This window comes from Leucopleurus acutus, assembly GCF_964270905.1.
Source record: "Leucopleurus acutus genome assembly, chromosome: 9".
Classification (NCBI taxonomy): domain Eukaryota; kingdom Metazoa; phylum Chordata; class Mammalia; order Artiodactyla; family Delphinidae; genus Leucopleurus; species Leucopleurus acutus.
In genome coordinates, this window is record NC_139144.1 from 91,596,299 (window position 1) to 91,667,253 (window position 70,955).

At 47.6% G+C, this 70,955-nt stretch overlaps 2 protein-coding genes across 3 annotated transcripts; both read right to left on the minus strand.

Moving 5' to 3' along the window:
• Window positions 1-592: 592 nt before the first annotated feature.
• Window positions 593-39,726, minus strand: SLC13A4 (solute carrier family 13 member 4; the record flags this gene model as incomplete). Of its 2 annotated transcripts, none has more annotated exons than XM_082846805.1 (16): window positions 593-898; window positions 4,383-4,520; window positions 5,778-5,939; window positions 9,158-9,282; window positions 9,490-9,587; window positions 10,304-10,405; window positions 10,747-10,848; window positions 12,132-12,251; window positions 14,064-14,248; window positions 16,035-16,112; window positions 16,891-16,930; window positions 19,559-19,613; window positions 20,059-20,231; window positions 22,120-22,256; window positions 34,508-34,636; window positions 39,628-39,726. In XM_082846805.1, the coding sequence occupies 16 exons, from the start codon at window positions 39,724-39,726 to the stop codon at window positions 761-763; spliced, it is 1,881 nt and encodes a 626-aa protein (XP_082702931.1). In that variant the 3' UTR covers window positions 593-760. The 2 variants fall into 2 exon arrangements, with proteins under 2 accessions (XP_082702931.1, XP_082702930.1); XM_082846804.1 differs by having other exon boundaries at window positions 16,891-17,044.
• A 5,765-nt stretch (window positions 39,727-45,491) lies between these two features.
• FAM180A (family with sequence similarity 180 member A) lies at window positions 45,492-58,253 on the minus strand. Its single transcript, XM_082846186.1, has 3 exons — window positions 58,123-58,253; window positions 47,631-47,731; window positions 45,492-46,099 (listed from the first exon to the last, which is right to left on the minus strand). The coding sequence occupies exons 1-3, from the start codon at window positions 58,196-58,198 to the stop codon at window positions 45,755-45,757; spliced, it is 522 nt and encodes a 173-aa protein (XP_082702312.1). The 5' UTR covers window positions 58,199-58,253; the 3' UTR covers window positions 45,492-45,754.
• Between the last annotated feature and the right edge of the window lie 12,702 nt (window positions 58,254-70,955).

A 70,955-nucleotide genomic window follows, 5' to 3' on the forward strand; every position in this document is an offset into this window, starting at 1 on the left:
TAGTGATGAGTGAAGAGAGAGACACGAATCTCAATGTGTCTTCTTTCTCTACTTCCTTTTCCTTTGACAGAGAGAACAGCACCAGCCTCTTCCTGAAGGGGACTATTTCTTTACAGGAATTTGGTGCCAAGGTATAGAGAAGCCATTGAAGAGAGACACTTAAAAAGGAATCAGAGTAGTGATAAAAGAGTACTGATTGCCACAAAGAGGACTTACTAAGAACTGCCTTTTTGTGGAGAGAACTTACGATAGAAACACTTGAGAGAAATGAGGCAACATTAGGTCTCAAGTTCTAGGTGAGATTTTCCCCCAAAGAGAAGTCACTGGTGTCACTCTCTGTGCATAGGTAGGATGATTTGGATTTCTCCTTCTACTCCTAAAAGGGATCGAGAAATTAAGAATAACATCAAACCCAGTGAGACTAGTCAGTTTGTGAGGATTAGCCTCTGAGGGGCAACAAAGACAGGCTTTTGTTTCTTCCTGTCTTCAGAAAGAGCTGATTGGAGAGACTAGATACAAGGAAGTGAGAACGGTTTTAGGTTTCCTTGAGCTGTGGTGCTAAGGAAGGAGGGCAGAGCAGAAGACACTAACATCCGAGCCTGTGCATTTGGTTGTTGAAGGCTCCCTGCAATTCACTCGAGGTGGTAGCTGGCGGAATCTTCTGCTGGGGGTTTTGCACTCCTGGTGGTTTGCTTGGCCTGTTGGTCAGATTCTGCCGGGTGCTGGCAGCTCCTTTGGTTGGGCCATTTGCCCACTTCTGTTAGGCCTGATCAGTGATGTTACTGACCTTAGCCCAGGCGGGAAAAGTGTCCAGGTGGAAGAGGCTAATTCCCCATGTATTGATGGCCACCATCACTATCACCAGGCCAATGACATTGACCCCCAGACCAGCCTTCACCTGCAGGAGACAAAGCAGCAGGACACACAGACTAGTCACCGTGAGCAGGCAGCAGCACAGATCCCCAGATGCTCCCCACCTGTGTCCCCTGCCTGAGCCTCAGCCCCGATGTGATCACAGCCCACCTGCTTGGCCCCGATTTGTTCCAGTCACTGCCTGGGGTGCCCTAGTGGTGCCTTGTAGGGGGCACAGGACTGTTGAGGACAGGAGAGCAGGGAGGACTTGGGGCTGGGAGACGGCCGTTAGAACCTTCTCTGTGTTTGTAGCACTCTCGCTATTACATGGAGGCCTAGAAGCCATGTACTTGGAACACCAGATCTTGGGATGTTAAGTTATGCTAAAAAAAGGGTTCTGTAGCTACATAATAGGGAATGTGTTCCTCAAGATTAAACAGAGCTTGTAAAGCAGGAACCTCTCAGAGCCTTTAATGTGCTGACACATACGACTCACAGGAGAGCCTGTATTCTATGAATGTTACCTTTTTCCCCCAAGGAACGGCTCATGGAAGTAGTGTACCTTAGGTTCACCTGGGGCAACAGGTCAGCTGCCTTCCACCAGCCCTTCCACAGGAAGGGGACACAGGCACCCTGGCTGGCATGGGGCCTTTGCTGCTTTCTCCTGAGGGAATGTCACCTCCACAGCTCTGACCCCTTCCATTTCTGTCATGGCATTGACACTGCCAGGTGGAAGGGGGACGTGAGGGATGGCAGAGCCAGGGCCATTTGGAAAAGTGTACAGTAAGGATGGCTGGCATCCTACCAGGTGATGACCAAGTACACAGCGTGTCACCACAGTCCACTAGCTGGGACTGAGTTGGGAAAGTTGCAAGGGAAAAATGAATGCCAGGAAATTGTTCTAAGCCAATGACTAGATGTGCCTTTCTGCCTTCTGGCTCAAGGCCTGGACTTAATCACCCTGGCCTCCTGGGCCTTTTGGCCTGGAGAACTAACCATGTTTTCCTAGCAGATGAGAGGAGGCAGGTTCTAAAGGAGCTAAATTAAGGCCGTTTTAGAGCTGAAAGGGACCACATAGAGCATCTAGTTTGGACCTCCTCACTTAGCAGGTGAGGAAACTGAAGTCTTGAGTCGGTACCCAGGCTGGGAATAGAACCCAGGACCGGCTCACTGCTCATCATCCAGTGCCTTTAAAAATGACTCTTTCTTCTTAGAGGAAAACATAGGCAGAACACTCTATGACATAAATTACAGCAAGATCCTTTTTGACCCACCTCCTAGAGAAATGGAAATAAAAACAAACATAAACAGATGGGACCTACTGAAACTTAAAAGCTTTTGCAGAGCAAAGGAAACCATAAACAAGACCAAAAGACAACCCTCAGAATGGGAGAAAATATTTGCAAACGAAGCAACTGACAAAGGATTAATCTCCAAAATATACAAGCAGCTCATGCAGCTCAATATCAAAAAAACAAACAACCCAATCCAAAAATGGGCAGAAGACCTAAATAGACATTTCTCCAAAGAAGATATACAGATTGCCAACAAACACATGAAAGGATGCTCAACATCACTAATCGTTAGAGAAATGCAAATCAAAACTACAATGAGGTAACACCTCACACCAGTCAGAATGGCCATCATCAAAAAGTCTACAAACCATAGATGCTGGAGAGGGTGTGGAGAAAAGGGAACCCTCTTGCACTGTTAGTGGGAAGGTAAATTGATACAGCCACTATGGGGAACAGTATGGAGGTTCCTTAAAAAACTAAAAATAGAACTATATGACCCAGCAATCCCACTACTGGGCATATACCCTGAGAAAACCGTAATTCAAAAAGAGACATGTACCACAATGTTCACTGAAGCTCTATTTACAATAGCCAGGACATGGAAGCAACCTAAGTGTCCATCAACAGATGAATGGATAAAGAAGATGTGGCACATATATACAATGGAATATTACTCAGCCATAAAAAGAAACGAAATTGAGTTATTTGTAGTGAGGTGGATGGACCTAGAGTCTGTCATACAGAGTGAAGTAAGTCAGAAAGAGAAAAACAAATACTGTATGCTAACGCATATATATGGAATCTAAAAAAAAAAATGGTTCTGAAGAACCTAGGTGCAGGACAGGAATAAAGATGCAGACAGTAGAGAATGGGCTTGAGGACATGGGGAGGGGAAAGGGTAAGCTGGGACGAAGTAAGAGAGAGGCATGGACATATATACACTACCAAACGTAAGGTAGATAGCTAGTGGGAAGCAGCTGCATAGCACAGGGAGATCAGCTGGGTGCTCTGTGACCACCTAGAGGGGTGGGATAGGGAGGGTGGGAGGGAGGGAGACGCAAGAGGGAAGAGATATGGGAACATATGTATATATATAACTGATTCACTTTGTTATAAAGCAGAAACTAACACACCATTGTAAAGCAGTTATACTCCAATAAAGATGTTAAAAAAAACAAAAGACTGTCTCTGATCGCTTGATTCCAGGGTAGAAGGCAGGGGTGATCAGGGGAAGCACATGGCAGAGGGAGCGGGCCGGGGAGAAGCGGCGGGGGTGGTCTTCGTGGGGACAGGGGAGTTGGGGCAGAGCTCAGTAGGGGCAGACAGGGTTGTGTAGTAAGATCTGAGGGGGACAGAGGGGTGGCTGTGACCTCTCTTCCCTGAAGTAATACAGATGACTCAGCTGAGCAGTTTGAAAGTAGAAAGGATCTGAATATCTGCTCCCAGCCTGAAGCTCTTCCTTTTCTCCATTTGATATTTACAGGGCTGCTGAGATCAAGTTTGGATTTGAGTGAAAAGTAAATAGGCCCTCAGCAAGGGTGAAGCGGCCGGGTTTCAGTCAGCCTGGCCCAGTCATCTGTATTAGTTTTTTCCTCCTTTCCCAGCCCCGTCAGCCCTGGGTATTAAAAAGCATAGCAGTGAGCATAGGTTGAGGGGTGGAGAGTGGATGTGCTGCACACTAAAATCAGCGGCAAAATGTACCCTCAGAGCTGTCTTTTGTGAGCCTCGCTGAAAACTAAGAAATGAGCTGTGAATGCTTCATTTTGTAGTTGCTGCTTCGGGGGTTCCTTGCTTGGGGGAGAGAGTTGAATAGAAGGATCCTGTTCTTATCACCCTAGGTTCATGCAATGTCTCAGACTTAACCTTCTGTGAATAAACCAGCAACTCTGAGTGAATATCCCCACAGTCCAACGAAGAAACTGAGGCAAAGACTAGAACAAGCTCTTACCTTCTAGAACTGGGTCACATCCCGTGTCTGTCCCAGCTTTTTCTGTCCACATTCCCACTTTCTCCCAGATTAGGATTTTGGGAAGAGCACATTTTTGCTATTCTTGGTGCGCATGGACCATACAGAAACCTTTTACCAGGACCATTCTTTCTGCCACAGCAGACTGAGCTATGACAGGTCAAGGGCACCGCTTACAAAATAATAAACTTGAGGAGAAGGCCGTGCGGCCAGTCAGCCCTGTCCTCATGGCAGGTGGGCCTGGCAGGGAGAGGACACCCATGACTCACCATATCTTTAATCTGGCAGTGCCCATAGCTGAAGACGATGGCGTTAGGGGGGTTTCCCACTGGCAGCATCACTGCAAAGGAGATGCACATGGTGACTGGGATCAGGGTGTAGAGTGGATTTATGTGCAGCGTTTCGGACTAGGAGAAGAGAGAATTCACAGAAGCATTAGCCTTGAGATTAGACTTGCATTTCCTGTGCTTACTCTCATGAATGTGCTTTAAATGATGGCTCGGTGTTGGCTAACCTTGGCTGGACACCATGTGCTGGGGGCAGTTAAATCACACCCTCAAAAGCATGTAGTGCTGGGCTGCTTGGATGGGTTCCCGCTGCTCACTCACTTCCCATGGAAACATGGGCTCCAAGTGACTTCCCAGAAGGGATGTTTCATTTCTTGGTGCTGGTCTAAGGAAGTGGTTTTAAAATTTGATTCTTTAGCTGAGAAATTCTTCAAACACAAATCTCATGAATAAGCTGCTTTGATTGGAGTAGGCATCTCTCTCTCTCTTGGGGTGCAGAATTAAGGTTTTTTTCCTAGGTAAGATAATTGCCTTACATGGGACGTGAGCCCGTGGTCTTACCCTCAATGTTGCCAAGTTTTAACTAAGTGCATTCCCATGCTCGCACAGGCAGGGTGATGGAAGGGAGAAGTTGGAGGGAGTCATCTGAGCAATGAGCAGAGAGTGGCTGGGAGGAGTTTGGGATTAGAAAGAGCAGGAAGATATTATTTTGTTGGCAATGAGAAGGAGCCTTCATTTTACAGGTTCCACCTCACAGAATGGGACAGAGGCAGCATTTTGTTTGGTGCATTACCTTTGGGGCTGCTTAGCCAGGCTGAGATCTGGCAGTTGCTCCCTCCCCTATTCCATTAATAACAAATTGTTCTGAGACCGTGGAATGAGGCTGGCATTGCTCATAATTCTCAGAATCTCCTGGACAGAGAAGCTGGGTGGAGGCGCTGATGACAGAGCTGTGGTTTTGGTCTCTGCAGCCGAGAGTGCTTCTGGGAGCATTTTGCCTCCATTTTCTGTAGCTATTTCTCCCGCCCTCTCATCTTAGGAGAGAAAGGTTGATGATGATTGTGGGGAATTAGAATCCTAGGGTTTTAAGGTTATCTTGTCCACTCTTGTTTCCATTCAGGGCTGCCCCTAAACTAAGCCTAGTCCTTTGGAAAAGGGTTTCTAGAACTCTTGCTGTTATTAATTATCTATTTACTTATCAGTTACTATTTGAAATAGACTTCATTTATCAAACTATGGCTTGAACACCAGTCAGTGAAGGCTGTGGCAATGACCAGAAGAGAGAGTCCAGCCGTGGAACTGCCCCTGGGCCCGGGCCTGCCCCTGTCTGTTCCTGTGGTAGCCGGTCTGGATATCTGGGAACCCTGCTCTACTCACCAGGCTGCACAGGATGGGCAGGAAGATGGTGATGGTGGCCGGATTGCTCACAAACTCTGTGACAATGGACACCAGGATGCACGCCAGCAGGGTGACGGCCCACGGTGGGAGGCTACTCAGAGACAACATCTGGTGCCCAATCCACGTGGAAAGGCCAGAGCTCTGCAGGAGACAAGGTGATGCAGTGAGAAGAAAGCGGGAAAGGCCACTCCCAGTGGAATTCTTAGCCTCCAGAAGGTCAGGGATGGTGAGGGGCTGAAAGGGACCACCAGGAGCCATCTAATTTGCTTCCCTGTTTTCAGGCAGACTGGACCCACAGGCATTCCTGATTTTTTATGGTTAGATCACTATGTAGCCCAGCAAATGCTTTTTTTTTTTAATGATTGTACACCATTCAGTCTAATTAGGGCCTCCTGGTCAGTCATTGTCACAGGGCACGGAGAGCCTCTACTTGCTGAGATCCTCCTTAGCCCTGATATAACTTGGCAGGGATTGGAGATCTTTGGGGTGATGAGCCCCTCAACTTCAAACTTGTTACTCTTTCTCCAGCCTCTGACAGTCTCATGCTGTGCATTCAATCAACAATGCCCTTTACACAGATTGCCAAGTGTAATCCTTAATCCTGCTTTTGAAATCTATTTCTCTTATTTTATCACCCGTGAAATGGGAAAAATTATCAACATGTTTGGATAGTAACCTTTTCTCTGGTTTTGGGGGCCTTGAATGGGCAAGACTGAACATTAGAAGTTTTACATGAGTAATGAAGGAGAGAGGGATTACAGGTCTATCTCCACGTAGTGGGGAAGGTGCCACGTCACTGGCCTAGAAACAGTCATTCAGTCTCAACCTGTGTTAGGTTCAAATCTCATCGTGGCTGACATCAGGATCTACCATCTGCCCATGCTTTTTGGCAACACGATATAAAGGCATATTGCCACGCTTGAACATTTTCCATTAGCAACACCTGTACACATCTACTCAAATCAATGAATATTCCCATTTGGAATAATTCATTAGGTTGGAAGATGTTCATCTGCCAATGATGAGGGCTCTCCCCCTCCCTTAAAAATGAAGGGCACAAATGAGTTTATGTTCTTAAAAAACCCCAGGTTGCCATACGCATTCACCAGCTCTCCCCACCCTCCCTCCTCTCCCTTCTATGGTTGACAAGCTCCGACTTTTGCTATTTACCCTCTAGATTGCAAATGCAATAAAGAAATGGGCAGTAGGGCAGAAAGCAAGGTGAGACATTTTATGATTCCTCAAGCTGTAAGCCCTACTCATGTTCTACTGTTAAAGACTGCCTTACTACACTGTCAGCAGGCCACCCTTTCTCCTCTTTTCCAAGTTCATCAAAACCTCCTTTGATCTCCACAGCACCCTGGCCACTTCATGACATGCTCATAGACGACTGATGACCAAAGGGCTTCAGAATTCTCTCATGTAGCCATTTTTACCTTGGACCACTTCCCTTTCTTTTTTCTCAACTGACCGAGAGCTATAAATCCAGTGTGTGGGGACTACCTCAATTAATGGTGGGTGCAGAGTCTCGAGGCCTACAGGAACTCTGTAATCGTTATCTCTTGTGACACATTAAATTTTGCTCTCTGGACAAAGAGAGGGGAGGGAGAGCAGTTAGCTGAGTGGAAACAGTATGTTTTATAAAGAAATGGATTTTTATTTATCATGTTTTCCACATAGTACCTGTAAGTAAAGTGAAATAACTTAGTGGCAATTTTCTTTTTCAGAACAACTAGTTGATACTATAATGAAATAAACTGGTAAATTAGACTGCAAAGTTAGGAAAAAAACCACAACAAAGGAAACCTTAATTTTTTAAACCCTTGGTATGAAAACATTTTTTATTGGATTTTCCTCACTAATGTTAAGACTGAAATTATTTGAAATTCAGTAGGAATCACACATATTGTACCTGAATTATATTATTAAAGTAGTAGTCAGTAGGTTCTACAGTTATACCAACTATACATGCACAATTTTGGTTAAAAAAGAAAAAAAAAAGATCTTGCCAGGCTAGGCTCAGAGGCCAAAACTAACCACTGAAATTCAACAAAGATAAATATGATACTGTGAACTTGGAATCAAAAATATTGACAGCATATATACAGGATTGGTTGAAGGACTTGAAGCTTAATAGTGGCTAACAATGAAAAGAATGAAGCGTTTTAGTTGACTGCAGTGTCAATATAAATATTGACATGAATGACAATGAAGCCTTATAAAAGCTTCCATAGAAATACAGGATGGGGCTTGGGTAATTAACTATTCTACTCTGCACTAGACCGACCACCCCTGGACTGTGTTTGAGCAAAGGCAAAGTGGTCCTAAGGAGAAAGACCAGCATGGTAAGGGGTCACTACTATGAGGAATGGTTAAAGGAACTAGGGAGTTTTAGTCGGAAGAAAAAAATGATCTCAAGGGACCTGATTGTCTTTGTTGTTTTAATAATTATTACAGGAGAGGAGAGGGTTCCTGAGAAGAAAGCCAGAACAAAGAGTGGAAGACATCCAGAAGACCTGAACTGAAAGTAAAGAACAATATTCTTCGTTGGCTGTGCAGGGCTTGCCCTGTCACTGGAGGCGTCCTGGAGGGAAATCTCTATTTGGGTGGGAAGATGGGACTCAGTGTCGCTCCATGGCTCCTTCCAAGTGGAGGATTCTGTGACTTTGTTACTGATGCAGAAAGCATTTAGGCCCACAATGAATGGGCAGTGAAAAGTGAGCCAAGTTTAGAATGGGTGAATGTAGATAGACGAGGTAGAGGAAGAAAACAGGGAGACCCCTAACCTGCTTGATTCTTAGGGCTGTTTATTTCAGGAAGGGCTAACAATCTAGGAAAATCAACTCTTTCCCACCAGCCCCCTTTAAAAGATCTCATCCCGAATCCTCCCAGTCAGGAATTGGGGGTATTTACATCTGCCTTAGCATACATTCTCCACAGGGTCTCAGTATATGCATATGGAGTCCATATGCATACGGACTCACAAGTTGCTGTGAGTCATTCTGGAGCATCTCTGGGCCCTTACACCTTACACCTATCACCACTGTCAAAACTCCAGAAGGACATGCCTACAAAGTCCAGTACATCTTTTGCTTGTAGCAGCGTGGGCCCATAAGTGAGGTGTGAATGCCTGTGTGCCGTGACTGTGGCACAGCTATCTGTAACTCTGTTCCCAGTAGTGCCAGCTTAGAAGGTGGGACAGGATGTCCATTCCTGGCTGAACTGCTTCCCTTCCCAGTGACTTGGGTGAACATTCACCTCTCAGCGCCTTTGAATCTTCCTTCCCGGCACCATAATGACTCATTCGGTCAAGCTGCTGGAAAAACATTGGACCCAATGAGAACAGATTCAAGGGTTACCTTGCTGCCAGAAGCCAGAGCATAGCCTCCTCCCACCAGAATGACAATCTCCCAGGGCATGGTCTTCTGGAAGTCCTTCCACGTGATCATGGGCTCCGTCCCCGGTGAGGGCTCCTGGTCTTCCCCTGGATCACAGGTAGACAGCGAGGCAGAGCCAGATGAACCCTAATGGGTGTGATTTGTGGAGACAGGGGCCTAATTGATGAACCAGAGGATACTCTGCTATTCTGGGAGGAGTTGGAAGGGCTTTGGTAAGGCTCCTCCCAAAATTCTGACTTCGACCATTATTTGACTAGAGCCAGCCCCAACTTCTTCTCTTGAACTCCTCTCACCATCGTTCTTTTTCCCGAAGCAAGGCTTCTTCGCTGGAATCAGGAAGAGGAGGAAGCCAAGGAAGACAGAGACTGTGGCGTCAGTGCGGTAGCCCTTCCTGGCGAAGAGACAAGAAGAGCTGGGGAGAGGGTCAGGAAGCCCAGGGGTAACGCAGTGTCTCAGGACAGCCTCTCTGAACACAGTGCCTCTCTTGACCTAGTCTAGAGGGGACGTCAACCTGCCTTCTTGCCAGTTGCTGCCATGCTGTCCGGTGGTGGATTTAATGGGCAATAGTTAATGTCTGGAGGCAGGGCCTGGTTAGGGTAGATGTCTTAGTGTGAATTTATGGACCTATTAAAAGGAGTGGTCAGGAGTTATTTAGATAAAGGAGACTAGAAAAGGATGAGTTCTCTTTCCTGGGAGGGTCACAAGCTGGCACTGAGAGCTTGTGGCCTGTGGCCCTGGCCCTCGGGAATATGCAGGGGTGGGACAGGCCTCGGCCACAAGGGCCATGGTCTTTACAGGTGGTGTTTTACTCTGCAGACATATTCCCCTTTAACTCTCATAACAATTGAGGTTCCAAGAGCTTAAGTAACAAGACCAAGGTCATGTGGATGGTAAGTGGCAGCTCTTGACCCCAAGCCTGGACTCAGACGCCAAAGACTATTTTCTTCCTGACTCCACACTGCAGCTGCCCTAAAAAGGGGGGACTTTCAAGGGAACAAAGTGCTTCCTGGGTTCACGACTATCCCGAAGAATCTGGGAGGGGACACCGGCGGGTACTGCCTGAAGGGTTTGGGTTAGCGGGTGGTTCTCAGAGACAATATCCTTTACTTTTCAAAGAAGGAATCCCAACCAGGAACAAAGCCAGGCTCCCGGGTAAACCACAGCACCGTCATCAGGATGAAGAAAAATCCAGTCACCATTTCCGGGTAGCTATAAAAGAAAACAGACCCACTCCAGGAACTGGGAAGTTTCTGTTAGCTTTCAGACTTTGCTTTGGGATGCTCCTGTATGCAGAGCTCCAATAGTGGAGACCTAAAACGCAGCTACTGCTTAACCACTTGGACTTGGAATACAGCAGAGGGGAAGGGTGGCCCTTAGAGTCTGGGCCAGCTTGACTTTGGCATTAAGTAGCACCTCTAAATACCTAGATTCGTAGTTGATGAAAATTCCCCCAGCTCAAGGGACCGCTGAGAACAAGGCTGCTTCTGCGCACACTTTACCTGCCACATTTTCTCCTGGGGAAGGAGAGAGGGTGAAGGGCTGATTCTTACGTAATGGCTCCCAGCTTTTCATATTCCTCTTGGATCCTCTTCTCTGATAACTCTTCCCTTTTGGTCTTCTTCTTCTTACTCAGAGAGCAGGTCTCTTTAAAACTGAGATGGGAGAATGAGCAAAAGAATAAAGGAAGCACACTTCTGAGGCCCAGAGGACAACAGGTCTTAAGCAAATACTAAACTACTGGCTGGCTGGCTGTGATGGTGCTTCTCTCCACTCGCTCCACCTATCACGCGACTCTTGATCTGCCAAGTTACACAGCCTCTCATCAGCCTTCTCCCCAGCCTTTCGGGTATATCTCTGGTATATAAATGTAAAGTCATGTCTCATGGACTTGTGCAAGTGTACTTATGTGAGGTTGTTTCTACACACTTGTATTTTTAATTTTTTTTGCCCAGTTGGGTTTTTTAATTAATCAATTAATTAATTAAATTTGGCCGCTCCATGCAGCATGTGGGATCCTAGTTCCCCAACCAGGGGTGGAACCCACACCTCTTGCATTGGAAGTGCAGAGTCATAACCACTGGACCACCGGGGAAGTCTCTACACACTCGTCCTTTACATAAGTGAGAATCAATGTGATGCAGCATATGTGTATAGATGCTTATATATTTGTGTGTTGCACACACACATAGGTGTGTGTATGTGTATCTGTCTAGAGACAAGGCTTGTCTGGGGTGAAAGTGGGTGTTACTTTTCAATTAGCAGCACTGGAGGCACAGAAGTATACAGTTATCTTTGATTTGACAATTGTCTCTGAGTTATTAAAATAAAAGTCAACTCAGAGAACATTCCCTGAGCAATGGGAATGTTGGGTCCCCGGACTAATAGCAAAACATCATATACATCTTCCCTTTATGTGTTCGGAGCTGATCAAGTTTGGAGTCAGCATCCGTAATGAGTAAAAGGCTGGCTAAGCAAATTAATATTAGAAATAATATTGCACGAGGGATGTCTAATATTATTGTGAGGGATATGAGCATATTTCATACAGCTACTAAGTATAAATCAGTCATGTCTATAAAATTAAGCCTAAGGGAACTTCTACTTGGCATCATTTCTTTAGAAATTAGTTCAAATTACTCTGTATGGAACTACATTAAACACTCTCCGATTCAGACTCTTTATGAATCCAGCACTTCCCCTGACCAGTTGGTTGAAATTAAGAACATTTCATTGCAGAGCTCATAGTGAAGTGCAGAGTCCATGTATGTTCAGAGTGTCTAGAAGATGTGATGCCCGACTCCTCATCTAGTCCACTGCATCCTCCGGGCACCCTCTGTGGTTACTTGGCAGCTCCCCGTTGGATGGCACCCTCCAGGGCTTGCACCATGGCCCTGGATGGACAGGAGAGCCTTGCTGGCAGGGCCCTGGGACTCACTTGCAGCCCAGGAACAGCCAGTGCATCCAGAACCAGCTGACCACCAGCATGATGAGGGAGATGGGGAAGCTGAAGAGGAACCAGGTGCCGAAGTTGACCACTTCTGCTGCTGGATACTGGCTGGAGGGGAAAGAACCAGGTCAGTGATTAGAAAAGGGTGGATTTCCATTTGGTATTTTGGGGTAATAAGCTAAATTGTCCTTAAGAAGACAGAGCAGAGCTCATGGTAGAGATAATGATAAAAATATGGTAAAACGTTATCTAGAACTCACTTGGCAGCTGCAGCTGCACTGAGCCCTGCCCAGAATTATGAAATAAGCTAAAAAAGCATCCAAGCAACCAAAATCGATACCACTGCCGTGTATATACTTTGCCCTCAGGAGAATCACTCTGGATCTGTTTGCTCTTAATTTATGTAAAGATTCTGATCTGGATTTCAAGACAACAGAATAGAGGAGGCAATCTGATGTACTTTCTTTGTAAAGTCACTGAAGGAATGTTTTTTTTTTAAATTTATTTATTTCATTTATTTTTGGCTGCGTTGGGTCTTCGTTGCTGCGCACAGGCTTTCTCTAGTTGCGGCGCGCGGGGGCTATACTTCGTTGCGGTGTGTGGGCTTCTCATTACGGTGGCTTCTCTTGTTGTGGAGCACGGGCTCTAGGCGTATGGGCTTCAGTAGTTGTAGCACATGGGCTCAGTCGTTGTGGCTCAGGGGCTCTAGAGCGCAGGCTCAGTAGTTTTGGAGTACGGGCTTAGTTGCTCTGTGGCATGTGGGATCTTCCCGGTCCAGGGCTCAAACCCGTGTCCCCTGCATCAGCAGGCAGATTCTTCACCACTGCACCACCAGGGAAGCCCCCAAGGAATGTGTTTTGACTGGGGGACACAAGGCATCAATTCTGGAGAACTTCGGTCTCTAGAGCCTCATGAAGGTTCTAGATGTGAACTTTGCCCACAGGAGAACCATGGCATGGAATCTGCAAATCTGTTATCAACATCCACTGCTTAGGGGGCCTCCTTGGTCTTAGGGGGCCAAGGAGGTTATCTGGTGGACTCCTTGTTCATCACTGGGCAGAGCTGTGGCCCCAGCCCAGGTGACCACCTGGTCATCTCAACCTCTGTATCAACATTTCCTCATCTTTGCCCTCATTTACGTCAAGGGCAACTCTGTTTCCCCAGCTGCTGAAGCCCCAAGCCTGACAATGAGACTTGGGCTTTCCCTCTCTCAGGCTCTTCCTACCCCTACCCAGGCCGGTCGAGTCTCCCTCTGAATGTTGCTCAGATCTGGCCATTTCTCCTCCCACTGCTGCCCAGGCCACCATCAGCTCTCTCCTGGGCATCTGTAGCCAGGTCCTGGTTTATCTTCCTGCTGCCTGCCTTTTCTGTTCCAAACCATTGTCCATTTTCAAAATCCAGAATGAGTTTTCAAAACTGTAAGTATGATAACCTCACTCCCTGCCTAAAATTCTTCAAAGGCTTCTCACGGCCTTTCGGACGAAGTCCAAGTTCCTTAGTGGGCCCCGCGAGGCCCTCTGTGATCTGCGCATCCACCTCCCTGGCCTCCTTTTGCCCTCTGTCATTTTCTTTTATGTGCTCTGCTCTCTTGCCTCTGAGCCTACTACACTGTTTTCTTTGTCTGGAAGATCTCCCTTCATCTAGTTAACTCCAGCTTGGCCTGCACGTCTCCACTTTCATCGTCGCCTCTTTGGGAAGTAATTTCCTCCCTCTAGACTGGGTGGGGTCCCTCAGCAGGGCTCCCCCAGCAGAATCCCACCCTTCTTGTCACATTTAACTGTAATGACTTGATCATCGTTTTTCCCTCTTAGTACAGAAACTGCTCTGGTTCGATTTTCTGTGGTATACTCAGCGCCTGGTTCTGTCCCTGACACACAGTGGGTGGTTAGTAAATATTTGTTGACGGAGTGAATTACTTACTTATTGAAGTGTTCCAAGAAAATGAGGCTGGTGGAGGTGCCAATGATGGTGGTCAGGCCCCCAATGGTGGCGGCATAAGAGATGCTCAGAGAGAGGCACTTGCAGATCATTTGGTCATGCTGGGACTTGTACTTTCTTTTGAGTTCCTGGTTCCTGGGGCTGGGGGTCAGGACTGGTGGCTTTTCCTACCAAAGGAAAATCAGTGAATTTCTCCAACCCAGCTTGGGCTGTCTGGCACACAAAGCATGAAAAACAGGGGCACCATTGTGCAGTGGAAAGCTTGGGTGTCAGAAAAACAAATCCCAGTCCCAGTTCTACCTTTTACCAACTTGGGCAGCCCCATCTCAGCTGCAGTTTCTGTAAAATGGGGAAAATCCTATTTTCTCTGCCAGATTGTTTTGAAAAGTACATGGAAAGCACTTGGAACACTTCCTGGCATCTAACAAATGATAAGCTATTATTATTTTTGTTATGGGTATTAACAGCACATTCTGTTTTTCACTTGAATTCCAGTAAAACTGGCTGCTCTCCACTTTGTGTCTAAATACCAAATAGAAGGTGGTTATTCTACGTGGAATTAAAATACAGTCCTGGTTGGGAGATGACTGAAAAATAAGCTTTGCATTATAGAAAGAGTCCAGCTTTCACTGGGCGGAGAGTCAAAGTGTGTGATTCTCTCCTTCCTTCTTTCTCACTTTTTCCCTTCTTGCCTATTGGCTTTTCCTTCCCACTTTCCCCTCCCCCTTGCATATAAACCTCAGCCTGGCCATGGTCCTTTCAGGCCCTGCGTGGTCCATGTGACGGCCTTTCAGGGTCAGCATATAAACCTCAGCTTGGCCACGGTCCTCTCAGGCCCTGTGTGGTCCATGTGACGGCCTTTCAGGGTCAGCAGTTGTTGACCTCTGGTCTCAACTGTGGACTAAAGAAGCAAGTGCCCCTCTGTCCTGCCAGGCCTGGCCCCAAATTGTGAAACTAGGAGTAGCCTGGTACAAATGTCAGCAGGCCAGGTCATAGGAAAACCAAGGAGAAGAGGCCACCCTGCCACATTTCTCAAAGCCCGTAACCACTGCCCCATCTGCCTAGGAGGGCCCGGAAAAGGCTGGATCCCGCCACATTTTCCTGAAAGATTCATTGATTATAAGAGCTGGGGGAGACCTCAGAGATTCTCTGGTCCAGTGGTTTTCCACAGTCCTTTCTCCTAATGAAAATTTACGTGGACCTCCAATAGAGAAAACAAATGTAGCATTTAATGGGCAAACATCTATTTTTTAACTGAAAGTATACACATAGGGTCAGGGAGACTTGGATTTGAATCGAGGTTCTCCTCTCACTCGCTCTGAGGCCTTGGGTACATGATTTCATCTCTCTGCGTCTCTGTCAAAATGGAGTTCAAAGTTGCTACCTCTCTGAGCCAAGACTAGAGAGCAAACGCTCAGCCCAGTGCTTGGTATTTCATAAACAATGGCATTTATTTATGATGATACGATGCTACATAATTGAGATGATTTTGATGCACACAAAAATTTGAAATCAAGGGCTATAAGTGATGGTTGCAATTTTACACCACCTTCGACGTCCATTGTACTTCTGCATTTTGTTTCAGTGATAAAGTACCAGGAAAATCAGGGAACAGAAAAGCAGTTGCCTTAAAATCTCAGGATACTCGAATAAAATATGTGCAGTGCCCCTGAAGCACCTTTGAGGAGTAGTTTGAACACCTCTGATCTAGACCAAGTTTCAGTTTTTATAGCTGAAGAAACTGGGGCTCAGACAGTGGAATGACTTGCCAAAGTCAACAGCGAGTGGGATGTCTTATCTCCGTGGCACACGCAGGCCAGACACACAGATGGATGAAGTGTGCCTGGCGACAGCCCGCTAGCCTGACACCCTCACAGCTTCACGAGCAGGGCCCCTTGGGAAGCTCAAGGCACTTCATGTAGGAAACAGGATGAGGAGGTGCAATTCCATTACCTGAGACGCGCGCTGCTGCTTGTCCTGGTGGTTTGCTGCTCTGGCGGAGCTGGTGATGGCGGGCACGCCATTCAGGTTCTGTCGGGACACAGACCGTCACACTACCACGAGGAGACTGTGGGGCCTGGAGAAGCCACCTGATCACCCTGGGGGCACCCACGCCTCCTCCCTGTGGGACTCGGAGACCAGAAGCAGGGCGAGCAGGTGGTAGAGAGCCACCCCTACTGTGCCTGCCTCCTTCTCGCAGGTTCCCCATTTGAAGAGGCTTTTGAAACTTGGAAAAACATGGCTCCGTCCTTATGGGAGAGCTTGGCTTTCTAGAACTTCAATAGCTAACGAAGAACCCTTCATTTTTCTTTAACACAAAGAACATGAAAAAAAAATCGCACACAACCAAGTCCACAGTTTGGACGGATCAAGGCCCATCCATTGGGACTGAGGTAAGAAGAGATGTAAAACCAGCCCTGGGCAAGGGGGTGAGGCCACGTAGAGTGTGCAGGCAAACCTGGCTTTCCCCTATAAACGTGTCCCCTTTTTATAATAAGATTTTTGTAAACGAATCCCTCCTGAAAGGGATCCTGAGGCTGAATACGTGGCTCTTGAATATCTGGATGGCTGACTATTGGGTTTACGCGAGGAAAGGTTAACCTGTCCTTTGTGACGCTAAGCCCAGGACTCAGGGCTGGGGCTCAGAACTGCCCAGAGCCTCACGCATCCAGGCTCAGGGGAGCACCTCTGTGCCCTCACATCAGAGAAGGCCGCTGGGCCCTCGACAAGCTGCCAGGCTTCTCTGGCCCTGAGTTATCTTGAGGGTCTTTCAGGTATCTCCAAGCACAGAAGAAACCCAGGGCCATACCTTGTTCTGCATCAGAGAACTGAAGTCTGCATTCGACGTGCTGGAAGAAAGCAAAGGAAGTGGGAAAAACAACAGTGGCCCAGACTTGATGAGATGGGAATTCTCCCCCATGGTGTTTGGTATTAGTGACCCTTCTAGACTCAGGTGTTCTAGGCTACACCTAGAAGAAGACGAATCTCACCTTTCAGAGATGTGGTAAGGATTTGTGGGAACAGGGGCAGGGCGTTTCCTTTGGAGGGAAACCGAGACTCCTAATACTAGCTAACATGGAGTGCTTGTTAGGTGCTGATCACTCAAATATGGACTTTAATCCTCACGACAGATCTAAGGGGCGGGTATCACCACCTGCATTTACAGAGTAGGAAACTGGGCAGAGAGAGGTTACTAACTTCCCGAGAGCACTGGGTGCTAAGTGGTGGTGCCAGAGAGGAGCCTGTCTCTGTCTCTGCCTGGAGAGACTGGGCCCCTGACCGTGTTCTCACTGGCTCACTTTCTAGAAGGAGAAACATGAAATGCTTATCTAAGGCGACAGGAGCAGGGAGGGCCAGGGCCACACATGGTAAAAAGCATGTGAGAGCAAGAAGATGGGGGTGAATTTCTCATCAGCAGCTGCACCTCAGAGGGTGGCAGGCAACGCGTGTGCTGAGTCCCTCCCACTCTTACTGGTCCCCAGTCTTTGCCTTGAGGAGAGAGGAAGGTGGGGATTTAACTACCAGCATTACGGACTTACACTGAGCACTAAATGCATGTTTCTGGTCTGTCCTAGTTCTGAGGACAGTGGGTGCTATGAGCTCAGCCACGGGGAAGGCCAGTGAGAGGGGCTGGACACACGTGCAGGAAGTGGGGTCCTGGGGTCGTCACCCACCTCCAGGCTCTATCAGGGAAGGATAAGGCGTTGACGGGGCTCAGGAAGCATTCACCGGAGAGAGTCGTTAGGCTGGGAGGAGTATTGTGATGTTTCCCCGCCTTCCTTCCCAAATCGGGTGAGGAGGCTGGCATGGAACCCCTCAGACAGCATGGGAGGTGCTGGCGTGAAAGAAGACCACCATCCTCACACTGTGGCAGCCCTGGATCCCCCCTGCATGCTGCTGAGGAAGTCCGGGACAACTTGAGCATTGGCTTTGGAGTTTGGGGACATGTATTTTCATCCAGAAAAGAACAAAGGCAAGAGGCCAGTGTGTGCTGCCCAAGAGGCCAGAGCGAGGAGAAAAGGCCCACTGCACTGGGAGCAGGCTGTGCTCTCAGTGACCAGTGGTCTTCATTGGGGGCGGCACAGGGAAGGTGGCTGGGCTACTGCCACCTTGAAAAGGCCCTGCCCGAGAGGCCAGAGGCGTCCCCAGAATAAAGAGGCTGGGGAGCAAGCCACCAGAGCACAGAACTGAGGGAGCCCAAGCGGTCACCCAAGAGCACCTCGTGCCATGAGGCCCAGGCTCTGCAGAGGTGGCCTCAAGGGGACACTCCGAAGACCCTGAAGGTAAGTGCCCGACGTGTAAAAGAGTCGGGGCCTGAATCTCAGGGCACTGACCGCACTCTGGAATACCTCCAGCCAAGACCCTCTTTGCCCCTTTATCTTTCCTGCTCACTACAGCCTCTGCCCTGACCCTGGAGAATTCAGACGCAGAGAGTTGGTGAGGGGAGAGGAAGGAGTGTGGGGGAAGAGTAAGAGAAAAGTCAGTTGGTCTCACCTGCTCACTTCTACCTCTTATCCTGCAGGCCTGGGCTGAAGGGGGGTTGGGTGAGAGCGTGAGAGGAGGCGGGGAGAAGCTTCCGATGAGGGATTGAAATTTTGCTATGAGTCTGGACTAGACTGCCGAGTATCTAAAAACGAGATCATTCTAATATCTGAAAGGAACCAGAAGAGCTATAGGATTTGCCTGAGATACGGTCGGGGCTGGGGAGGAAAGTCCAGTATATTATGATTGGAGCCAGTGACGGGAGGAAGATAAGCTGGTGGCACCCTTCTGCCTCTGTCCCTTCACATCGTGCTGGTCTCACTCAGTGTGAGTTCTCCATTTTTCAATGAAAAGAGCAAATCGCAAAACTGAGCTCTAGTACAAATCCAACTTTCCAAATGTCCTATTCATCCCAGTATTCCTTGAAGACCACATTTTGATATTAGATCTCCAAAAGAAATCAGCTGTTAATGGATCTACCCCACAAGGGTGTTTGAGGCGATATTTCTCCTTTTCTAAAAGCTGCTTTTTTCATCAGCACATGGCTGTCTCACCAACTGTCCTCGAATCCCCTACCTGCCACCTAGTTTTTCTTTGCCATATCTAATAAGACCGAATCTAGTAAGACTACATCTAATATCTAAACAATACTTTGTGATTCTCTAAGAATCTCCAGTGACATCTAAACTGTGAGCCTTTTTTCATTAATAGATTAAATATATTATTCTCCCAAGAGGGACATCAATTTAGCTGAAATGTACTTGGTAGATGTACAGATAGTCCACATACTCCCTCAGATTCAGTGTAGTCTTTTCCGCTCTTCCCTCAGCCCTGCGATACCCGGTGGTTAAGGGAGGTGCCCTCAGGATCTTGGCAAGTGGCTCCCTGGTATGGAGAGGAGAGCGGGATGGGGGGAGGTGGTGGTGTGGCAAGATGTGAGCTTGGCCCATGCAGCTGAAAGAGGCCCTGTCTGGGAGGAGGGAGGTCATACTCACTCTTCATTGACAAAGATGAGTTCCAGGGAAGGTTGGCTGTTGGTTACATCGACATCTACGGTAGCAAAGGAAAGCAGGAAGTGAGATGTGGAGTCTGGACCTGACCCTGAAGGGCAGGGGCTCTGGGCTGGGGCTGGATAAGGAAACAAAGGCATCAGGGCTCCTGCTGGGCCTGGTGCCTGACGACTCCCCTTCCCTCCGCTCGGAAGGCATAGTGGGACTCAGCGACACAGACAGGCCTGGGGTCTTGTCGTAATCCTTGAGCATTTGGGGGAAAGGAGCAGCGGTGGCTGCTTTAAGTAGGGCAGGAAGGAAGAGCTGGGAATGGGGGACACAGGGAAGCTTCAGGTTACAGGGCTGGTACGGGGTAAGGGGCCAGGAAGGGGAAGAGGCGAGACGAGAGGCGGGATGCAGGTGAGGGTCAGTGGGGGCAGGCGCAGAGCTGGGCAGTGTCACTCGGGCGGAGGAGCAAAGGGGAGATGAACTCTAGCAAACTGTACTGATGGGCTCGGCCTCTTCGGCACTGGAGCTGCCGGCCGCGAGCTGCTCCTCCTCGGCCCTGACCAGCTCCTGCAGCACGGCCTCCACGATGGGCATGACCATGGCGGTGGTGGACGTGTTGGAGAGCCACATGGACAGCAGCGTGGTGCAGCACATGAAGCAGAGCAGCAGCCTGGAAGGCAGGGAGGCGCAGGGGGAGCATCACAGCATGCCCACCTTCCCGGGTGCAACTTGCGACCTCGCAGGGCTCCCTCGGGGCCTCCTACAAGCCTGCTGGTGCTGGCATTTATCCAGAAAATGGGGGTTTTATGTCATCCATTCAGCTTTGTACTCCCAGGGCTTGGTACAGAGTAAACATTAAATAAAGATGTGTTGAATGAATGCATCACACTTTGTGGGCTAGTGGCCTTAGCCAAAAAAAAAAAAAAAGAAAAAGAAAAAGAAAAGCCCTTGCTTAAGCAGAGAATAGCTTTGGTGGTAGGGTCACAGGGCATGGACTTCCTGATTGCTCTCGTCCGTGGACATTAGCTTGGTGATGATGTGTGTTTTTTGTGTATAAAGGAATTCTTTTCTTGGCCCTTGCAGCCAGCAGTCCTACGAGTACCATCCCATTCCTTGCTTTGCAGCCAAGTCACTGCAGTTATTAGCGACCATATAGAGACTAATGGACGGAGCTTACGGTTCCGCCCACTACTTGTCCCACTACTGACCGTTGAAAGCACAGCCCCCAACGGCTCAGCAGTGTCCCATTGCACTGTGTGCACTTTTTCAAGGCTGTGTCTATGAGTTGACACTTGGAGGAAAACACAAAGATAACTCTCAAGTTCTCCTTGACTTTGAAAACATGCACTGTGTGTTTGTACAGATATAGTTCTTATTTCCATAAGAGAAGCCAGCATAAAGACTACCCGTGTTGATCACCTTAGGTGGGATCATTGACTTTTCACAGTTTGGGGCCAGCACAGCTGTCCTGTGGATCATGACCGGGTAGGTGCCAGAGCCCTGATGGTGTCTCTGTTTAGGCTGATGGAGACATGAGTTTGTCTGCCCTGGACATGCACCGGCAAACAGAGGGCCCCGTGGTGGGTGGAAACTTGCTGGAGGGTGCGGTAAATAGAGACAAGTAGAAACGCAATGGGATAAAAATTCTTGACGATAGTACCCAGGGGCTTTAAAGAGCCGCAGAGCCTCGACATGATGTGGGGAAATGCCGTTGTGTGTCTAGGAGGCCTGAGTGTGGAGTACAACACCTCAGGTTATTACTGAGTGATTATGCCCTGAGTTAGGCTGTGGTTAAGTGGGAGACAGGAACATCTTTTTAAGTATAACATGTCTTCATCTAATGACTAGGGATGAAAACTAACACCATATTATTTATTTATGCTCTGTTGGACTCCCAGGAGAGTCAGGGCAGCTTACATAAAAAGTGTTGCAAGAAAGTTGTAAACTAGGAGGTGAGGATGATATTCCAAAGGGAAGATAAGGGCAGGGTTATCCAACGGAGCGGGAATGAGTTCACGCAAAACCGTCAATCCTGACCTTCCTACACATTCCTGAGCGGCCTTCTTGACAGCAGAGAGAAAAGAGGAAGCAGCTGAGGGCCTGAGTGCCCTGCAGATGCCGGGTCAGATGCCACATTTGACAGGCCTCTGGTCTAAACCAATGGCGACAAGAACTCAGGGTGGATGGGAGGAAACCTCCATGCCTCCTTAAATGACAGAGGAGAAGACACCACTTCCTCATCCAGCCTATTCCCTGATACAAGGGAAAAAGGTTGGGAAACAATTTATGTTGGTCCCTCTTGTTTTACCAGATGAGCCCCTTAGATCTTGTAACCTGCTGCCCCAGCAGTCTAGGTTACTCAGGTTATTAGAGGACACTAAAGTCACCCACTCAAGTCTCCATTCCATGGTCACAGGCCCTCTCACTGGAGGGGGAGATGGGAGCCTTGAGGCCCTGGTGTCCTCCCACCCCCACTGGTAGAAAGCCTCAAGTGGACGTCCCTCTGACCATCCAGGGGGCCCACTGGGAGCTGAGGGGATGCGCTAAGTGTGACTTACATGCCCGGCTTGGCTCCGGCCATCAGGACCATGCGCAGAGCGATGCGCTTGTGCAGGTTCCACTTCTCCACAGCCGCCGCCACGCAGATGACACCCACCAGCAGCAGCGTGGTGTTCTTGAAGTACTCGGCCGCCACCTGCAGAGGCCAGCTCGGGTCACCCCTACCCGACCCGGGGCCTGGCCCCCGCCCGACTAAACTCAAGCTCAACCAGAGGCTAGCAAGCAAAAAGCAGGGAGATGAGAGTTATTAAAATAGCCAGTTGTTGTATATTACATATATATATAATTTTAAATTTAAAAAATTTTATGTACACGTACATCCATACATACTACCTTGGGCAGGCACTGCGCTAAGCACTTTACAAAGATTTCATTTACTCCTGCCAGCAACTCTGTAGGGTAGATATTCTCCATTCTAATTGTGATATGAATACGATTTCAAAGAATAAACAGATTTACAATTTTACCTTAATTCTTAAAAATTATGAAAATAACCCTGGGTTTGTCAACTAATCTCATTTTCTTTAGCTTTTTAGAAAATTATGTTCATTTTTTTATTGGAAAGTTAATACATGTTCATTATGGAAAACTTTAAAATATAGAAAAATTAAAGATAAAATTACCCTTAATCCTACTACTGTTAGCACTGTGGTATATTTTCTTCAATTTTTTAATGTCTATATAGATACATAATTGGATTTATACAGTATGTACTGGTTTATATCCTGCTTCTTTTTTTCATTTGACATTGTACCCTGATCATTTTCTTATGAGACTTAAATTTATTGAAAAAACTCATGCTAATGATAGCATGAAGTACCATAGAATTTACTTAGCCGTTTTCCTTTTGTTGAATATTTAAGTTGATTTCTTTTTTTCTTTCTTTGCTGCAAATGGAGCAAAGAATAATTTTCAGCTTAAATCGTTAACCTTATATAAATGTGATTATTTCCTTAGGACAGAGTTCTTGAAGGTGTCTTTATAACCTGCCTTAAACCTTTAAAAAAAACTTTATATTTGAATAACTCTTTAACTCCAGATAATTCCAGAGTTCCAAAGGGTTCCAAAATGATAATAGTGCAAGAAATAGCCATCCACTGTGTGTATGGGTTTTTGTTTTTTTTTTTCCTGAACCGCTTGAGGGTAAGTCATATACATTTTGGTCCTTTATCCCTAAATACTTCAGTGTTTATTTCCTAAGATTAGGCGTTTTCTCTCACACAACCATAGCATCAGTTACCAGCTGCTTCTTCTTGCTTTTTAATGACGAGGTAATTGAGACCTAGTCCTGCTCAAACATGTTTCCTATGTTTGGGCTCCAGGACCAACTCTTCGTTGATTCCCTCTCTTGGAACATTCTCTCCTTATCTCCACTTTGATGAGACTTCAAAGCCCAGTCCAGGCCTGGTGGCGTCCAGAAAACCTTCCTTGTGACTCTAACCTCTGACTCCAGAACATTCCTTGTGGGTACTATTAACTCTACACATCACAGAGCACATAGGGCAGTGCTAGAACTGTTGCTTCATGCCTGTACTGTTTATTTTTTTATGTGTATCTCTCTTGTTTCTGTATCTCTTAGCACCTAATAGGATAATACGGAAAAGTCGATGCTCAATAAATACTTGTCACATACAAGAGTGTTGTTCCCAACAATGCAACCATGATATAAATTGGGAGGAAAAGATATAGAAAAGTTTAACTCCTAACTTAGAAATCCTCTTAAAGTGAGAAAACAAGAACATTTTTAACTGCAAGAAAAATAAAAACTGAACAGGGAAGGAAATACAAATATAGTAAAATCTGCAGTGTTGGAAGTAGACAGAATTTATATAATCATACTGTTAAACTTTGATTATTGAATTATATGCCTGTACTGGGAAGGTAGAGGGAGGAGAATTGGGTGATGTAAGAGTACAAAATCCTCACCTGCTATAATCAGAAGTCAACTGGTAATGTCTAAAAGTGATAACTCAAGAATTAATATAAGAATATCATATAGGACCGTGGAGCTTAATACCAGAAGAAGCAGTTAACAAAATTAAGTTATTGACTCTGGGTCAGGGGAGGTGGGATTTGGTGGAGGGAGGGGTGGGGAAGGAGTCTGCTGTTTTTTTCATTGTGACCTTTTCAGTATTATTTGAGTTTTAAACTCTGCATGGAACACTTTGGTAAGAGAAGGCCCCCAAAAAGGTAACCTGCTCCATTTCTCCCTTCTCACTTTTTCCCCACAGAGATTTCCTTGTGTCTGGTTGATGAGTTCTGTGCAACAGAAGGATCATCTCTCCTCTCTGAGACCGTTTCCTGGGGTAAGAGGCCTCTGCTTCTGGTTAATCTAGTCTAGTCCTCGACCCCAGTCCTCATGGACACTGTCACTAATGCTCCCGGAGGGCAGAGAAGCTGTGCTGGGCTTGTGACTCTGGGGCAGAGTCCGCACTGGGAGGGACAGGAAGGCCTCGGGCCCTGACGGTGGGTGGAGGTGCTGCCCCCTAGTGGGAGGTGGAAGCACTGCTGGGATGGGAGGGCTGGCTGAACTGGGGGCCTAGGACCTTCCTCACTGCCCACTCATGTTCCTAGGCAGCTGAGAGGCAGCTTTGTGGTGGAATTGGTGTTTTAATTCCATCTGTCTACCAAGGAGAGGAACCCACAGAAGACCTGAGACACCACTGTCCTCCTGGGTGATGGTTCCCCACTGGCCCCATGACTCATGGCTCTCTGTGAAGCTTTTAAAGACTCCGTGTTACCAGGGTTACTTTCCCAGGGGACTGACTGACAACATTCTAGTTTTCTGCCTCTTTGGCACATACCCTAATAGACCCCAGTTGGTGATGGCCTTTTAGGGGGATCAGAGCCTGCACAAGAGGTGGGGCTACTGTCTCAGGGTTCCTCTCAAGGGCAAGGAGAAAGGAACCAACATGTGGTAGAGTGCCTTTTACATGCCAGAAATGTATTTCGCATTCACTTTCTCACTTAAGGTGAGGAAACAGACTCAGAGACGTTAAGGAACTTTTCCAGGGTCACAGTGTGAGGTGTGGAGTTGGGATATCAATCCAGGTCCATCTGAATCTAAAGCTACTATTCGACATGCCACTCAGGGTGGCCAAGTAGAAACCACTCATCTAATTCAACTCCAGGGGAAATTCTGGGTACCCCAGACAGCACGGGCCAGCCCACATTCCTCATCTTTATTCATAATCACAGTCCTGACACTGGCCCCAAATACCTGGGCCCGGTCCAGTGAAAGCCCCAGGCCCAGGTTTAGTAGGATATTGGCCCTGTGATGTTTTCTTATTTGGTGTTTGGTGTGCTCAGGTCTGTTCATGTGTCCTTCCTGCCCCCTTGTAAGCAATGCCAAGTGTTTGGTGATGTAGCCTGGGTGTAGTTTGTGACTCGGCTGTATGCTGGGCAAGTTATTCAACCTCTCTGGGCTTCATTTCTCTCATCTAAAAAAATATATGAGGATTATACGAGTCCCAATCTTCTGTAAAGCTGTTGTGAAGATTAAATGACACATGCAAACCTGCTAGCATGGCCCGCCACGTTGACAGCCAGGGTTCCTGGTGGCTGTCCTGTTACAATGTGGTCCACACAGAGGTTGACCTAGTCTGAGGCCGTTAGCATACAGAGAGGGCCAGGCACAATCAATAAAATCTTGTCCAATGGTGTTGGTTAGTTTTCTAGCCCACTGATTTTTTTTTTCTTTACAATAAAACCTTGGTTATTTACAACCCCTCTGGGAGTTCCAGGATTCTTGAGGATTATTTTAATCGTTTTCTAAAATGTGTTGCGTCCTCACACTTGCCGTGAGCATTCCTTTCCCCACTATCTAATTTCCAAGACTAATATTCTGTGAGTTGGGAAACTAGATAATGAAAATTGTTAGAACTATTTGCAAAGAGAAATTATATTCTAAAACAAGTGCTCCTCCCATGGCTAGACTGCATGGATTTTGTGACATTTGTGTTGGCAGTGTTATCGCCTTTACTACTTTTCTGCTCTGTGGTTTTTCTTGGTGTGCCCAAACCCCAAGTTTGGAGAGCAGAGATGTTTCTGGACTGTGTTTAAGAAGAGATGGGCTCAAGGAGGCCGCTCTGAAAAGGTGGAGCAGAGGATAGCAAGTAAGAACTCAACCTGGGTTCAAATGCTTGCTCCCCACAGATGAGTTGTATGTTCTTGGACCAAATACTGAACCCCTGTTCCCCCATCATTTCAACCTTTTAAGTAGTAATACACAACACATTGAATCCGTATGGGCCTTAAGTAAGATGATGCAAGACAGGCCTGGCACGTAGGAAGTGCTCAGTAATGGTCCATTATTATTGTTAAAGAAGTGAAAAGATGAAATGCTTCAAGATGAGATTGAGGGTTAGGAATCAGGTATGCAAGCATGACCACGTGGGGGAATAAGAGAAAGAAATGAAGTAAGAAGGAGCAAGGTGGACCTAAAAGACAAAGATTCCCCCAAACTTTCTTAAGTGAAGGGTGAATACATCTCAAGAGTTTTCTAACCCAGCCTGGATTGAGAGGCACAAGGACAGAAGTGTTGACCAATGTAATCTTTTAACGAACTAGTTCATTGTTAGTAAATTGCAGGTGACATCTGTTAGTGATGAGCTTTTAAAAACATCACTCTCTTTGGTCACGGAATTATTTGTTGCTCTCTGGATATGTCAGGTTTTAATTTTTTTACAAAGTTTTTTTTTTTTTTTTAAATGGGAAGGTGAGGGGAGTTGTGGCTTTAATCCTAGAAGTTTGAGGAGAATGGAAATCTGGATGCTGATCTCAGTTCAGTGCTTTTCTCACTAAGAACAGGGCCATCGTCAGGGAGGAAGACAGATGGACCAATGAATCATTTGTGCAGATAAGCTGGGTGCCGTGATGGGCACTCTGTCATTCAGGTAGGTCTAACATCCTCACAACTCCCCACGAGGTGGGTATGCCTATTATTCTCATTTTCCAGATGAGTAAAATGGAAGTTTAGAGAGGTTACACATGTAAAGAAAAGAATGTTGCCCGCCATTCCAGTTCTATAAGGATCAAGCCATTAGCCACTGCAGTCGTGCACCCTGAGGGGAATTCAGGATGGAGAAAACCAGGAAGCATTCTGTACTTTGGGTACTGGCCCTAAATAGTTAAGATGCATATCTAAGGGATCATTTCAATGACCCCAGATTCTTACTTCTTCCCATAGATAGAAAAGCACTAAAATCATTAACTTGAGATGTCTGTTGTGATTAGCAGTAGTCTCTTGATGTCTGACTACATGTTTTTCCAGAAAAAAAAAATGTATATATTTCCTGGCTCCTACCTTACCTCTTAGGAGCAGTACCTCAGTTACCTAAGAGGGTGTCTCCCAGGCCATAGTCCTCAGTAAGTTCCCCCAATAAAACTCAACTTGCAACTTTTATTTCAGTCAACGCACAACTTGCTCAAGACTGATCAGTGAGAAAACTGGATTCAAACTCAGTTCGACCCTACTCCCAGCTTGGATCCTGACCCTCTCCACATGGGCAGTGTCCTTGCGTATAGTGGTGGCAGCCAGAGACTGGCAGAACGCGTGGATCTGAACGTGTCCTGACGTAGGCACTGGTGGCGCTGTACGGGCCCCGTCAGTAATGCAGCCAGTCAGCACGCTGCTGCTGGCTGGACACACCTAGGCTCTCCTTGCAAGTTGCTGTGGCCGTGCCTCTTCACGCGGCAGGAATGTGGCATTCTGTCAGGAGACCAGTGGTGGTCTCTGGAAACGGACCTATTTTGAGGCTCTTTTGGTCCATCTGAACAATTTTGCTGCGACCCCAGGATGGGATGCCTGGAATGGCCCCCCTCCGGGCTGAGCTAAACCCCCAGCAGAGCTGAAGCCCCTCACTACACCATTCCAACCACCACCCTGGCGGCTTGGCTGCCTCTCCGCCCTTCCCTGGGGGCAGGAATGCTGTTTCTGCTGGTAAGTCTCTGGGGGCTCAGACACCCTCCTAACCACCTGTCTGTATTCCCTGAGGACAGAGGTTTTCAAACCACTCACTGCCTCTGCAACTTCAGCGGCAGCTGTGGGAACAGGGTGGCCGTGAAGCATTGGGAGGGAAGGGCCCGGGCAGCCAGGGCTCTGGGCCCCCATGCCTAATCAGAGGAGGACTTCCCCTTCCATCTGCTTCATGTATTGATTTTCCTAAGATTTAGTTTAAAGGAAAGGTTTTGTTGCTTAAAAAACATTCTTTGTAAACCCTACCCTAGAGATGTCTAAAGCAGAGAGACCCAGATGGGTGCTGACCTGACCCGAAGTCAGCCCAGCTCCTGCAGAGCTTGGAAATGCTGACTCATAAGGTGTCCCCAGTTTCTTCAAGACTGAATGATCTGCCCCTGTAGCTCTTCCTATGGAAACATCAGCTTGGCCTCAAAAGCCTGCAAGATCTGTGGGTTCCTGGTATCGGACCCACGTATGGCCTGGGTGTGCGCTCAGCTCTGGGCTGTGTCTGGATGGCTGTAGGTGAGGGTGGGTAGCTGGGCACAGATGCTCAGCCTGTATCCTCACAGGCCTGTATGTGTGGCTGGGGGCGTGGAGGTAGGGGTGTCAGCCTCCATAGTGAGTAGAGGCCAGAAAGGCAGAGTGGAAGGTGATATACGAAATGCCCCCAGGTTTACACACAGCAAGTCAGGGTCTAGGCACTGGTCAGGAATCCAGTGGGTCAGAAAGATCAAGAGCAAACAGGGAAGCAGATTTCATGACATCAGAGTCAAGTATCACTTGGCTGTAGAGGCTGTTTTGTTTCTCCAGCTGGAGCTGCCTTGCTGCCTCTCTTGCCTTGGCAGGAGCTAGGATCTGAATTAGACTTGCTAGAAGCCTGCAGTGCAGGGCCACTGAGAGAGCAGAAGGAGCGTGTCTGTATGCGCGTGCGCGTGTGGGTGCACGTGTTGGGGGGTAGATAGAGAGCAGGTGTAATCTCTACCGGAAGTAGTTCCTGACCCTGGGCATCTCTGAGGCTCCTTACAAATTCCAGTGTTCAAACCATGCTCTTTAGTTCCCCAGAGAGCCGCTTGGTCCCCACATCTATGCCATTCTCCTATAAACAGTGAATCTCAGCTCACTTGATTGACACAGGTACTGTCCCCAGCTACGGCAACACAGCAGAAAGGCTTAGAGGACTTTCAAGGCCTCTATGATGACAGTAACGAGAGTCTCAATGGAGGCAAAACAAAAAAACAGACCTAAAAACAAATCGGAAATACAGGACTGGGCTCTGTACACCCGCAGAGGGGAGCAGAAGCTGGATGCTTACAAGCTGACAGATTCCTAAAGTCAAGGGGCCCTTAGAGCCCAGCCCCTCTCCCGAGGCACAGAGTCTACCTCTAGTATCCTTACGTGGTCATCTGGCTTGTGCTTCTGGGGACAGGAACACCAGGACCACGTGTGGCCCCCATTTCAGGGTCTTCCCTCCCAGAGAGGGGATCTACCTTATGGTGCTTTGACTCTGGTTCTGGTTTGACCCTTTGAGCCTGGTATGTTGAGCTGTACAAGCCAGAAATCATGCCCCTCTTGAGGCTTTTCTTCATTCCTCATGTGACTTAGCTTCTAGATTTCAGACATCTTGGCTACCTACCTCTGAATGAGCTCCTTATCCAAAATTTGCTGCTCTGAACACATACGTGTATTAATTGAGCAAATTTCAGTACATACTGGCTAGCAGTTAAGGGTGAAAGTTCTGGGGTCAGGCAATTCGGGCTTCAAGTCCTGGCTCTACTACTTACGAGCTGTATCACCTTGAGTAAGTTACTTAACCTCTCTGAACTTCAGTTTCCTCCTCTGTAAAACAAAGATAAAAATAATAGCCACTTCACAGAGGATTAAAAGATACAGTGCATGTAAAGGACCTCCCACTGCGCCTGACACGTGGTAAAGGCTTGGCATTTTGGCAGCCACCCTGGACAGAGAGCTGACTCCCACTGCGTCTATACTCAGCTGAAAGCCAAAGATCTTTTTCACACACACTGCTAACATTTATCCTTATTAAGCTTCATTTTGCCTAGACTTCCCTTCCAGTCCACTGTCTCTTCCTGGCAGCATTGATTCTGTCACTGTACATTAGCTAGTCCATCTAGCTTTGAGTCATCTGCAATCCGATGACATGCCTTTCTTATTTCCATTTGTGCTCTCTCTCCAGCACAATGCCAACATGTTCCTCAGATTCTTTCGGTTCAGCTATTCAGCCAGCACTCAAGTTACTCAGCTGTGCTGTCATCCAGACCACATTTCTCTGACTGAGAAATTGTTATCCCTGGAAATATCGAAGGCTCCAAAGAAAAAGTTAATTTATGTTCAGCAACATTTGTTTAAAAGACCAGGGAAATTATAAAGCTTTGTGGAAAGACCTCAGTCAAAAAGTGGTCAATATAAAGTTTGGGCACTCGACAGGGTAAATTTCATTTATATAGAACATTCCCTCATGTGAAATTGTGTAAATTGGGGTCTGCAAGGCCAGAGAAAGAGGCATTACTGCATAGGGTCTTCTGTGTTATTCCATGTGGTTTATACTTTCTCTCTGCTAGAGTAGAAACTTCTCAAGGTCAGGAGCCATTTTGACCATTTTCTGTCTCTTTTCAGCATCTGAGTTCAGCTGATAGAAGACAGTCTCAGCTGTGCACACAGTGAACTCTTAATACCTGCAGACTGACAGTTCATCACTGTAAAATTTAACCATTTACATGCATACATCCAGCCCTTGGGGGAACCCAGAGCATTAGCTGTGAGATTCAAGAGCGCAGAAATGATATATTTAAAAAAATTCTTTTTTTGGCTGCACCACACAGCATGTGGGATCTTAGTTCCCAGACCAGGAATTGAACCCGTGCCCCCTGCATTCGGAGCAGAGTCTTAACCACTGGACCACCAGGGAAGTCCCAGAAATTATATATTTTTTTCATTTTTGTCACCTGCAAGGTATCTGTAACATCCCATCTTGTATTGCACATGGTAGGTACAGCACTCAAAATATTTTTCTGAATGTTGACTGAATAACCTGAGGGACAAAAGCCACAGATCCAGGGTCCCACTGATCCTATTCGCATGCCTTCCTTCATATGGAGAGTACACTACTGACACACTATCAAGAAACATTGCAATCAAGAAACGTGAACTAAGGGCTAGTGCAAGGATGGCCCGTATGCATAAGACATCGTAAACCCTAGAGGGCGTGAAATCTGGATGGAGAGAGGACGTGTCCACAGCAAGTTTATATCTGATGTATCTCATGTACCGTTTAAAGGACAAAGGTATCGGGGGCTCCAAGGGAAGTGAACAACTCTTTTAGCTGAGGTTTTTGGAAAGGCTTCAACCAACAGGGTAATTGGGTAGGATCTTAAAAGCTGAAGGAATTGGAGGGAACTTTCCAAAGTGGAAGAGTGGCCTGAGTCCCGGCAAGGGGCTGGGCAAGCACAAGGTGGGTTTGGGGAGTGACGAGTGGATGATTTGTCTGCAGTAGGGGCGCCTGCAGACCCCCGGCCTAGCTTTTCCCGGGGAGCCACAGCACATGCTGGTGTAGGGGAGAAGTCGGTGGCTGTGGAATAGGTATTTTCTCTGTCTGCAAAGTCAGCTGGCTCACAAAGGGCTATAACCCATGTCCTCTACCTGATCGGCATGTCCTTTAATCTGAGTTTAAAAGGCTACAGCTAAACAGATTATATTTGGCCTGAACTGCTCTCCGGGGCTCGGCTGTTAAATATCACCAGCCAAAGCCACTTTATCAGACGGATGGGGTAGGGTTTTTCACCTCAAATGATAAAATTGGCCCCTGGCTTCTCCAGTGTTTTCCACCTCCAGCCCCAGCAATAGCAACACCCAATCTCTCCCTGCAAAGTCTTCTTTTTCTCCTTACAAAGTCCTGTTGCCTTTGAAAACAACTGCCTCCCTAGACTCCTTATAGGTTGAGCCTTCCTGGCTGTGCAGATGGGCAGGCCCTAGGATGAACTGTTGCCTAGCAACATCCCTAGTGTGTGGAGGGGCTGATTGGCCCACCTGTCTATAAGATTCCGCTGCAGGAGGCCCTTGAGGAAATAGAGACATCATCTACTTTAAGACTAAGGCATACTGTTGGCTTTTGGGCTGCCTGTAGTGAAATACAAAGATATTAGTCTTTTAATGAATAGTTAGCTCACTTTAAAAATGTTACTTAAGTGTCAATTCTTTCTATAACTTCACTTCTTCCTCTGCTCTCTACTTTCACCTCCCGACTCATTGGCTTTCGCTTTCACAATTTTAAAGAGAAATCTGCAAGACAAGTTCATTTATGTTTCTCTTAAGAAAAGTAATATTACACTACCAAACGTAAAATAGCTAGCTAGTGGGAAGCAGCCGCACAGCACAGGGCGATCAGCTCGGTGCTTTGTGACCACCTAGAGGGGTGGGATAAGGAGGGTGGGAGGGAGGGAGACGCAAGAAGGGAAGAGATATGGGAACATATGTATAACTGATTCACTTTGTTATAAAGCAGAAACTAACACACTATTGTAAAGCAATTATACTCCAATAAAGATGTTAAAAAAAAAAAGAGGGCTTCCCTGGTGGCGCAGTGGTTGAGAGTCCGCCTGCCGATGCAGGGGACAAGGGTTTGTGCCCCGGTCCGGGAAGATCCCACATGCCGCGGAGCGGCTGGGCCCGTGAGCCATGGCCGCTGAGCCTGCGCGTCTGGAGCCTGTGCTCCGCAACAGGAAAGGCCACAACAGTGAGAGGCCCGCATATCACAAAAAAAAAAAAAAAAAGAAAAGTAATATTGGTGCTTGTTCTTTTAGGCATGCACACAGACCCAGACTACCTGTTCTCTTTCCACAGAGGCAGGGGGATAATTGGAGTGACTGCCTAGTGCTTCAGGTCCCAGGCTAGCTTTTATGTGGGTCCCCAGGATACTGGTGTTGGACCCATCTCCAGGAATCAAAGCACTGCTGAGGGTTTTGGGGATGCTATCCTTTTTGGAGAGTCTGAGGCTATTATGATTACTAAATGCCAACAAAGGAACTAATGTACCAACAGCCTCCAAACCAAACTGCCCCAAACCAAAACAAGCAAACAAAAACCAGCCATTTGAGTCCATGTAGTAGAAGGACAACTTGTTAACTTGTAGTCAAGTACAGCAATTAGGGAATGGCCTAATTTTTATCTCTGGACTTTAAAAAAAAATTCTGTTATCCATGGTTAAGGCATCCCATGGACCCAGGTTCATTATTCCTTCCTCACATCACACAGGTGAAGAGATGTACAGTTCTTAGTATTAACTCACCATGAAGCTACATAATACATTATGGAGTGTTTTTCTTATGGTACAGTAAGCAAGTGCATAGACTTTGAAATCTGACAGGTATGAGTTTGAATCCAATTCTGCTATTTCCTACTTTGTGACCTTGGGTAAGTTTCTTAACTGTGAAACTCTTTCCTCATCCGTAGAATGGAAATATTAATATCTACCTTGTAGACATCTCGGGAGTATTAACTAATACAGCACTTCTGGTGTAGTGCCTGATTCTTAGTAGGAATTCAAACATTAGTTCCCTTTCCTCTTTCTTCTGTGCCTCTGTCCTTAACTAACCTCTACCATTCAATCTCCTTCAGAAACCCTAAGCGGAGACCAGCTGCTGCTATAAGGAGATAATCCAAATGGAACCAGGTGTTAATGAATGAAGACCGTCCTTCATCTTGCTCCAGGTTTCTGGCTGTGATTTTCTTCTCTCCTATTTGTGGTGGGCTTAACTGTTTGCACTGGCACCACCCTGGGCTTCCTGTTGACAATTTCCGTTAGAATTTTAAGAATGCCACAGAGAGAGGGAGAGAGTGAACAGAGGACAGATTCTAGGTAGACAGCAGTCAGGGAAAGAATATGCAGTAATCTTGAGTTGGGGAAGAAGGCACAGAAATGTTTTTTAGAGAAAGTGAAGACATTGTCAGGACTCAGGGAAATGCGGTAAGTCTCTCTGTCTGCAAAGCATTTATTGAGCACCTACTCCATACGGGCTCAGCTTCATCACGAGATTCCAAGGACCTGGGAGGCCTGATTCCTGCCTTTGAGTGCTTAGAGTTTAATGGACAATCAGAAGAACAGAGAAAGAATCACAGCAGTCTGGCTGAATGTGCCAATCATACAGTTCCCAAAGGGTTTCAGGCTGAAGGAACAATTGGATGTAATTAACCAAAAGGCTTCCTGAAAGAGGCAGTTTGACAGAGGTGAAGGTCATGGGTTGAAGGAAAGGAGCTCAGGGTCCAGGACAGCAGGTGCAAAGGCTTAGTGCTAATGGGTTGTCCCAGAGGGTGAAAGAAGCCTCCTCCTCAACTGCTCTGTGAGTCTCCCTTCACCTTGAGCCCTCTTTCACTGGCCCAGCAGGGACCGAGCAGGGGGCTGCTAATGGTCTAACCTCGCTGGATCGCAGGACTCCAAAGAACGGGTAGAGGAAGGCAGGCACCAGGGCTGCAGCTCCAAGAGGCACCGCCTCGGACACCCAGTACACAGCAGTCACGATCAACACGTAAGCACACGCAGCCTCCTGGAAGGGGAGGAAAGTGGGTGGTTAGTCACAGGGACAGCCACTGCCACCAAGGATCCAAAAGAGACCCAGGGCAGAGGCAGGAGGCACACGGACTCAAACGTGGGCACTGGAACACAGCTCTGGGAGGTGCAAAGGTGGACTTGGCAGAGAAGTTTGGTGGATACGTGTCATCGTATTTTGGTGGGTGAAGTTATGGCTGCTCCTTGGGGCGACTGATGCCTTGCACGTGGTTTGCAGCAGGGTGGCCACCGGGACTGTTATGCTATCACAGCTCGGTTGGTTCCTGAAACTGAGCAGGGTAGGGACTGAAATTAACTGCAGTGTCCAGATCATGTACATAAAGGTGGAGTTCACAGTTTTAACTTGGTCTAGGCAGGATATTTTGGTGTCAGATTGATCAGATACTAGAGGTTCTTGGGGTAGCTGAAGGTGGGGATTAATTTGTGTAATTGATTCACATGTGAGTTCTGAAACTGGCCGGTTTGGGGCTGGATCACTCCCTGCTGGGTTGGTGGGGAGAGCTGTCCTGCGCATTGTCAAATGTTTAGCAGCATCCCTGGCCTCTACCCACTAGATGTCTGTAGCACCTCCCCAACTGTGACAACCAAAACTGTCTCTAGACACTGCCAAATGTCCTTTGGCGGCGGGGGGGAATCATCCCTTGTTGAGAACCAGGGCCCTAACCAGTGTCTGGGACACTCCACTGCCTGATGTACATGGAAACTTCCTTCTGACAAAGAGAGTAAGAGTGCTGTCTATCTGGAAGGGAAGGCCCGGAAATTTACCAGGGTTTTCCCCAGCCCACTCCCTTTGCTGGTTGTACAACCGTGGGGTGCGCAGAATAAATAAGTACAACATTCTTATAAAAAATCAGTCCTCCTTAACCTTAGCTCCAGTAATCCTGGTTGCCCCGAATGGTGCTGATTAATGGTGGTGAGAAAGGTCACTGGCTTACTCTTGGGAGAGGTCACTGTCCAAGGGTTTTAGCAATGGACTCCGGAGGGCCAGTGAATAGAAGATCCAAGCTGGCTGTGGACTCCTCCGTTTATACCTAGTTCTAAACCCACTGCGCTCAGGTCTGACCTGCCCTGAGGCTGGCTGGTGATCAAGGAACCTGACAAATCTTGTTCTGTTTATCTCTCCCTTGGGTTCAGAACAAGTGTCCTCAAACTCTTACACAAAAGTTACAAAAGGTCGCCACGATCAGTGAGGGGCGTCAGGAGTGATTAACCCAGCCTGGCTGGATGGAACCTTGTTCCTTCCTGATACGCATGGATTGTGGGGTTGGGGGTTGAGAAATGGGAACTGGGCGCAACAGTTGTTGACTGTAGCTCCCACTGAGATTTCCTCTGGGGCCAAAAGATCAGAGAGAAGTTAAAGCTTTTGGAAGTGCTGATAAGACAACAGAACCAATACTGGGGGGGAAAAGGGCTCCATTTGAAAAAGAATGCAGTTTAGAGAAATGCTCCCTTTACTGCAGAAATAAAAATACCTAAAGGAGTTCAAAGCCCTTCAGCCCACTTGAGCTCACTTAGTCCCATCTCCTTCCTGGGAAAGAGACAGAATGGCAAGTGTTGTTTCTAGTTGAAGCAAAGGAGATAGAATGTCTTTCCCTCACTGAGAAGCCCTTATTCCTTACAAAGAACCTTCAGTCTTTCTTGGCTTGGTCATTACAGGTCCAGGAGCGAAGGAAGGAGAGAAAAGGGAGAGAGAGAGAGCAAGAGCTATTTCTTTCTACCATGCATCATTTTGGTTTGAATGAGGAGAATTTGGGTAAGCCAAGGTAAACTTTTGGATTGTAACTATTGTTAGGAATTAGAATAAGTTACTGGAGGAAGTCACCAAGCCACCTGCATCCAGCAGTATTAAGAACAGGATAAACTACCATCATTTTAATCTGAACTTTCCTTAGAGCTTTCTGACTTTCATTAGAAAAATGGCCAAGAGACCACCTTCAGATGGCCTTTCCATCTACTGCGCACTCAGTACACCCGTGGAATTTACATAAACTTCCTTTTGCCCCTTCTCAGCTGTCTCAGAATTCAGTAGGGAAGCTTAGATTCAGATAACCCAGAATCCTCTGTGAAGTTTGTTTACAGGCTCCTGTGTCCCTGCATCTGGCCGTGGTCTGGCAGGTAGCTCAATCAAGGTTGGTGAACTGAACTGGGCTCCTCGCTGGCTAACAGGTCTCTCTTATCTACTGGAGAAAATATTCTGGAAACCCGCAGCCTCTTATCGCTGCTGCTGGTCAGCAGGAATGTAGGGATTGGCGCGTACTCGGGCAGTGCCTTTAAGGGATAGTGTTGTCAGTTCTTTTTTGCTCCTGTTGACAAATAAAGGAGCGAGTTCAAAAGTGGCATTTCCCCACAGCAGATGCTCCCTGACCCTGCTACTAACTGATGTTTGCATCTGCTTCTTTCCCTACAGTCTGACCACCCCGATGAAATACCATTCAGGCTCCACTGGAAGGAGCTTGAGGTCACGTCATTTGGTGTCATAAATGACTGGAAGGGCTTTTGAAAATTTAACTTGGGAGTTGGGTGTAACTTTTATCCCACCGGGATGCTGTAGCTGGGCTTCGTTGCAGATGCCCCCCTCTTGACCCTCCTCTTCTGTGTATGGGAAATCAAGTCTGGGCCCCTGGCTTTAGAGAGCTGGGCAGGAGAAAAGGGGAGGTCATACTAATCCTTCCTAAAATGCAGCTGCAGCCTGTCACTTTGAAGAAGCATCAGAACTGCAGGCCAGGAGCTCTTGCCCAGATCACTTCTCTCAGTTCCAGCCCAGAGCAAACGAGGCTATTTAGGGATCTGAAGGATTAAAGATCAGAATCTAAGTGTGATGCGAATAGATGAGAGCCAGTCCCCGGGGTGGCTTGTGCCTACTGTGACCTCAAGGTGCTTCTGTGTCATTGCAGAGGAAGGAGAAGCAGCGTCTTACTGACACTGTGACACACGGAGGAATCACCTTTGCAGGGCACACTGGGGCGAGTGAGCAGGCTGCATCCGGGTCTGAGGGCTTTGGCCACCCAGGCTCCATCTAGCTGTCCCGAGGGCTACCCATGAGCACAGACTGGGAAGCTCTGAGGTAGCGTATTTCTCTTTTCTTAAGGCACTGGTTCTCAACTGGAGCCAAGTGTGCCCCCCAGGGAATATTTGGTAATATCTGGAAGCATTTTTGGCTGTCACAATTGCAGGGGGTGCCTGTGTGCTACTGGCACCTGATGGGTAGAGACCAGGGACGCTGCTAACCACGCTACAATGCACAGCACAGCGCGGCCCTCCCCTCACGACAGAGAACTCTCTCCCCGCCCCCAAATGTAACTAGTGTGGCTGTTGAGAAACCCCGCCCTAAGGTGAAACTCAGTTGGACAGAAGGCGCTGGGTCAAGGAAGGGCAAGGTCTCTTGCTCTCAGTGAGTCCATCTTTAAAAACCTATTCAAGAATTTTGATAGACCCCAACAGAGCAGAGGCTTACCTTTCCTCCCTTGTCTCTCCTCTTTTCTTTTTTTTTTCCACAACATCCCTCTTCTGTCACAGGTATAGATTTTTTTTGTCTACTTCAATCATTTGTTATTTTGTTTTCTTCTTCATGGGGATACTTCTCACTAGTCATTGGTAACTGAGAAGCTCCAAGACAGGCTCCCAGAATTAAATGGCTGCACTACCCCCCGGAGTCATGGTCACCAGAGACGGGGCTGACTCAGGGGACACGGAGGGGGGATGCCTGATGCCGCTAATGAGAAGAGCAGGTGCCACTTGGTTGGCATTCCCTTAACCCATCTGACACCGAGTAAAACGAAACAAAACAAAAACATGAACAGGAAAGAATGTCCCGGCGTAGTGTATACGCCGGGACAACATTCAGCACGAATCACTGTCTGCTAATCCCAGCCCGGCTTTCATCAGCAGCTCCCTGGTGCTCTGAGTGTTTATTCTACTAAAGATTTAAACCAGTTTGTTTTCAAGAAACCATTCTAATCCCCTTTAACTGTGTCATTTAATCTTGGTTACGAAGTTACTCTGGGAGCTGAGTGGAAGACACCCTTCCCCTCCCACAAACAAGATTAACCTTTCTTAGCTTATTTTTCCTAAAGTCTCAAGGGTAGTGCCAGCTAGGGGAAGGGGTAAAGCCACTGGGAGGAAGGGGGGGGGCAGGGAGAAAAGGAGCCGGAGGAAGGCAAGGAAGGCAAATGACGGTCTCAGAAGCAGAGCCTAGGCTCTTCTGCTCACACAAACCTGGACAAAAAATTGGGCCACAGTCTAGAGTTGGGGGCTCTTACTCTGTTTTATCCAGTCGTTTGCTGTCTCTCCGTCAAGAGCACAGAGAAGAAAACACAGAGGATACAAATAATCAAAGGGCCACATGCATGGGACCAGGGCAGGCTGCCAAGCTGCACTTTCAACTTAAAGTTCAGAAGGAACTTGAGGGATTAAGAGTTTCAAATCCTGGTTATCAGAGCCCACCGTGGTCACCCACAGACTCTGGCTAGATGCACAGGAGCCCGGCCGGGGACCCCACCGCAGTGCACCTCAGGCCGGGGTCCACAGTCCCCTTCCTCCCCCATCTGGGAGGTCTTCCTGCATGTCCAGTTGCTCTCCCATATGGACGGTCACATGTTGACTCCTGGCAAATACCGGCTCTCCAGAGCGCCCTTCTCTTTATCGGGTGTCCGCCTGGCCCCTGCCCCCAAGCAGGCTGGCCCACTGCTCTGTGTCACACAGATCAGCCACTCCAGCCATCGGCCCTTCCTCTTATCTCAGTCCTGGCCAGGGGCCGTGGGGCCGGGGGACTGGGAATGGGGTGAAGGGGTGAAAATGGCAGTTTTTAGGCAGAAAGTATGTTAGCCTCCTGCAGGAAAGCATTTCCATTTCTTTACACCAACAGAAGAATGCTGAGGCGCTGCACGAGCACCCCACTCCCTCCACCGACCTCCCCTCTGACCTCCCACCTGACCCCCTGGCCCCAGGAGGGGACCGGCTGGTACTCACGCTGCTGGGGTGAAGCATGGGCAGAGGCAGCAGCAGGAGCGGCACGAAGATGACGAGCAGCAGCTTCCTGGCTCGGTGGAGGCCCTTCAGCAAACCCATCCTGGACCTCCTCCCCTCGGAGCCCGCGCCCGCCAAGTGCCTGTGCTGCTGGCGACGCTCGCCTCCCTCCAGAAACACTCCTTCAACCTTTCTCGGCTTCCAAGAGTCCTCTCTCGTCTTAAGAGCAGAACAGGAGGGCAGGTAGAGCCTCTGTTTGCAACAAAGGCCGGCCTCCTCGCCTTCGGTTTTAGGTGGGATTGGTGAGCATAGTTTTATGCCCAGCGAAAAGGAAGCGGGAAAGGATGATAAACGGGGGCATAATGGCTCTCTCTTTGCTTGATCAGTAATGGAGTAACTTCATTCCAAAGCTCAGCAAAAGCCCCCTTAATCAATCAAGATTACACCTCTGCTGCAGCTGTCTGGCTGCCGTCTATTGTGCCCTCCAACATTTTTCCCCTCTCTGATGGCCTGTTTTGGGCAGTACCACTTTCGCTCTCTACCTGTGCTGGCTGTACCCCCTTTCCTTAAAAAACCTAGCCCCCCCCCCGCGTCCCTTAAAACAAACCCCCGAGTTTGTCAGCAGACCATGGAGACTTCAAATAGGGCTGGTCTCTCCTCCCAGGACCTGGCACTTTAACTCTGTTCAAATTGCTCTCCTTCTAATTGGTTTCCCATTATAATTTGCCTTGAGCCTGGGCCTCCAAAGCAGAAAAAAAAAAGTCCCCAAGACATTCCTTTTTGTCACGGGACAAACTCTTGCTGGAGGCCCACCTTAACTTTCCTTCACCTATGGGACGCAGGACAGAGGCAGTAGCCACGCCCATTCCTCACAGCCAGTCAGCACGTTGGAAAGAATGAGTCAGTATCTCTTCCAAAGGCAGTTCAGGATTGGTCCCAGCAGGGGCCTGCTGATTCTGCAGAACCTAAGCAATGTGCAAAGCTTATTTTTGTTTCTCAAACATCCTAGGGGCTGGAGTGATGACCATCACCGTAAACAGAATCCCACTTCCTCAAGCACTGCTTTAACGTTGCAAAGCATAGGACCCTGAGTTTTCTCTGGGAGGGCCACTTGCTGACCTAGTCCTTAGGAAGACGAAAATGTCTGGTGGCAGGGAGAAAATGAAATATTAATCCTGGAGAACTTTACCCCAGAGTATAGAATATTAAGTCTTTTAGATTTCCCTGGTGGCAAAGGTTGTTTGCTTCAGCACCCGGGTGAATACAAAGCATCTGAGCCAACAGAGGATGTCAGCCTGTCAGAAAGACCACAGACCCTTTTAGGGAGAATGGGAAGGGTACTGCCTCTCTGGAAAAATCTAGACGCCAGTCTCATTTCAGAGGCCCTTGGAGCCCAGACATCTGTGGTCTTTCTGGCTGGAGTAGGTGTTCCAATGTCCCTCTCTGAGGCTCTTTACCAAAAAAGAAGCAGGAGGCTTCCTTTGGCTGGTGTGCAGGGAGGAGGTGGGAGGGCAGGAAAAAAATTGATGGGTGCAGGAATAGGGCCTTTGCAGCCCTTGGACGCTGGAATTTCTGCTGCTTACAGTTCAGGAGAAGCATTCTCTTTTCTCTGAAAAGTCATGTGGATATGGGGCAAGGAAGAAAGAAAAAGAGAGAGAGAGAGAGAGAGAAAGAGAGAGAGAGAGAGAGAGAGTGAGAGAGAGCGAGAGAGAGCGAGAGAGAGAGAGAGAGAGAGAGAGAAGCCCCCAAACTTTTATATTTGGTGGTCCTTGGCAGCATTGCCTTCATCTGAGAGATGCTGAGCAGAGTCAAGGGTTATGAAATTCACGTTCGCTTGAATTCACAGAACACAAGGAATGGCATTCTAGGGTCTGCAGCTATGCCAGTTGGAAATAATCCCCAGGCTAAAGGCAAAGTGACTCCAAAAAGGTGACTCTAGAAAACCAGTTCTTCTTGACCTCTAAAGCAGGAGCAACTGTGGACGACCCAGTTTGAAATTTTCTTGCCATTGTAGGATGCGCTACAATGACTCATCTCTTTAAGCGCATTTTAAAGACTGGCTACTGTATTTACTACCTTCAGGCCTCATGTTGTGATGGTTTGGAAACTCGGAGTGGGCAAAAACACATGTGTGATGTTTTGGTGGCCAATATTAAAGAGTCAGGGTACAAGTAAACAGCTGTGGAAGTCAACATTCTCTGTTAAACCCATGAGCCACTTCAAATTCCTTGGTGAGATAGTATGAGATAATAAAGATTCCATTAAGCCTGGCAACTCGATCATGACATTTTTATTACACCATAAGTGAATATTTGTTAAATAAAATTATGTGAGTGACATAGTAAGACCAGTAGTTCTCCTTCAGGACTCTATCCACTTTTTAGATAAAGAAAACATTTTCCTAAGGAAATTTTATACATTGCTTAAGAAATGTAAGACAGATTCCACCTATATGAGGTATCAAAAGTAGTCAAACACTTAGAAACAGAAAGTCGAATGGTAGTTGCCAGGGGCTGGGGGGAGAGGGAAAAGCGGAGTTGTGGTTTCATAGGTATCGTTTTTGCAAGATGAAAAAGTTCTGGAGCTCTGTCACACAACAGTGTACATGTAGTTAACATTACTGTACCGTACACTTAGAAATGGTTTGGATGTTAACTTTCATATGATGTGTTTTTTAACCACAATAAAATAATGAAAGATATTAAAATGGGTTAGGAAAGTCAGGGGCACCATGTAAAGTCATTTAACAAGCATTTAATTTTAGGCCAGTGCTCTGGCCTTTACCACTTATGTGATTTACCACTTACGTGATTCTCCTTTATGAAGGTTTCAGCATATAGATGTTTTTCAATGTCTCTTGAGTGACACCAGAGGTAGCCATGAGAATGCCGACTATAGAGGAAACTTCCAGAATTTTTAGATCCTAAAATTTCCCGGCAGTCTAGAAATGGCAGAAGGGTTCCACTGAGTCACAGGCAAGCTTCCACTACTATGTCACACTCTGAATTATTCTTTGAGTAAATATGACAAAATGTGACTGGGTTGTGATGGTGGTGTGTACGGTGCGGCATTAATGAGGCAAAATGGGAGAGTCCGTTGCTGTCCAGGCTACTCTCTCACTGCTCACTGGGCAAAGAGTCGGGTTTTGGGGTGGTGGTGGTGAGGAGAATGTTTGATTTTGCTTGTAAATGAAGTCAGTGCTATAAAACTTTTTGTGGGTAAACAATTCATTTGTATTCAGCCTAAAATAGTGTTGAAGTATCTAGTTACTAAAAACGAAATTTTCATTTGTCTTTAAAAAGTTGTGCCCGGGCTTCCCTGGTGGCGCAGTGGTTGAGAGTCCGCCTGCCGATGCAGGGGACACGGGTTTGTGCCCCGGTCCGGGAAGATCCCACATGCTGCGGAGCGGCTGGGCCCGTGAGCCATGGCCGCTGAGCCTGCACGTCTGGAGCCTGTGCTCTGCAATGGGAGAGGCCACAACAGTGAGACGCCTGCGTACAAAAAAAAAAACAAAAACGTTGTGTCCTTCTTCTTTCTTTTCTTTTTTCAGTTGCTTGCCACCTAAGTATGGACCCAATTTATCAGTACAAATGTGCCTTTCATTTTTTGTGGCAGGGTGAATGAACCGCCATTGCTGTCACTGGTCCTGGGAACCACCCTCCCATTCACGGATCTCCTACCCCTGGGAGCATGTGTATCCTAACAAGGTAGGCAGGGACGACAAGGGTGGGTCTTTCCTCCTGGTGCCTAGAAGAAAGCTCTCAGATCCATTCTGATAGGGGTGGAGCGCCAGGGTGTCTGCAGGACTCTGACTGTTAGAGTATTGCCCAGTGTCTAAGGACTGAGGCCCTGCTGAGCCCTTCTCCAGCCCACATCCAGGAAAAGCACAAATACTGAAGGTAGGCCGTGAGGCTTATCTGCTTTCTGGGCAATCCCAAACTTGTCTGTACCTCTGTCTTGACTTTGTTTTAATCAGACAGTCATCCCCAAAGGAGACAGTGAGCAACAGAGTACAGGCAAGTAGAGGCAGCGAGAGGTCAAGCGGGAGAAACTGGGAGATGCCTCGAGGAATGGATATAAAGATAATCAGAACCGGACCCAGAGGCAGAACAGCAGAGACACCAACTGCAACGAAAAGAAAGAGGCAAGTGGAGTGACTGCATGAAAGAGAACATGCAATCTTAGAAAGAGAAAAATTGAACACAAAAGCATATAGCAGAGTCTGCATTTGAGGGAGGTAAAAGATCAATATAGCCACAGGCAGTGAGAACCAGAGGGGCTGATTCGTCTTCTGAGCCTGAGGACATCGGGATGCAAAGTGGGATTTTTCTCTGATGATAAACACCTTGTTCCTGCGTCCTGGTATTACTTCAAAAGATCATGCAGCTTGCGCTGCTAGGCGAGGCTCACTTATTCAAAGATTCTAAAGAAGTCCAGACCAGCTTTCATCTTCATTCAGTGACAATTGTTAAATACCCATTTCAGGATAAAAAATTTAGCCCAGTGGATCCTTGTTTATTCAAAGATCAGACTTCCTGCAGCGTTAGCCTCCAGAACCCAGCTGTGAACCTCGGAGAAGCTGGAAAGATCTCTGAGCTGGTGAGGAATCTTTATTAGGACCCAGGCGCTTTACTCCTAGCAGGGACCTTCATCTATTAACTCTTATTTAATGTGGAATTATAACAAGACTTGCTATCTTATTTTTCAGGCGATGCCCAGTAAGAAAGAACAAATTGCAAAGGGCGAATTATGTTGGTAGCAAAGAAAATGCTACTTTTATCGCCTGACAGTGAGGAAGGCAACAGAAAAACTCACACCAGATTCAGAGTTAAGAAAGCCTGGGACTGGGCTTCCCTGGTGGCGCAGTGGTTGAGAGGCTGCCTGCCGATGCAGTGGACACGGGTTCGTGCCCCGGTCCGGGAGGATCCCACGTGCCGCGGGGCGGCTGGGTCCGTGAGCCATGGCCACTGAGCCTGCGCGTCCGGAGCCTGTGCTCCGCAGTGGGAGAGGCCACAGCGGTGAGAGGCCTGCGTACCGCAAAAAAAAAAAAAAAGAAAGAAAGCAAGCCTGGGACCTTTCAGGGTTGATACAAACAGTCCAGCAGAGACATCTCAGGTCCAGGTGTCCTCCCTGTAATATCTCACAGTTAGTTAAATGCTTGTGAACATTTCAGAAGTAGAGGAATCTTAGAGATGATCTCATCTAACTCCTTCATTAGAATGTTTCCAATATACTAAATTCAACCTTACTGGCTTTCATATATATCCAGTCAATATTGCTAAAATGAAAGTTTTGGCGTTTGAAAGGGTAAAATCCTGTCAACTGAAAATCATTTTTGTTTGGAGCACTTAATTCTCTGATAATGCTCAATAATTTTAGCATTAGGATAGGCAGGCCGTGGCACTGGTGCCACCTCTTTCGTTAGGATGACCCTCTCTGCATTAGCTTGGTTTCTCTGTTCAAAAGGCAAGGCATGACAGTAGCATTTCTGTTGGCCCCCTTCATGTTTCTCCTCTACATTAGACCAGGCTTCAGGAAAGAAGAGTCTAGATATATAGGTCATAACTGATTTTCTGACTGATTCTTTTTGGGGACTTTTGGAAAAGTTGAGAAGTATATCCTTGGTTAACAATGTATTTATTTGGCTATAGCTCTAGTTTCTTTATATCTTACTACAGAACTTTGGAAAGGTGTTCATTCAATCCAGCACCCTGATCTCTTAGGACCAAAGAAATCTGTCCCCCACTTTCCCGCCATGCCCAGACTTCTGTTATGTCTCTCCTGGCTCTGTCCTCACTCTTGGGTGTTTGTGTTACAGTCACTCAATGTTAAAGCATATCTTAGACTCCTGCAATTCACCAGGCAAAACATTCAGCCTCTGGAGGCATCTTGAATTACCATTCCAGCCCTTTTTTCCAGCCCAGGTCACATTATGATACGAATCACAATCTTATGCTTGTCAAGAAGTTACAAGGGGCAAAGAGCATCGGTGTTTCTTGTTTTATCTTTGCTGCTCTGAGTTGGTGGTATGTGTTTTGTGGCTGGTCTCTGTAAATGGAGTAGAGAATGAAGAATTTCTGGATTACTGTGTGCTGGTCCCTGCTCCCTGGTCCTGGTGCCAGCCAGTCTCTCAGGGAGATGCTCTGGGACATGAGGACCGCATTAAGTCATGCCTCAAGGCATGGAAAAGGCTAAGGAGGGACTGGGCCCAGATATCCTTCTGATGCCCTTGGGACGAGGCTGTGCGGTAGGCTGTGTAGGCCAGGGTCAGCGCTGTCCTTTCGAAGTCCTCTTTCTTGAGGGTGCCTGGGTGGTTGGAGAGGCTGGCGCTCAGCCGCCGGATGTCTGGGATGCTCTTGGGGATCACGTCATTGCAGATGGCGCGGAAGTCCGAGGCCTTCCGCAGGGAGGAGAGCTCCTCGTCCTTGATGGAGATCTTCAGGTCAGGGCTGATCTCAAGTTCAGCCAGAAGGAACTGGGGGGAAACATGGGGTGTGGAAAAGCATGAGGCATTCGTTGTTGAGGACATCACTGGGTTCATGATCACGTGCGTTCATGTAGGGAGGTAGCTTGCAAAGAGCTTTGGAATCGAGAGGCCTGGGTCCCAGTCCTGACTTTCCCACCACCTGTGTAACCTCGGGTGAGTCACCTAACTTCTCTCAGCCTCCTTTTCTTCCTCTGTGGAATGATTAATAACAACAATACTTCACTGGGATATTGTGAGTAGTAAATAAGACAAATATGAGTGACATCTGTCACTGTCCCTGCCCTATTAAGTGACTCTTTGTTGTTTCTAGTGTCCCGAATCACCCCCTTCTCTCCTTCCTCCCTCCCACCCACCAAAGATCTTCTAAAGCGCAGACTGACTATTTTGGATAATTTAAAATCAGAAGCTGGGAATTAGAAGGATGCAGAGAATTGTGCTAGGAATTAAGTGTGCTACAGAGATTTGTCCTCATTTCTTGACTGTTCTTTAAGAGTAGGGGTGAGGTCTGTCATAGGCACCCCCTGCTCAGTGCCAGGCTCATATCAGGAACCTAATCAGTACCATTTAGACGGAGCCCTAACTCTCCCCTCTGTCTCCGGCTTCCCCCGGCTCTAATCCATCCTGCGCGCTACTGTCTGTTATCTTCCTAAAACAGGCCTCTTGCTCTGACTCCCACGTTCATGACCTGGCAGAGGCTACGCATTTCCCAGTTTGTTCCCCGAGGCAGGATTTGAAATCTTCTGCCTGGCTCAGCTGCTTGACTATAGCAGGCTGTCCCCTCCTTAGTCAGACAGTCCTAGTACATGCAGGATGTCAGAGGGCGTCCAGACAGGCGGGGAACTTTGGCGGTCTTTGGAGTCCCTCCTTTAACAGCTGAGGAGATTCAGGCCCAGGGAGAAATGGTGTCTTATGCAAGGTTGCGTAGCTGATGGGCGGCAGAACCAGAACTAAAGCTTAGGTCTCGAACCTGGAATTTTTTCACTGAACCAAACCAAGCGGCCTTGGGTAAATTTACCTGTGGTTTGGAGGAGAAGTGGGGTCTTGGTGCCAGAGGTATGAGAGGCAGAGGGAGAGAGCCTTTGGGGCGGCCCCAGACTCAAAAATGGGGCTGTCACAGTGTGAGGTTACTGAAACACAACTCCACTCAGACAATAGGTTTGGCATTGCCTGGGCACTGCTGGTGAGTCCTGGCTTAAAGCTCTGGCTGGGGAATATTGCCCCGCTCTGTTGCTTGGGTGCAGGTAGAGGCGCCTCTGGGCCTCAATCTCTAATTTTGCCTCGACGGAACCCCTAATGCCAACCTTCCCTGGGATGGCATGCGGGAAATGAGAAGGGGGTACGAGGAACACTTTCCTCTGGGATGGGCAGGATTCCACTGCCTCCACACACAAGTCTAGGCCAGTCCCCCAGGCAACAGAGGTCACTCATTTTCAGGGGCTCAGGTCACTTCTCCAAAAAATATGGAGAAAGAGCAATGCCTTTTGAGTTACTTGCGTGGCCCACTCTCCCCTCTGCCTACCTCATACAGCAGCTCTACTTCCTCCAGGGAGCTCTGCAGGACGGGGTTCAAGGGCACCGACGAGGATCTCTTTGGCCGGTGGGCGGCAGGAAAGAGCACGGCTGAAAGAAAAACAGAGTGAGCTCGCCGGGCTGCAGCGTGCGCTGGCTTCTCCCGTGGGTGAACCCCAAGGTTAGCCATCCAGTCTTGAAAGTGACTGACTCCAAGTGGTGGTGGAGCTGCGAGAAAAAGGGGCAGCTTCTTTAAGACACTTGGTTGTGATTTACCAGAAAACTGGGCAATAACTGTAAAAATTGGTGAGACCTCGAGGTAAGTAGGGCCCCCGGAAGTTGTGCAAAGCGCCATTTGCGTAACCATACATGACAGCTCTGCTTCTTGATAATGGCGCCCTTGGGCCATCAAGATAGTGTCCAGTGATGTCCAGAGTACTGTGTTGAAGAAGGGAACTGCATAAGCAAGGATTTCTATTAGAAGTGATAAGAATGAAACATCTTCAACGTAAAGGACACTGGTAGGAATCTCCCACCTCCTGGAAAAGCTGGTTGGCTGTAATATTGCTTTCTCTGTAATCCGTTTATTATCTAGCCCACAAGTTCCTCAGGGGCTTGGATCAATGTGCTTTCATGTTTATGCCTGTGCAGCATAGCCTGGCAGGTTTCCAGGGTGCACACAAGGTGCAGTTGTTGGCAGACCGCATCCCTGCATTGATGGGGGCCTTGACGGGCAGAGGGGTAGCCCTGCTTCTGCAGACCATCTTGGGGGATGGAGCCTACAAACTCCAGAGCAATAGTTCCTGGCCCAGAATTTTAGCAGGATTTGTTCTCCTTGCCAGAAAAGTGCCCATTTCCCACAGAATCATAGATTTTAGGACTTGAGAAGGCCTTAGCCTCTGCTCACTCACAGCCTCTGCCTCTGGTCTCAGGTGGAGCTCAGGAGGGCGAGGCATCTCCTTCCTACTCCACAGGTTCACAACCTTGACCATACATTAGAGTCGCCCAGGGTGTGTGGGTCCCAGCTCCAGTAGTTCTGATTTAAGTGACTAGGATGTGATTGAGACAGTCAACGTTTTGAAAGCTTCCTAGGTACTTCTAATGGCAGCCTAGGTTGCCAGTCAGAAGGTGCTTGACCCAAGCCTGTGTAGAAGGAGCTGTTTCTGCTGAGCGGATGCTCCCAATTCAGCCCAATGCTTCCCAGCCTTGACTGTGCGTCAGAATCACCTGGGAGCTTTATAAACCTACACGCCCAAGGCCGCCTCCCAGGCCAGTTCATGGGCATCTCTGGGGTGGATGTAGGCATCGGGACTTCTGACAGCTCCCTGCTGTGACAACGGGCAGGCAGTGTCCATAACCACTGGGTTACCCAGACCCACCATCAAGCAGCTGGTGCCTGGCTAGGATTCAGAGCTCACTCCCATCCGATGAGGCCTTATAGGGGCATCTGAAGAGACCAAGGCCCTCGTGTTCTCGGAGACAAGGGAGTGGCGGCACAAGGAGGGGTGTACTTTGACCCTACTTTCTCCTTGGTGGGAGGTGACACTAGGACCAGAACGGGTCCTGGACCAAGATGCGGCCTATTCCTTCTTACCATGAAACCCCTTTTCAAGGTAGGATTGAGAGCACCTCCTTTATGTCTTCTCTGTTATTGTGAAATGAAAGGTATTGTTCCCTTTAAAAATATTCACACTGCAGCAGGTGAAGGGGATAGGAGGGAACAAGGTCCTGGCACGGGGCCCTTTCTGCGGCCTCCCGGGAAGGTATTCAAGGCCAGACCTACACGCTCTTCACTCAATTGCTTCTCTGCGAACAGCTACTTCCTTTAACATGCACACCCCTGGTGGACCCCTAGTTCTCAAGAGTTGGGAAGAAAATACTTCCTGATGCAAAGCTGGGCTTAATAATGGAAATGTTGCTTCCAGGAGGCCTTGTTCTCATAATTTTTAAAATAATAACACAGTTTGGGGAAGATTGTTAAAAAACAATTCAGCCTCTGGACTAGGGCTGATCATTGCTTCAGAAAGTATATGTGGGGAGCACCGGAGTCTCACAGATGGACCCCTTCCCCCTTCTTCCCACCTTCCACAGGTACCCCCCACGTTGCTGTGGCTGCTCTGACGGTGTGTGTGGGGGAGGGGCTTTTATGGCCCTCTGGGCTGGGACGTGCAGCCAGCTCTGGGGCAGGCGTCTCGGCAGCTCCCCGTGTCTGACCTCCTGTGCATGAGGCTAGGTCTGGAGACCTGGATTCATCCCCACTGGAGATGCTGCCGGTGGTGGGCGAGAGATAAGCTGTGTCTGGCCCACGTCGAAACATTCAGGTAAGAAGTTAAACGACTAGCCACTCCAGAGGTCCTTGTCCATAATGACAGAGGCCAGACCCTGCCAGAACGCAAATGACCCGACCAAGAGCTGACCAACTCCGAGAGGTACACACGCAGACCTTTAAACCAGACCGGCTCCCACGTCGTTAGAAGAGCGGCCCTGTGCCCCTAGGAAGCCTTTCCCCGGGACCCCACCGTACACTGCTGTGTTCCTTCTCCATCTCCTTAATTCTCTTTTTATCTTCTTCTCGCATCCTTTCTATACATTTCACATCTTGCTGTCTACTGCTGGCTCCTGGGAGGGAATGAATTTTATGCTTCTGACCTCAGTGTCTGCATAGAGCTCAATATATATACTGAGTGCAGTCTCAATATATATTTTGGAACGATTTTAAAAATAAACTAGGTATTACAACAACAACAACAACAAAACAGAGCATCCCTGGAGACTCTCCAATTCAGGCTTTGCTGGTTTTCCTTCCTTTCCCTTCTGCCCCATCTCCCAAATTTATGAGGTCATTTTAAGTTCGACTCCGTCCTCGCTGTGAGCGATTATAAGCGGCTTTGGGCAGCCCGGTCTTCGTGAGGCTGATAGTTCTGAGGCCTGAATGCTCCCGCTGGACGGCTGTTAGCAGCTGCACCCTCTCGGAGGGAGAAGGGAGAGAGGCGAACGGGGTGGGGAGGCCAGAGACTGGCAGAAGGATCCCACTCCCTCTTGGGCACCACCTGAGTGTGGAGCCTTGGGCAGGAAGGCTGCTGGGACAGTGTTGTTAAGATCACTGACTTTGTGTGTCTTCTGCCTGGTGTAAAACTAGGCCGATTTGTTTCTTCCTTTTTCACTTAACGCTCCACACCCAGCCCACACTCCGGCTGTTTCTTCAGGTTGTGAACATGCCCACAAGGACCACTCAGTGTGATCAGGGGACTCCAGACACTCCCCCATGGCCTTGCATGAAGGTCTGCTGTGCCGGCCAGCCTCGGGCAGGGGGGCCAGCCCCTCGTCCCCGAGCCCCCGGACTCATGAGGCTTCAGGGGACATTGTGAAACACTGGACCAACCCGCATGGAACAAAAAATTTACTTGCTAAAGTTCACGCCACATGCACTAATGTAGTTCAGGAACGGGATCCAGGGATTCATGTGTCTTAGCAGGTTCTGTCCGTGTCTTCTATTGAGAGACACATTTGGACCTCAGGCCAAAGTTGTTCGGATGTGGAGCCCGGACATCCTACCAGCTGATGAGCTCACTGTGGGTCAGTCAGCTTGCTTGTGCTTTCCTTATGTGCCTTGTGAGGTAAACATTCACATCTCATTTTATAGATGAAGAAACTTGGAGGCCAAGAAACTTGCCCTTGGCCACCCAACTTGTTTGTAATAGGCCTGAGATGAAAATCCAGGTCTCAAGGGCTTCAAAACCCAACTGCTGTATTTAAAATAGATAACCAACAAGGACCTACTGTATAGCACAGGGGGCTCTGCTCAGTACTCTGTACTAACCTAAATGGGGAAAGAATTTGAAAAAGAATAGATACATGTATAGGTATAACTGAATCACTTTCCTGTATACCTGAAACTATCACAACATTGTTAATCAACTATACTCCAATATAAAATAGAAATTAAAAACAAAACAAAATAACATACAAACAAAAAACCCCCAATCGCACCAATAGGGTGAACCACGCTATCTTTTTGTAGGTGCATCTGCCCCAAGACTGGGCGTTCTTTGGTTGTGTGTAGCCACGGGAAGGATACATGTAGTTAATTAGGAATGAATGAATGCATATGGTATAAAACATACTCTTAAATGAATCACACATATTTAAACAAATCTCTACCTTTGATTGATAATGTGATATACAAGGTCACATTTCTACAGCCCTATGATCATTCTCTTGCAACAGTCCTCGTCTCCTTTGCTCCCTCTTCGTTCCTTTGCAGTCACTAGGCAAAAGCACACCCCATCTCTTTACCTGTTCCACACCTGCACCTGGGTTAAGTGGTCTCACTTGAAATTCGTGATCGTTATTCTCAGGAGGGGCCCGAAATGCTGCCTGACCATTACCCGTATTTCCTGCTTCCCCTCACTCTATTTTAGCGTGAAGTGGATGATGATTTCACACCTCCTCCTTTCTCCTCAAACCAGTTACCGGCCTCGTGCCCAGGTCCTCTGACTTCCCTTCTGTTATTGTGTCCCTGCTCTTATCTTGAGCCAACTTGTCCCCGTGTGCACGAGGTCTCCAATAAAGTTGTCGCTCACCTTTCCACTTTTCTCTCCCACATCATTAATTTTCCCCTCTCTACCGATCTTTCAAGGCAGCATGAAAACACGTTGCTGCTGCTGCTTTAAAAAAAAATCCCCCCTTGCTGGCCGCTCTTCCTTCCCCTCCGTCTCCTCGCCTTGCAGACTCCTGGCCGCAGCCTGGGTCTCTCCCCTCTCACTAGCCACACTGACTTCGTAAGGATGTTCTGCTGTGTATTTCCGGGCCCAACTTCTAGATATGCAGCTGCCTGCGGGAGAGTTTCCTTTTGGATTCGTAATAGTTGTCTCTCCTGATCTCCAGCCCAGTCCCAACCCCCGCCATCCATCACACCTGCTCCGCACCTCCTGCTTTGTCTGCTGTCTTCCCATCTCTCGTAGCTGCTCAGGTCAAAACCTGGGAGTTGTCAGTCATCCTTGCCTTTTTTCTTTCTTTCACATCTCACACCCCACTAATCAGCAAATCTTGTTGGCTCTACCTTCAGAATAGATCTGGAATCTGGCTACTTCTTACCACATCCCAGCTAGCCTCCTGGTCCAAACCTTGAACATTTCTCCTAATGGTGTCTCTGTTTCCATCCTTGGCTGCCAACTTCATCCTCCTCATTGTATTCTTTTTTTTTTTTTTTTTTGGCCACGCCACGTGGCATGTGGGATCTTAGTTCCTCTGCCAGGGGTTGAACCCGTGCCCCTGGCAGGGGAAGCGCAGAGTCTTAACCACTGGACCTGCCAGGGAAGTCCACCTCATTGTATTCTTAACACAGCAAGTAAAGCGATTCTGTGAAAACATAGGTTGGATGATGTCAATTCTCTGCCCAGAAACTTCTATGGCTTTCCATCTCCCTCAGAGTAGAAGCCAAAGATCTTCAGATGGCCACCAGGTACTGTGCGACTTGACCTCTTACTACCTCTCTGCACTCATCTGCTATTATCCTCTGGCTCATGCCCCTCTAGCTGCAGGCCTCCTCACTGTTGCTTGAGCTCACCAAGCATGCCTCTGCCACAGGGCCTTTGAACTTCTGTTCCATCTGCCTGGAATACTCTTTCCCTGGAGACTGCATGGCTCACTCCTGTGTTTCCTTCAGGTCTCAAGTCACCTCCTCAGTGAGGCCCTCCCTGACTCTCCTATTTAAACTTGTGATCCTTTATATCCTCTAATCTGTCCCAACCTTATTGCCATCCAATGAACCAGATATTTTATTTCTATATGTGCTTATTGTCTGTTTCCTTTCCCTAGGACGTCAGCTCACAAGGGCAAGGGATTTTGTCTGTTTTGTTAATGCTGTATTCCCAGTGCCTAAAATCCTGCCGGTGACTGTTGAATGAATAAACAATCCCATAGAAACACATTCACTCTCCTTGTTACTCAACTCCATTGTTTTCAGAGTGCCTCACCAAATCCTTCTCTTTTTAACAGGGTGATTCTGGAACTTATTTGCAGTTACAGGTCCTGGATAATTATCAGAAAGTAGATGTTTTCTCCTATCTCCATCACACCCTCCCTTTATCTATGAGGAACCACTGTTTGGGTCTAGGAGAAACCGATTTTTTTTTTTTAATTGAAGTATAGTTGATTTACAATGTTATGTTAGTTTCTGGTGTACAGTAAAGTGATCCAGACATATGTATATATACACACACACACACATATATATTTAGTTATACATATATATTCTTTTTCATTATAGGTTATTACAAGATACTGAATATAGTTCCCTGTGCTGTACAGTAGGTCCTTGTTGTTTATCTAGTTTATATATGGTAGTTTGTATCTGCTAATCCCAAACTCCGAATTTATCCTTCTCCCATGCCTTTCCCCCTTTGGTAACCATAAGTTTGTTTTCTCTGTCTGTGAGTCTGTTTCTGTTTTGTAAATAAGTTCATCTGTATCATATTTTAGATTCCACATATAAATGATATCGTATGATATTTGTCTTTCTCTGACTTACTTCACTTAGTATGATAATCTCTAGGTCCATCCATGTTGCTGCAAATGGCGTTATTTCATTCTTTTTTATGGCTGAGTAGTATTCTGTTGTGTATATATGTACCACATCTTTATCCATTCATCTGTCAATAGACATTTAGGTTGCTTCCATGTCTTGGTTATTGTGAATAGTGCTGCTATGAACATTGAACTGCATGTAACTTTTCAAAGTATGGTTTTCTCCCGATATATGCCCAGGAGTGGGATTGCTGGATCATATGGTAACTCTATTTTTAGTTCTTTAAGGAACCTCCGTACTGTTCTCCGTAGTGCCTGCACCAGTTTACATTCCCATCAACAGTAAAGAAGGGTTCCCTTCATACCCAGAGAAGCTGCTTTTAATTATCTCAGTCAAGGCTTGCACCTGCACCTGTCTTGCTCCCCAAGCCTTACCTCCTTCAAGCTTTCTTGCCCAGACGTATAGGCAGAAGCCTCCCTAAATGGAAGAGCCTATTTTTGCTTTGAGCCTGATCTTCTCTTTGACTTTTTATAACCTGGGATAAAAATCTCTTCTTCCCTCCCATCTCCCAAATAGGTTAAAAAAAAAACAGAACAATATTAAGGCTGACCATGGTTTCCATGTAACTGTGCACAGCATCTGTACCAAAGAGCTTATTGGAAAGGATTCACACTGTAGACCATATCATACCAAAATACAACCATATTTTTAATGAATCAGTTGAAGCAACTCTATGGAAATGACTGTGGGTGTGGAAAGGAAAAGCTCTCATTTATAAAAAGTCTTTTGCCAGATCCTACTGACGTCATTTACTTTTTTTTTTTTTTTTTTTTGCGGTTCGCGGGCCTCTCACTGTTGTGGCCTCTCCCGTTGTGGAGCACAGGCCCCGGACGCGCAGGCTCAGCGGCCATGGCGCACGGGCTTAGTTGCTCCGTGGCATGTGGGATCTTCCCAGACCGGGGCACGAACCTGTGTCCGCTGCATCGGCAGGCGGACTCTCAACCACTGTGCCACCAGGGAAACCCGTCATTTACTTTTTTTGCTCCTGAGCCAGCCCTTCAGAAACACAGTGATGTTCTGAGGTAGCCAGGACCTTGGCCCCGTGTGTTGGGGTCCCCTGGAGTGCTTCTGAAAGGGCTGCTGTGTGTTGGCTGCCCTTGGCCAGAATGTGCCACCGCCCAGGGGGAACACCTGGAAGGGATGGAGGGGTGTGAGTGAGGACATTGAGACTCTGCCTCTGCAGACTGGGCTGGGGGAGTGAGATCCAGCTCTAAGCTTCCGGCTGAGGGATCTGGGGAGTGCTAAGTTCTCCCCCATCCTCCAGCTTTCTTACCTGTTAGTGGTCAGAATAACGCCTCCTAAGGCAGTGACCATGGAGTGAATGAGGTGGCCGCTTAGTCATGCTGGACCAGTGAGTCAGTTGACACTTACTGAAAACACCCATCCGGGGCCCTTCCCTTCACGGAATATTGACGACTGAAAACACACACAGCACTAAACTGGACACGTGAAGACGACATACATTCCACCACTGCAGGGCCACCCTTCCTTATGAAACTGCTTGTCAAAGAAATAACATATGTATTTAATAAAAATCAGATACTTATAGGAATTAATACGTGTATTTTTTTTTTAAGACTGGCTAGTTCCCTGCAGCCCCCCAGGCGGTGTGCTGGCAGGACCTGGGTGGGGGCTGGGACTTGGGCCAGGTGTGTCCACTTCCCAGCAGCCTCGCTAACCACAGGTGGGTCCCTTGGTCTTAATCAAGGCGGTGGGGCTGGAGCAGCCATCCTGGCACAGGGAGCCGCCTCCCAGGGCGGAATCCTAGAGAGCGCCGAGGGAGAGGCTGGGAGAAAGGTAGGAAAAAAAAGATGTCCTGATGGCAGGGTGTATTCCTTTTGGGTTTATTTCCACACTTCTACCCGCGGAGGCAGGGGGTGGTGCTGGGGGGGATGGAGGAGGAGTTTTGTAGGGAGAAGTCGCCCTCTGACTGTTTCCAGAGGGAATTCTTCTAAATTAGGCCTAGCACTGGGGTGGGGGGCAGGGTTGGGGTAAGGATGCAGGTGAAAGGAACAGTTAATACATTTGGAAAAATTGGTTTTTCTCTGGGTGTGTCTCCCATTCCATCATAAAAAAAGGGCAATTGTGTATTCCTTTTATGATTAGAAAAAAATGTTGAAAACGAAAAAAAAAAAAAATCAACTACGTGGAAGACTTCTGATGATGGTTGGAAGGGCTCCGCGTCATTTGTTGGCCCCGAACACTGATATGAACGGCTAATCCGGCACTTAGCATCAGCTGCCTCACCATGGCCTCTGTTTCAGCTGTGTTGGCCTTGTGTCTTTATACAGATTGTTATCATTATTGGGGGGCAGACCCTCCCCAGTGAGGAGGGGTGCAGCCAGAGCAGCTGCTCTCAGGACGTTGCTATAGAACCGATAGTTTTCTGTTGAGAACCTCAGACTTTCTTTCATGAAATTTTTTCCTTTTCTAAGTGGTAGGTAATAGCTGACATTTATATAGCTCCTCATTTACAAAGCGTTTTATTTACATTTTTCAATCTGACCCTCACATGACAACACAGTGAGGGTCAGTTTTTGTTACTGTTAATATGTTATCTGTTCATGAACTAAAGCTCAGAGAGGTTAAGTCTTCCCAGACATCACACAGCCAATGAGAGGCAGAACTTAAATCTTTTGAGTTCCTTGCAGGATAGCTCATCATGTGCCTATTGTGTTTACAAGCCTTGTAGCAAATCAAATCATCTCATTTGGCTTTCTAACAGCCTGTGCGTTAAAGAGTGGATATTATCATCCTTTTTTAATAGGCAGGTTAAGGAAGGCCCCCAGGGTCACACAGGGGTAAGTGGCAGAACACAGCGCCAGGGTCTCTTTGCTCTGCGCTTCCGAGTGTTGCCCCCAGAGTTTGCGCACGTGATGAGCAGGGAGATGTGTGTGTGAGGGAATAAAAACCCTAATAAGTGCGTTGGCTTTTTCTTTCCCCGGTTTCACATCTGCTCTGCGCCCCAGCTGGCCATCCCTTCCTTCCCTGACACTCTCGTTGAGAAACAGGGGGCTCATCCTTTTGTTGCTGTGCAGTCGTCACCCTATTTTGGATCTCTGGAAACACCAGTGAGCCTGACTTCTTTTTCCAGTTCTTTCCAGGAGAGAGACCTCAGTTGACTTTAGGCAGTGGAGAGATCTCAGTTCAGATCAGTGTGGAGCAGTCAGCACTATTGGTCCCTTGCTTCTTAAGTGATAGACCCTCATTGACTGGAGATGCCACCAGTGTCTGCCCACAGGAGCCATAAACGATGCCAGGCCGGCTCTGAGAAGCTGTGTCCCGAGAGCAAGGAAGTCGGCCGTGGGGAGCAGCCTTGCTGGGCTCCTTCCTTTCCGAGGGGGCTGGCCAGGGCGGTAGCAGCCGGCCAGACACGAGGGTGCTGAGGGGCTACTCGTCCTCTCCTGCTGCTGGACCAGCTCTCTCCAGCTGGAAAGATGCAGCTCAGGAAGCAGCATGGAGCCCTCCACGTGGACACCCCACTCCCTCCAGGTAGCAGGCCTCTTGCCGGTCAGCACCCTCAGTCCCTTCATGTCAGTATCAGTCCCGAGCACCTGCTCCCTGCACACCCTGCCCAGCTGCAGCAGCCTGGGGGGTACTCAAGGGAGTCTGTCCACATTCTATGAAGCAAAGATGACTTCCCTCTGGCCTGTCAGAAAGGGATGCTCTCTGCATTCTCCCCCTCGACCCAGTTCCCTCAGCAACTTTGATTTTTTGGTGTCATGTCCCCCATCACCTTCTAATACCTTCTAGCATGTCGAGAAGCATCAAGCAATTGGCAGAGATGAGATAAAAGGAGGGTGCAGGGCTTCTAATTTCTTCCTGCTCTCTCCATGCTTCCCCCCAAATTCCTAATTGTATCGAAGAAAGAAGAATGAGCATCCAGCAAACAAATAAATTAAAAGCAACTCACCCCTGCTCCACCTGTGCGACAGAGTGGCCTGAGCGTCATAATACAACAGCAGAAGCAGCAACGTCTTCCAACACATCTTTTCCTCCAAAAAGGTGAAAAGTCGCCCTCAGACCCAGTGGGACCCCAGGAGCTACAGGTATGCCCGTACTGGTCCTCCCAGTGTGACGATATCGTTCTTACCTCCCCTTCTTTTTCAGACCTGCAGAGGTGCCCTCTCCTGCCTCAGAAGGGTAGAGGCAAGGGCTGCCTCCTGGGGAGGACAGGAGCGGGACCTCTGTTAATCCTACTCTCTCTGGGATTGGGGCACTGGGCTTCCACAGAGAGACTCTGTTTTTGAGCACATCTGGAGTGACTCATGGGGCATGTGATCTCCTTGGCAGTGGGGTGGATAAATATAATTTCTGTACTTGAGTTCCATGTGTTGGATGCACCCACTGGAATTTTTCTTTAACAAACAGACTTGCGGAACTTGTTAGAGAGCCCGGCAAAGACCTGGCTGCTGTCCCCGTACACACACACACACACACACACACACACACACACACACACACACACACACACACACACACACACACACACACACACACACACACACACACACACACACACACACACACACACACACACACCAGCGCCAGGGGCGAGGGCTGCAGCAAGAGCCAGGTGGCTTGCCTGGTAGACGCCGGGGCCGACTGAGCCCAGAGTTGCCTTCAGGACAGCAGAGTCATTGTGGTGTCTGGGCTGAGTGTCACTTGTTCCCTTCCCTGCAGCTAGCCCTTGAGGAGCAGGAGAGAGCTGCTGTGGCGCCTGGGTATTGTGAAGGCAGGTGATGATCCAGGGGCCCACAGGTGACCCCATTCACATTCATGACAGCCCGATTTCTGGACTGTCTAGATCTGGTACCAAATCACTTTGATCCTCTCAAGCAAAATGGTAGCGTTTTTCCAAGATCATTCTTTTGGCATTAATTAATTTTTATTGAGATACTTGGTATATAACGTTGTGTAAGTTTGAGGTGTACAGCGTGTCGATTTGATACACTTCTCTGTTGCAAGATGGTCACCACCATGGCTTGAGCCACCAACTTCATTGCATCACTTAATTATTCTTTTTTGTGGTGAGAACTTTTAAGATCCATGACCATTTTTAAAGTTCTGCCATAGACACCTTGATTTTGTCCGATTTCCTCGCCTTCTCTGAAATTATAGACGTACGACGCTAAAGCTTGTGGGATATTTGAAGTTGATTTCACTCTGTGGGTTTCCAAGCTGTGGAGGTGGTGCCAAGGCGAATGAGCTGCTGGAAAGGACACCCCTTTGCTTCAATCAGAAGAGCTTTTTATCTGTTAGAGGAAGTTGCTTGAAAAAAAGAAAACTTGGCTACAACATTTGCAAAACACTGATCTTTCTAATATTAGGAATCGCTGTTGGGTGCTTACTTTGCTCCAGGCACTGGGCTAGGTGCTCTCATTGTATTCATTGATTTAATGCTTGAAACAAACTATGAGGTCCATATAGAACAATCCTCTCCAATGGAAATATAATTCGAGAAACAAATGTAATTCAAAATGTTCTAGCAGCCATGTCAAGAAAGTAAAAAGGAACAGGGAAATCAGTTGTAGTAATACCTTTTATCTAACCCAATATATCTACAATATTATAATTTCTACATGTAATCAATACAACTTTGAGAAGCTATTTTCTATTCCTTTTTCATACTAAATCTTTGAAATCCAATGTGTATTTCACACATTTAGCACATGTCAATTCAGACCAGCTGCATTTCAAGTAATGGCTACAGATGGCCAGTGGCTACTGCATTGGGCAGAGCTGGGCTAGAAGGTAAGAGGGCAGGTTCTGCAGCCAGAGGACCACAGTAGGTTTAATTAACATCCATCACCTCACATAGTCACACCTTTTTTTTTCCCCTGTGTTGAGAACTTTTAAGATCTACTCTTTTAGCAACTTTCAAATATACAATACAATGTTTTTAACTACAGTTACCATGATATATGTTACACCCCCAGAACTTATTTATCTTATAACTGGAAGTTTGTACCTTTTGACCACCTGGACCCATTTCTCCCCCCTCCCCCAACTCTGGCAACCACCAAACTGTTTTCTGTTTCTGTGAGTTTGGTTTTTTAAGATTCCATGTATAGGGACTTCCCTGGTGGCACAGTGGTTAAGAATCCACCTGCCAATGCAGCGGACACGGGTTCGAGCCCTGGTCTGGGAAGATCCCACATGCCACGGAGCAACTAAGCCCGTGCGCCACAACTACTGAGGCCTGTGCTCTAGAGCCTGCGAGCCACAACTACTGAGCCCACGTGCCACAACTACTGAAGCCCATGTGCCTAGAGCCCGTGCTCCGCAACAAGAGAAGCCACCACAGTGAGGAGCCCATGCACTGCAGCGAAGACCCAATGCAGCCAAAAATAAATAAATAAATTAATTAATTAATAATAAAAAAAAGATTCCATGTATAAGTGAGATCATATAGTATCTGGCTTTCTGTGACTTATTTCACCTAGCATAATGTCCTTAAGGTCCATCCATGTCGTTGCAAATGGCATAATTTCCTTCTTTTTTACGGGTGAATAATATTCCACTATATTTTTACATACCACATTTTCTTTATCCATTTGTTGATGGACACTTAGGTTGTTTCCAGGTTTTGGTTATTGTAAATAATGCTGCAATGAGCATGGGGGTGCAGATATCTTTTTGAGATAGTGATTTCATTTCTTTGGATATATCCCCAGAAGTGGGATTGCTGGATCATACGGAAGTTCTATTTTTAATTTTTTGAGGAACCTCCATGCTGTTTTCCATAGTGGCTGCACCAGTTTGTATTCCTACCAACAGCGCTTAAGGCTGCCCTCTTCCTGCCATCCTCACCAATACTTGTTATCACTTGTCTCTTTGATGATGGCCATTGTTGACAGGTGTGAAGTGATATCTCATGGTTTTGATTTGCATTTCCCTGATGATTAGTGATGTTGAGCATCTTTTCATGTATCTGTTAGTCATTTGTACTTCTTCTTTGGAAAAACGTTTATTCGGTTCCTCTGCCCATTTTAAAATCAGTTTGGGTTTTTGCTATTGAGTTGTATGGATTCTTTATATGTTGCGGAAATTAACCCCTTGTCAGATACATTATTTGCAAATACCTTCTCCCATTCCGTAGGTTGCCTTTTCATTTTGTTGATGGTTTCCTTTGCTGTTCAGTGTACTTCCTTTTTAAGTCTGCAGGGTTTGCCCAAAGGACCTGGCACAGGACTGGGTACTTTGCAGTTGCCCCTTGAATATTTGCTGATTGATGCTGAAGCTGAGAAAGCTTCCACTCCCCCTGTTCTCTTGCCAGGAGAACTCCCATGAGCGAGGAGGTTGCTGGGGAGGGAAGATGGACATGACTGGCCTGGCCACTGGTCCTGGAAACCAGGACCAGAAAGCACAGTCTTGGTCTCCAGTCCTGGACTTTCTCATCTTCAAATGTAAATCATCAAACTGTCACCTACTAATTGCTAAGCTCGGATGAGGATTAGCTTTTGGATCTGGGCTGGGGACAAATGTGTTTGCTACTCATTTCATCTGATAAGGCAGGCCCTCTCTCACACCACTTCACCCCAGCAGCAGAAGGCGAACGTGTTCAGTTTCTCTAGGAGCCTGATGGAAGTCTTGGGAAACCTTGGCCTAACACACTGATTTTCTTCTCTCTCCACGTTTTTCTTGGTCTTGCTGCAATTCCATGCACGCTGGGTAAGACTGACAAGTGAATGCAAGCACTGCCTTTTGTAACAGCACAGTAAACCCACAACAGTGGAGTTTCCCACAGCTACTGATTATGTGTAAAATACTTTTTTGTGGGGAGGGATGTTCTCCTTAAGGCAACAGTTGTCAAGTCCATTTTCACCTCTGAATTCCCACTGCACCTACCTGTGTATCTCTTGTCAGCACCATTTTCCAGCTTAGTGACATCTACCGTTTATTGAATTCTGACCATGCACCTTATTTCATTCAATGTTCACAGCAAATCTGTTCAGTGGATGCTGTAATAGAGTTCATTTTACAGAAAACTGAAGCTTAGAAAGTATAAATAACGAAGGTCACACAACTACTGTATGGTAGAAACTTCCACATGCTGCCTAGTAGGGACTGAGATGAAACAAATACCAATAAAGCAGCTTCTATAGGTTGGAAGAATGATCAGTAGAGGGAAAGCTGAGCGGGGACCCATGTAATAGTGATAGTTGTGTGTGAGTGAGGGGGGCAATTCTGTTCATTTTGAGGGCATCTGACTTTAGCACAGAAGTGGCCCAGTCAACTCCCATTTGATTGTCATTCCACTCATTCATTCCTCTACTTTTGGAGCAATAGGTATAGGAAACCAAATAAGATATGGTTCCTGTCATCAAGGATCTTCATTCTACCGCGGGAAATAGCTCCACAGAGATTTAGAGCACGTGATATTAGATTTAATGAAGGATCCTATGGTGGGAAATGAGAGAGGAGGGGGGTCAGGGAAGGTTTCTTGGAGGGGTTGACACCTGAATCAAGATTTTAGGCATGAGCTGGATTTAACTAGATTGTGGGAGAGGGTACAGTGAAAGCTGGGACAACCTGAAAAGTGGCACAGAAGGGGAGAGGTGACTTGATGTGTATGAGGAGTTAAGGGGTTTGGCCTTTTGCTAGAAGATCAGGGATGGGCAGTGGGAGAGAGGCTGGTGGGAAGGCAGGGCCCGGTCACACCTGGAATATACCCTCCTGGGAGTAGGTGGTCAGGGAGGGTCGCCCGCAGGGGAGCGAGGTGGTTGGCTTTCTTGTGGCTGTGCTGTTGAGGGTGGATTTGCCAGGGTAGAGACCAGTCAGGGAAGGAGAGGATGCAAAGTTCTAGGGAGAGACAGAAGGACCTGAAACAGGGCAGGAGCTAGTGGTGAAGGAGAGGAAGGCATGGGTTTGAGAAAGATTGAGGAGGTAAAGTCAGAAACGCACAATGATTTCTCAGAGGAGGAGCTGAGCAAGGGAGAGGGGGAGCAGCTGAGACAAGCTGGGGTGTCCCCAGTGAGTCTGGGACACAGATCGGGGGGCGCTGCTTTCGCGGACACTGTGATTTCGGTGTTGGGTGTGTTGAGGCTCACGCGTGCGCTGGCTGTCTCTGTTCCTGGGTTTCCAGGGCACGTGCTCCCTGCCATGCCCTCTGTGATGTGCCGCTGCTCCTTACCCGTAGCCCTGGGGACAGCCTCTTGCTCTCTGATTTGGGTGCTGTCTTCTGCACTGGGGTTCTCTGCTGTGGTCTGCCGCTGTGAGGACAGGAGACAGTGTAAGTTCTTCCTGGAGAGAAGAGTCACCTGTGGATGGATTAGGATATGAATGAAGGTAGATCTGCCTTTTGGGGGAAATAGGGACACTGGCTTCCTCCTTCTGGGTCTTCTCCCTTAGCTGGGGGCTAAGGGGGCTAAGATCCCTTAGCTGGGATCTCCCTTAAGATCCCCACTTTATCTGGTTGACTCCATTCATCCTCCACATTCTGGCTCTCCCTGGGAAGCCCTCCCTGACTAGAGTGACTCCCCGATTAAGCATGTTCAGGGGTCTGTGAACCCCTCCTTTGTGTCGCATCCCAGTTGCAATTTTACTCTGTGATATTTTGATTCAGCCAATTAAATGGCGGACGGTAAGCCCTATGCAGGCAGAGACTGTGCTAACGTTTGCTCACCATCGTGTTCCCTGTGCTAGCGTTTGCTCACCATCGTGTTCCCTGTGCTAACGTTTGCTCACCATTGTGTTCCCTGTGCTAGCGTTTGCTCACCATCGTGTTCCCTGTGCTAACGTTTGCTCACCATCGTATTCCCAGGAACGTCTGGCACTTACGAGGTGCTCTAGGGCAGCCAGGCAGTAGGGGTCTCAGTCAAGGTCCTGGCAGGAAACAGGGGGCACTTTCTGAAAAGGAATTGAAAAGACTCTAATGAAGGGACTATTTATAAAGCAGTGAAAGGATTAAGGGAGCAGTCCAGGGACTAACCATGGTGGGAGGCTGTTACCACTTGTTAGGGATTGAAGTATGTCCTCCAAGGAGAGATATATATATATTTCCTTTTTTTTGGCTGCGTCGAATTGTTGAGGCATGCGGGATTTTTTGTTGCAGCGCGTGGTCTCTTCATTGTGGTGCTCAGGCTTCTCTCTAGTTGTGGTGTACGGGTTTTTTCTCTCTCTAGTTGTGGCGCACGGGCTCCAGGGCATGTGGGCTCTGTAGTTTGTGGCACGCGGGCTCTCTCATTGAAGCGAGCGAGCTCAGTAGTTGTGGCACAAGGGCTTAGTTGTCCTGGGGCATGTGGGATCTTAGCTCCCCGACCAGGGATTGAACCCACGTCCCTGCATTGGAAGGCGGATTCTTTACCACTGAACCACCAGGGAAGTCCCTATATTTCTCAATTAATTAATTAATTTAGGCTGCACCGGGTCTTCGTCATGGCACGTGGGATCTTCGTTGTGGCACGTGGGATCTTTAGTTGCGGCACGCGGGCTTCTTAGTTGCAGCATGTGGGATCTAGTTCCCCGACCAGGGATTGAACCTGGGCCCCCTGGCATTGGCAGCATGGAGTCTTACCCACTGGACCACCAGGGAAGTCCCCAAGGAGATGTTTTGAAGTCCTAACTCCTTTTTTGTGAATGTGATCTTATTTGGAAATAGGGTCTTTGCAGATGTATTCAAGGTAAGATGAGGTCATTAGGGTGGGTCCTCATCCAATCTGACTGGTGTCATTATAAGAGGAGACATAGGCAGAGACACACAGGGAGAAGACAGCTGTGTGGTGATGGAGACAGAGATTGGAGTGATGCACCTATAAGCCAGGGAACACCAAAGATCGTTGGCAATCACCAGAAGCTAGAAGAGGCGAGGAAGTCTCCCCTACATGTTTCAGAGGGAGCATGGGCTTGCTAACATCTTGATCTCAGACTTCTAGCTTCCAGGACTGTGAAGTGATACATTTCTGTTGGTTTCAGCCATCTAGTTTGTGGTACTTTGTTACAGCAGCTCTAGAAAGTTCATACACCACTTCTGGGCCTGAAGGGACAAGGGGAAGAAATGAACCATTTGCAATGATCTGCAGCAGAGGGGCCACCTGCCAGGAGCTATGGCCCAGGTAGAAGAACGCAACTACTGCAAACCCTGGCCGAGCAGGGAGGGAACAGGGGAATAAAGGCCTTGACCTCTCACCTCTCCCACTTTCTAATGTCCATGTCCTGCTCCCGTCAGCCTAACCCATCTGGCAGCCAGAGGGCAAGGAAGCTTGGTGATGTGGTCTGTAGAAGTCAGCCTCCTAGACACAGAGCAGAGAGGCTGGGGAGAGTGATCTGGAGGGCAGGGAGAGGAGGTCTCATAGAGGAAGTCAATAAAGTATTGACTGAATGAATGAATGAGTGAATGAATGAGTGGGAGCATGATGGAGGCAGAACTGCAAGTTAATTCGCATTTCTAGTTTGGGAGCAGATGACTTTGTGGCACTGCCCCGTCTCCATCACTAGGCGAGAAGAGAGGAGTCGTAGGATTTTCACAGGTAGGACGTTTTGGGTCGAGCTTGCAGCCCTGCCCTCTGGCTTAGCACCCAGGTTTCGAGTCTTGAGAAGCATCCCTCTTTGTTCCGTCAGCACCTTCAGGCTGGATTCTATTTTAGGCTCTGAGTGAGGTCATTTGGAACAACTACAGAAACATAGCTGTAATTAGGAAGTACCAGCCTCCGGAGCAGAAATGTCGTCGGCCCTCAAGGGTGGCCAGCATGAGTGGCTCAGTCGCACATGCAGGCTTGTGCCAGGCCGGCCAGGCCGGCCCCCTGCAACGTGCACCGAGCAAAAGGAGCACTGGGCAAATTCAGCTCCTGTGTTGACCTGGGCCCTCAATAACCAGGTGCTGCCGGCTCTGCCAGCTGGAGCAGTGATACAGGGGAGTCAAGGTGGCCCGCCGACTGATGGGCCAATCGAACAAAATGGGCCAGACCTCTCCTCTGGTGGAAATACCGTCAAGACCAGGCTGTACTGGCGCAGCCTCTGAAGCTGGGTTTACGTGTCACTAAAACATCTGCAGTGTGATCGGGTCAGCTACTTGGCTTTGTATAGACCTGATGACGGCCTCATCTCCATCCTCCATCAGGTAGCTTGACCTGCCCAGCCCAGGATCTTTTTCTTTCTCAGATTAAAAATAACCAATTATACCCTTTGCTTCTAGGGGTTTTTGTTTGTTTGTTTGTTTGTTTTTGCTAAAACAGAGACAGGGCGTGAGTAGAGATTTGGATGGAACAGATTCTCGGTGTTCCCATCCATTGCTCGGGTTTTCTGACTATGCTAAGAACGCTGTGAATTCCTCTCAGAATTTTCCCAGATGACAAGCATTCACTGGTGTCCACCATGTTCAAGCCACTCTGGGGAAAACATAAGCAGTGGCTCCGCCCTCTGAGAGATGACTACTGTTTCCTTTTTTAGCAACCAAACAGTTTCTGTAGGAGCTGAACTAGGAGGGCACCTCAGGGCAGATGTCGAGACTCCTCATTCACTAAACACATATAAGGCAGGCAGGAGACCTTGAGAGGAGAGGCAAAATGAGTTCTTTGAGAAGCCTCTTTTGGTGTGAAACACTCTGGGGAGAAGGTGGTCTAATTTGCACAAGGGGTCCCAGGGTATTCAGTGAGGGAAGGACTGGATATTAACTCTATTAGTCAGGATTTGCAAGGTTACGCTGCTTTAACAAATAACCCCAAACTTTCAGTGGCTCACAACAACAATCATACAGGTTTGTTTCTTACTCATGCGACATATGCATCCTGAGTTGGCCATGGCTTTACTCCATGTTGTCTTTGTCCTGGGATCCTGGATAGTGGAGCAGCTTCTATATGAAGCACTGTTTGGTCTTCATAGCAGAGGGAAAAAGATTCATGTAAACCACACTCTGGTTCTTACAGTTTCTGCTCCAAAGTGACACACGTCCCATATTTCAATTCCTCCCACATTTATCAGTAAATGGCTAAAACAAGTCAGGGGGCAACTCCTGAGTTCAGCAGGGCAAGGGATGTATAATTCTCCCATAGGATGGAAAAATGGAATATGTGGTGAACATTAATACAACCTGCCGTATTTATCTGCACCTTCCTCCTGAGGTTCATAATTAGGGAGATGGGGGTATAGCTCAGGGGCAGAGCATGTGACTGCAGAATTAGGGAGATCAATTACTGTTGGCATCAGGCAGCTCTGATCATGGCCAGTTGCAGAGATGGGCAAGTGGATTCCCAAAATGAAGTTACCAGGAAGTGAGAGAGAGAGAGAGAGAGAAAAAAAATCCGATGGGTCCACCTGAATGAGGCTGGAGAGAAGGGGGTAATGGTTCTGGGTCCACGAGGTGCTTGCTGGAACCCATCCTGACCCAGTTCTCCAGGGTTTGGCTCACCCTGAGAAACAGCTAAAGGAATCCTTGGGAGAGGAGCTCAGATTTTTGGTGTAGTTTTCTTTTTTCCCACAGTTTTATTGAGAAATAATTGTCATATATCACTGTGTAAGTTTAAGGTGTACAGCATGATTGTTTGACTTATATATATTTTGAAATGATTACCACAATAGGTTTAGTTAACATTCATCATCTCATATAGATACAATAAAAAAAAGAAGAAAAAAAGAATTCTCCCTGTGATGAGAACTCTTAGGATCTACTCTCTTACCAACTTTTCTATATATCATACAGCAGTGTTAACCATAGTCGTCATGTTGTCCATTCCATCCCTAGTACTTATTTTATAACTGATACTTTGTATCTTCTGACCACCTTCCTCCAACTCGCCCTCTCCCTGGTGTAGTTTCTTCACTGAGCATAGGCCAGAGGGTGGCTTCCAAGGGGCACTTTGCTTATCCTGACTCTACCCCCAGGGAAGTAAAACTTTTCTCCAGCCACCAGCCTGCCACTGCTGTTGGCACAGCTGGAGAAGACTAAATAAGATTTGACCCCTTCCCAAGGCTTCTCAGTTCCTTTGCATTTTCTCCCTCTATCCCCTACCTACATACTAATCAGAAGTCAGATATCTTTGGATATAAAGAGGCAAAGGAGTTGGGGTTTTGAAAAATTCAGACTGGATTTCTAGCTACTACCAACTCTGGAAACTGGTTGAGGCTGTTTGTACTACAAACTGTGAAGAGGGACATCTGTTACATAAAAATGTATACGTCACAATTCCTCCAAGAATTATGACCTAGAAGGCAAGACATAGAATGTAGAAAAAAACTCACAACCAAGGCAATATTTGCTAAGAACAACAGGTATTAAATGTAAGAGACAAATAAGCCTTAGTATGCTAATCCACTGAGATGTTGGGAACGTTTGTTATAGCTAGACTGTAACATGACTAATGTAGTGTGTGTGTGTGTGTGTGTGTGTGTGTGTGTGTGTGTGTGTGTGTGTGTGTGTGTGTTGTGGAGAGGTGGGCTCAGAATGGAAAGTTCTGTGGGGTGGGCATCTTAGCTGCTCTTTGACTCGATTCCATAGAAGGAGAAGATAGTGCTGAGACTTTATGGAAGAAGTGGTCGGTGTCTCTGCAAGTTAAATCCCATCTTCTCCCCTAAACTCTCGCCTGGAAGGGATTTGATGAAGTGGATGTGAAAATACACTATGAAGCTGTAACTTACAGTAAGTGGCCCATCGGACCAGCCCCTCAGAGCCAGTGGGTGGCCAGGAAGCCAGGAGAAATAGCCGGGGAGGAGTCTAGTTTCCTGATCTCCGCAGGCTTCAGGAAGAGAGGCTAGTTATGCAGGGAATTTCCTGCCTTCGAAGTCCTTCATGCCAATAACCACAGTTTAGCAAATTCACCTCCTGGCTACTTTTGGGAATTTTCAAAAAATACCTCAGAAGCCCTTTTAGGTTTGTCCTTAAAATCCAAACCCATTTCAGGACTGGTTCATTTCTGAATCAGATTTTGGTAGAAAAAAACAACAAAACCTGACAATTAGTTTATTTCATCAGCTCTCAAAATGGAAGAAACTCTTTTATCTTTTCTTCTTTATTTGGAAATTCTGGGGTGGGGGGAGAATTTGTTCTTGAAAGAATAAGAGGTGGGTGGAGGGCGGGGAGAGGTTAGAAAAATACCTTGGTTTCTGGATGGCGCTGTCAGCGCTAGAACCGGCCAGGGGCTAGGATAAGGCTGATTGGGGTGGGATGAGGCTGTCGGCAGCCGATTACACACAGTATTGTCACTTTAAGAAAAGGGGGAGGCCAGTCTAGGGAAAGGAAGGAGGAGTCAAGTAACAGACAGGCACCACCCCTGCCTGTTTTGAGGATGAGAGCCATGTGAGCTCAGGGGCCTGGACCCGATCATTAGGATCCCAGGGAACTGTTTTGCTTCCTATCTTAGAAAAGGAAAGTGGGTGGGAGGTGAGAGGTTTGTGTCTTGATTTGAAGGAGCTGGGAAAACAGTGATGTCTTAGGTCAGCTGGTACAGATGAAGTATTCCTGGGGTACACGCTGGGTAATTTGAAGGACAAGCAGTGCTTAAAGGGGAGATGGGGGATCTGAAAGCTTTCGTAAAGGCTATTTAGTTGTGACATCTACACCTGGTTGTCCTCTTCCCTTTTCTCGTGAACCCCTAAAGAGTGGCGATCAGTAGAGAAATGGAACTAATTAGGAAGAGAAGAGGAGAGGTGTGGAAGCAAGGAGAGATCAAGGGCTGAGCTAGGAGGTATGAGAGAAGCCCAAGAGGGAATGAGATGCAATTTGTTTCTCCCCCCCCCCCTCCCCGCCACCTCCCACCACCCTTTCTGTGGTATGTTCTGTCCCAGGAATGTGTGAGGAGGGAGGACTTCACTGGTAGGTACCCAGGCTGGATGTTAACACAGTAATGATTCAGACCATTAGCAGTTCGTGTCTTTGTGGTTCAATCAATATTTGTTGAATAAACCTTAAGGCAAAGTGGTTATTTCTTATGTGTATCATCCAAATGATTGTTCCCAATCTTCTTTTCTTTCTCTCTCTCTCTTATTTTTTTTTTTTTTTGCCCATGCTACGTGGCTCGCGGGATCTTAGTTCCCGACCAGGGATTAAACCCCAGGGCCATGGTAGTGAGAGCACCAAGTCCTAACCACTGGACTGCCAGAGAAATCCCCCCCCGCCCCAATCTTTTCTTTGTATGGGCAAGAAAGACCCTTTCTGTGGTTAAATGGATGCCTGACCTTGTGCTGGAGTTTCAGTGTGCACTGCAGTTAGACTCACAGGTGTAGTATGGACATGTTTAAAGCTAGTGTTAGACAAAGTAAACAGCAGAAGGAGGAAGAATGAGCGGTGGGAATTCACTGAAGGGTCCAGCAGCTCCATCTGCCAGAAATGCTTTGGAGACCCAGTTCACGTTCCCGCTGTGAGCCTTGCCACATACCTCAAGGGAGAAACTGCCGTAGTTTTCCGTGGAGGTCAGGAGAGCTGGCGGAAGTGGACACCTCCTTACATCTCACCATGGCAGCTGGCCCCTCTCAACTAGCCTCCAGTGGGTAGAGCAGGAGAGCATCTTTCCTTCGTGCGTAGATGTCATCTGGTGAAGAGAAATGGGTGTATTTCTTGTACTTGAATAAGACCTGTTGTCTTTGGTGGTGAACTCGTAGGGGCAGGAGTCATATCTCCGTTTATGAGGAAACAACCACTCTCTGCTCTGCAATTCAGAGAAAACACTGTCATAACCCATGTGAATGTAGGTGCTCCGTAGCGGCTCTTAGAGAAGAGGCTGAGTTAGAGGACCTCAGGGCTGAGAGGACTGTCAAGGTCAGCCGGTACCTCTTCCTCTCTCACCATGCTGTGACCCATGGAGGGCGACTCTC

Coding starts and splice junctions, on each gene's coding strand:
- FAM180A (XM_082846186.1), bottom strand. CDS start 58,198: ATGTGTTGGAAGACGTTGCTGCTTCTGCTGTTGTATTATGACGCTCAG. Junction 47,732..58,122: donor GTCGCACAGGTGGAGCAGGG/GTGAGTTGCTTT, acceptor TTTTTCTTTCAG/CCGTGCTCTTTCCTGCCGCC. Junction 46,100..47,630: donor AAGTAGAGCTGCTGTATGAG/GTAGGCAGAGGG, acceptor GTTTCCCCCCAG/TTCCTTCTGGCTGAACTTGA.